The sequence below is a fragment of the Sitophilus oryzae genome, unplaced genomic scaffold, assembly GCF_002938485.1.
Source record: "Sitophilus oryzae breed Bouriz unplaced genomic scaffold, Soryzae_2.0 scaffold_1976_pilon_pilon, whole genome shotgun sequence".
NCBI lineage: Eukaryota > Metazoa > Arthropoda > Insecta > Coleoptera > Curculionidae > Sitophilus > Sitophilus oryzae.
The window spans coordinates 1,180,710-1,252,798 of record NW_022146697.1 but is presented as its reverse complement, the minus strand read 5'-3'; the positions used below and the strand labels follow the sequence as shown (position 1 = coordinate 1,252,798).

Here is a 72,089-nt window from a genome sequence, read left to right as displayed (position 1 = left end):
CGGTTTTTAAATAAAAAATATTTTAATATTTGAGGGATAGTTTCACCCCCTTAGAATTCGAGTTTCGAAAAATCCCTTCTTATCGAACCCCTACACCCTAAAGTCAATCTGTTTTCTAAAAATCAGCTTTTTACGTCAAGCGCTTTAAGCAGGATCGTGATTAATCAATGACCAGATTTTTCGAAACACTCTGTATACATTTTTAAAAAAATCTTAAAATATGAAAAAAAAAATAAAATATACGTATAGTGTTTAAGCGTTTTTTTCTGAAACATGACCGTTTTTTAAATAAAAAATATTGTAATATTTGAGGGGTGGTTTCACCCTCTTGGAACTGGAATTTCGAAAAATCTCTTCTTATCGAACCTCTACACCCTAGAATAAACCTGTATGCCAAAATTGAGCTTCTTACGTTGAGTGGTTTGAGCAGGATCGCGTGATTAATCAGTATGTCAGTCACTTAAGGATTTTATATATTAGTATAGATTCAAACAATATAATTTTTGAAATACGTGTTTTTTTCTGTATGGCACAGTGGCTGTGGTAATCACTAAATTTGACGTTTAGGCTATACACATATTTTTGACAGGCAGTTTTTTTCGTCCGAAAATTTTGAATATTTCTTCTCAAAAACGGTTAATGTTAGGTATAGAGTGTTTAATATCAAAATTCACAAAATTTTTCAGATAATTTAAGAATGTAATAAAAAATGGGGGTACCCGTTTAAAATAAGAAAGTTGCTGTCAACTTCCTGTATTTCTGGAAGTGCCGCAATATTAAAAATATTTTTAATCGATAGATCTCGTTGAGAAACAACGATATGCAAAAAATCTACGATCTAGATATTGTAGTTCTCTTGACACTTCTAATGCACGCTCAGCCTGGGACACCCTGTATATCTCAAATATGCCAATTTTGGACATAGTTTGCTTCTAGGGTACAGATGTGAAGTGTATTTTGTAAAAAAAAATCATATAAAGGATTCCGCAGCCAGTTTCAATATGTGCAACACTTCGTAAAACAAAATAATCCTTTAATGTATATCCAGTAAAGTATCTGCTATCCAGTAAAACAAAACAGCACGCGGTTTTATGACAGGAATGAACTACTGGAAACGCCTCCAGAAATTTACACGTCATTCTCATTTAAACAAACGCTTCCATTATGAATGCCTTTCGCAATGAACTCCGCAAATTATTAATGGAAATTATAATGTTGACTTGACTGGAGTTTATGTTAATGGGGTTTTTCATAGTCTATTAAACTCCCTTTACCGGTTTGTTTTAAATCAAGTTGCCGTTTTATTTATTTTACTGCATTAATTATAAGTTTCACTTGGATATTTCAATGTTAAAATATTGTTTTAAGATATTTCCAGATTCGTTGAAGTTCTGCCACTTACAAGAACAACCATTTTAAGGAAACCTGTAAGTATTAGGAAGAAAACAATGGAATAGTATCAAAAGAGTTTGAAACAGTATCTTTGTCTTATTCCTGTGTATATTTAAAGATGGTTATATGTTTACATATCTTAAGAGAATACTAATAACGATAATTCCTTATACAAGGTACCTTATACAAGGTACTTAAACAAGTGCCAATATTTTCGGGGCTGATAAAGATCTCAATAAAAGAAACATATTTCTTCTTGTTACCGTTTTTCAAATAAGTCCAAAATAAAAGAACTATTTAAAAAAATATATATTTTTCTACGACCGTGCAAAAAGTAGCTACTTTTTACACTATATACTGTATTGAAAGTCAATTTTTTACACTAGTGCAAAGAACACCGTGACATTATTAATGACGACTTTAACTAAAGAGAAAAAAATTGTAAAGTTTTGTCAAATCCTGATGGAAGGTAAACCAAGTACCAGTACTGATGGACACCTAGCAGCAACATTCCGGAAAAGAGTTTTAAGTAAATAACAAGAACTCGAGACCTCCACGAACAGAAATGAGAATAAAATTCAAAATACTACTGGAAATGAAGTTTGTCCATCAATTACCTTAGTGAATTGTTCAAACTGAGGCATTAAAGTTGAAACAAACTCAAAAATAGTTATTAAAAATATAAAAATAATATTATTGTTATATATAATACTAGCGTGTACCAGCGACTTCGTTCGCATCGAATTAATCATTTGTAATGGTGATGATAAAGCAAAGCAAGAATTTCCATTAACATACAAACTGGATAAAATGTTCTCACATTTATGTCAGTATGAGAAAAAAACAATATGGCGATATTATTATATAACTTGGTATTATTTGAGGGGTAGTTTCATCTCGTTGGAATTTGACTTTCGAAAAATCCGTTTGCCAAAAATAAGCTTTTTTACGTCAAGCAGTTTAAGCAGAATCGTGGTTAAGAAATTACCCAACTTTTTGGAACACCTTGTATGATTTTTTAAAAAATTTCAAAATATGTAAAAAAACCAAATAAATTATGCTCGTCCAAGCGTTTTCCCGAAAGACTAACCGTTTTTTAAATAACAAATATTGTAATATTTAAGGGGCGTTTTCGCCCTCTTGGAATTTGACATTCGAGAAACCCCTCCTTATCGAACCTCTACACCCCACAGTTAATCCGTTTGCCAAAAATCAGCTTTAAACGTCAAGCAGTTTAAGCAGAATCGTGATTACTCAATGGTCATATGTTATGAAACACCCTGTATAAATTTATAAAAAACCTTAAAATATGTAATACAACAAAATAAAATATACGTGTTTAAGAGTTTTTCCGAAAAACTTACCGGTTTTTAAATAAAAAATATTTTAATATTTGAGGGATAGTTTTTTTTAAAAAATCTTAAAATATTTAAAAAAACAAAATTTGGCCGTTTTTTAAATAAAAAATATTGTAATATTTGAGGGGTGGTTTCACCCTCTTGGAACTGGAATTTCGAAAAATCCCTTCTTATCGAACCTTAAGGATTTTATATATTAGTATAGATTATATTGTTTATAGTGTTATTGTTAGCGGTAATATTATTCTCTGAATTACTGTAAAAACTTTTTTCTACGACTAGCCTAGAAAATGCAGTTTGACACACGGAAAACTCGATCTGAAATTGGCGTTTTGCAAACTGTTTTGTGCTAAGGATTTAGCGCACGAAATGTGTCATTTTGCACACGACATGTGCCAATTTTAACATTTTTAACCTGCAATGTTTAGCTGAAACGCCAAACGCAACGCAGCCGTCAGAAAAGTGTCATCATTACATCGCAAATTATTTCACAAAATGGCAAAAACTGAGTGAGTCTGCTGCTAATTTGTAGTCGTAAAAAAATAGCGTAAAAAACTCGTTCGAAAACTTCTTTGTACACTCGTTCGACATGTGGCTCTTGCCTTTTTTGACTAAAAAATTTAAAAAATCCAATTCTTTTTTCAAAAAATACAAAATTTTCAAAAAAACATTCGCGAAAAGAGACTCATTGGTGTGTTTCGGGGGTCGAAATATATCATATAAAAAGATTTACATTAATTTAAGGGTTACACTGTATATAATATAGCGTGTTAAGGCTTTGGAAATAATAAGATATTGTGGAGACCTGACAATGACATAAATTAGAATAAACACACAGTATATAATACATTCATCGAATTAGTCAATTCGATTCGTGATCTATTGTGTAATAGGAGGTAGACAACGATATGCAGGGGGCAACAGGAGAACAGTCAATACTACAACTACGAAGCGAGGCACTACTTTACATTATATAAATTTGTATTCTATTTGTAAGCTTAATAGACATCTAAAGCTGATGGAATTAACGGACGAACACATGTAAAGATTTTGTCAATCTAAAGAAAAAACAAGAGAACACATTTTATGTCAGTGCTTTGTGTTCGGCTATGATAGGCAATTGACAAAGAGCTGCATGGAAAGTTTAGTCTTCAAGTTATTATACTTGTTGAAAAGGATAGGACCAGAGAATGTAACCTAGAGATCAAAGGAGGACCACAATAGATCTAAAAAGGTCGCAATGGAACAAGATATTTACCTGAAAAATCTAATCTAAACAGCACCTCGTTCAAAATTCTAAGATGAAAAGTAAGTATACTAACGCCTAACCCCCGGTGTTTTCAGGTATAGATAGCGCGTTATAATCCGCCAGATATATTTTATTTGATGGATAGCAGAAAAAAGTGTATCTTCACCTATAGATACCGATACCGATATACAATATTAGATAAAATAACCTTATCCGTCAGATATCCTATTTGGGACCTGAACTGCCAAATATAGCTTTATTTGTCGGATAAAAATTTGACACATGAGGAGATTTTGATTTAATTTAATAAAATTGCTTGACATAACCGAAGACATTGTTACTATTGTAGATTTCGTTTATTTCAATAAATTCGATTTTAGATTATTTCGAACAGACTTACCTATTCTGAGTATGTAGACTATAACCATTTTAGAACGTATGAGGTATAAACACTAATAAACACATTGAAATGGTGCAAAAAACTATTGTTGCTGGGGTAAAAATAAATAAAACTTTTTAAATCAAACTATTTATTTCATTTTTAATTCTCATATCTTAATTCATTAATATTACAACAGGAACCTTAGAAAACCTGTTATTCAATTCACATTTGCTTTTATTTCTTTTGTGTTACAATTTTAATTTAATTTCTCGCACTATGTACCTTATACTTTATACATCTCTTCTTCATGCTGTTTTTTAAGTAACTCTCTAGCTAAACCTTTTTAAAACACCTCCTTTGAATACCAGTTAGTTCAACTTTTTTACTGTTAAAAGGTTTATTAATATCAACTTTGTTTACACAATATTTTTCCTTTATTTTTTCCTGGTTTTTTTGAAGTTCCATCACTTTGAGTTCTTAAAAATAAAAGTAATATGACAAAATTGTTGTATATTTATTTTTTTTTATTAAAAAATTTGTACATATGTGTTAATGTAACAATTATTATAGGTGCTCTTAATTTATTATTAATCAAGACAAAAGTATATCTAAAATCATCTACATATATAAAATGCTAATGTTTATCTGTGTCGTCTCTACTGAAGTAACGACTTGCTCTAGAAAGTTGCTTTTTACTAAAAGATAGCTAATTGGCTCTTCTAAAAACTGTCGTTTTTCATTTAATTAAAAAAATATAATAAATATTTTTTTTCCTGATGTCGCTGTCGTGGCGGATGCGCCAGGCTTCAACTAGTACACCAATAAATGAGGAGATAAAACCGCAGTAGTGGTCTTTGGAGTTATATACTTATTCCCAATCTTGCTTTTCTAAAGAAAAATAATATAAGTACATTTATCTATTTTATAAAATAAAAACTCACCTTAATTACTATCATCGATGCTATCCTACCCATTTCTTTATTATGAGAAGCCCTACAACAATACATATTTGTTATTACTAACAGCCTTATGCTATTTTTTTTACCAGATTGTAGTTTTAGGATTTATCTATAAATCTCGATCTGCTTGCACTTCACCAGTTTCTTCCATATTTTCTATTATCAATTTATTGTACTAAAATGTTAATATAATAAATATAACCTTAATATCATATAATTAAATTATAAATTAAGTACTTACACATACTTTTTTTCTTGTTTTAATTTCTTATAAATCGCATTCCATCAACAGATCTATTTCACCACTACTGTTGAAACTGATTCCCTTTTTCCATAAAGGTAAAATTAATTAATGTATACCATAATAGAACTGGTCAGAGTTGAACATAAAATATATTTTAGTTGAATTTTATTGCTTTTATTTTCATTTTGACGATCTTTTGACAACTGAATAATAACCTCACTTTTTAATCTAACGATTTGAAATTCCCAGTTTTTGTCTCTGTCTGTTGCATAGACTTTTCATATATAACCATCTCAATTTCAGATATCTTATATTGGCAACACTTTCTCTACGGAGTGTCTAACGGTCCGTAGGCGGCCCGTCCTCCAAATTGTTATCTTTTGAATTATTTTGTATGAAAATACCCAAATGGTTATATCCTATAAATAGCAGGCTCTAGATTGTTTATCTTTTAGATAGTTATTTGTTAGATAAAAGCTATTTATCTATAATTGAAAACACCGAGCCTAAGTGTAGTAATACTTAAGTGCTTTTACTTCAATATTGTAACATTAGATAGTTCAATATAAAATATTATTTATAATGTATAACCATTGAGTGTATATTTTTTTATTTCAATTTTGTAACACTAAATAATTTAATAAGAAATACAAAAGCACCAAACTAGTGTGTCTTTTAATGCATAGGTAGATCTTTTTGCCATATAACGATGACGTAGTAGTTCAGGTCCCCCTTGCCTGCTGCCCGAATCCTAGTTAATCTAATGCATAGCCCGCCATTTTCCGGTAAATACATTTGGTGCCGTAATAAGGGCAAATACACAATCAGCGGAAATACCGATGTTAGAACAAGCTAAATATTATAACCTTAGACAAATAGATGTAGGCGGACTAAGTTTGGTTGAGTTAATACAATTTGAAGAAGTTCCAAACTATATTGCACTTATCACTTCCTGTTTAACCCAGAAATGAGCCTAGATTAAGATTTGAATGATACCGATATATTTTCATATACTTATAGAGCGATTTATTAGAATATGGCGAAATTTTTAAGAGATACCCGTAGCAATAACATATCTACAAGGTGACCCATTACTGCGAGGAAGTCCAATATCGTCGTTGTTGTCGAAAATATGAAAAAAACTTTCATATAAATGTTAACATGGTTTATAGTGGTGCATATCCTAAAATATTTCTTGTATACAGAGTGTCCCAAAAAGTAATAATAAAGTTTTTTTTAAATTGCTACCACCAGTTTTCGGTAGAGAATTGGAAGCATAAAACTCTGCATAAAGTAGACTATTTTTATATGGGGCAATACCAAAGGAAACCAAATAAATCCACGAAAGAAAATTTACATTATCTTATACAGGACATTTTTACACTTCAACCTAAAGAATATTTAGTACTTATGGATTTGTTTATGGAGAATGGCCAACAAATCTCTAGAACGGTGGAGAAACTCACCACGGCAGAGACCCGCAAAAAAGTTGCATTCGCCAAAATTAACGCAAGCAGAGCAAAGACAGCAAGACAGTGAAAGCTGTAGTGGGTCTACTAACAGGGCATTGTAAACTGAATAGGCATCTAAAGCTACGTGCGGGTCCTGTCGATCTCAAGAATAAATAACAGTTGCGACAGCCTGGCAAATGTGCAGTTCTCGGTAATAAGCAATGATAGGCCATTGCCAGAGGCTTCCAAGTTGCTAGACTTTGTGAAATGGGTAGGATTGGAGAATTTAACCTAACGACCGGAAGAGGACCACAATAGATCTGCAAAGGTCGCAGTGGATCAGGCCGATAGCCACCTCGAAGAATCTAATCTAATCTATGGATTTATCCATCTTCCCCTAGGGGATGCAAGACCTTGTCGTTGGTGGGGAAGCTCCTGGTCAGGTGCTGGGGGGAATCCCCCCTAGCACTTGGCTTGGTCTAAGAAGCATCTCACTCGTCGTCTTGTCCCTGACTGTAGTGTCGTGGCCAGGGAATTGCACCAAGACATATAACGATACCGGGCGGGGCTACGGACAGCCTCAACCTTGGGGCACCCCATTGTATTTTACCCCTTACTTCTACATGCGGGGCTCTGTAGAAGTGGACCGACTGTCCCTAGCGACTCATCAGGAACACTATGAGATCTGGTAATAATAGTAATAAAAACATCACCGGTGAAGCTGTGGGGAACCCCCTAGCGACACTGGGAACAGTAACAATGAAAGTTCCAAGGGGCCAAACCCAAAGAGAACTACAGGAGAGGTGGCTGACACTTGCGTGAGACCATCTTCCGCAAGTGGCATACAAGCTACCACCTCCTCCAAGGGTCGGGAGCCTACCTCCTACCTCTAAACCCAACAGGCGACACAAGCTACCGTTTCGTCTACCCGGCCTGGGTCGTAGCTCCTCGACTGTGAGGGACACGGGTCTCCGTAGGAAGTCTGGGACTGTATGATGAGTTATAACTCAAGAAAAAGGGACACAATAGATCTCTAAGGTCGCAGAGATTAACCCCCCTCCCACTTATTCTAATTCTAATTCTAATGGATTTATCCATGGGCCAAGAAGAAACAGACTTACCGTTGAAAAGACCAGATAACTTACTTATATTGCCCATGATTATAATTTACTAATTGGAAAAGAACATCCAAGGATGATAGTAGCTGCTGAGAAAGATGTGGAAGAAGAAGAAGATATCGATTTCGAAGTAATAGACTTGTCTCAATTAACGAAAGAAAAAGAAGAACCAGATAACGAGATTGAGAATGGTTTATTATTATCCACCATATAATATAATATGAAAAAGAAAGGAATAGTGAGGGAAATATATAAAAAAGAAGAAAAAAGATTAAACGGCTCAGCCCTCAACAACTCGTAACCGTATACATCAGTGTACACCAGTGCAGACACGCACACTCACACAACCACACCTACACTAGTGCACACTGATGTAACTGCCTTCGGGCTTCATCAGTACGGTAAGGAATCAGGAAGCGAAGAAACCGATCCCAAAACACAAAAAACCAGGAAGCAAACGATGCAACGAGGCACCGTGTGAAACCAGGGAGATGGAAAAAAAATTGATGAAGAAACGAAATAAAGAGATGGAAAATGAAAGGAGCAAGCGGGGCCTAAAGCCCCAATTTGCAGCCAAGAACCAGAGTCGCCAGATTGTGGGCTTCATCCAGAACAGCCGCGGAGGTAGCCAACAGCAACCCGCCGCCTCGCCCGCCACAGCCATTTTAGCCGTGGTACCAATATGAAAAAGAAAGAAATAGTGAGGGAAATGTATAAAAAAGAAGAAAAAAGATTAAACGGCTCAGCCCTCAACAACTCGTAACCGTATACACCAGTGTACACCAGTGCAGACACGCACACTCACACAACCTTACCGTATACTGATGAAGCCTGAAGGCAGTTACATCAGTGTGCACTAGTGTAGGTGTGGTTGTGTGAGTGTGCGTGTCTGCACTGGTGTACACTGGTGTATACGGTTACGAGTTGTTGAGGGCTGAGCCGTTTAATCTTTTTTCTTCTTTTTTTATACATTTCCCTCACTATTTCTTTCTTTTTCATATTGGTACCACGGCTAAGGGTATTGCGGCGGGCGAGGCGGCGGGTTGCTGTTGGCTACCTCCGCGGCTGTTCTGGACGAAGCCCACAATCCTGGGCGACTCTGGTTCTTGGCTGCAAATTGGGGCTTTAGGCTCCCGTTTGCTCCTTTTATTTTCCATCTTTTATTTTCGTTTCTTCATCAATTTTTTTCCATCTCCTGGGTTGCACACGGTGCCTCGTTGCATCGTTTGCTTCCTGGTTTTTTGTGTTTTGGGATCGGTTTCTTCGCTTCCTGATTCCTTACCGTACTGATGAAGCCTGAAGGCAGTTACATCAGTGTGCACTAGTGTAGGTGTGGTTGTGTGAGTGTGCGTGTCTGCACTGGTGTACACTGGTGTATACGGTTACGAGTTGTTGAGGGCTGAGCCGTTTAATCTTTTTTCTTCTTTTTTATAATATAATATATATAAGTTATCACTCTGACTCTGACAAGTTTAAAAAACGTTCTTGCCTTTTTTTGTAATATTTTTACAGTTTTGAAATAAAAAAAATTATATTTCCAGACCTGTTTAGAGCGGTAATTTAACATCACTAGGCATGCTCTAGTATCTAGGCTCAGTAGTTCTGGGTTTTTAAGATTAGTTCACACCTAATGATAAGTGGTACATCTAATCGTAATCTCTGTAAAATTTCAAAATTAATAGTAATGTTTTTGACCCTTTTGTTGTTATCCTGCATCAAAAATCGAGAAGGAACCATAAGCTCAAACCGTGAACTCAATCATCTCAACGTAGAATATAAAAATGACGAGTAATTTCTATTTCTAACTTTAACTTTTCATTTCCTGTATTATTGATTGCGATCCGGAAATAACGTGCTTATCCGGAGATATTAATAAATAATCAATGCCGGAGATTTTCAGAAATAAATTCCCAGTTTCTTGGTAAATGGGGTAATTAGGAAGACGTTTAAGACCAAATACCGTTAAAATACGTAAAATATATTTTTTCGATTATACTAAATAAAAAAGCGGGATTAATAACATTTTAACGTACAGGATTTTCAGAGATATTTAGTGCAATATCAGCATGCTTACCTATTCGAGGTAGGTAGTAAAAAACTTTAAATGTAGAAGTTGTAAGATATTACTTGTATCTCGGAAAGTAATAGCCTGCGGAAAAAAATATTTTTAACTAAAAACGGCCATGAGAAATTGCTGGAAATTATTTTCAGTGACTACTGACTGAAAACTACTGACTGATATAGCAGATAGAGAAATAAAAGCAAATAAGAAAATGGGAATTCTACAAAATTTTGCCTAGGTGAGGGGTACTATAAATAATAGGTCATCAGCAAATTTCGTTTTTTTTTGTTGTATATTTACTATACAGAATGAGTCTTAAATAAGTGCAATAATTTTCATGACTGGTAGATCTAGATAAAAGAAATATATTTTCTTTATGCTTGCTTCATCCACGTTACCGTAGATGGAGCTGAAGGTTTGGTATAGGGTATATATAAACAACCTTTTTCTGCTTCTTGTATTTTGTTTGTTTATATTTTCTTTAGCCTAAGAATTAAAAGGAAAAAAATTCCCAAAAGGGGCGGCCATGCTGCTGACCTGCTGAGCCTTATCCAGGCTCAGAACTCCAATGTAAGTACAGGGTGGCCCCACTAAGAATAGCTCTCGGCTATATCTCGGAAAATATTAGTCGTAGAGCTTGCGGAAAATTTATAACTAAAGAGGCTATGAGAAAGAACCATAAACTCTGGAATTGCTGGAAACTATTTTCAAGTTTGTGGAATGGCCGCTAAAGGGCGCAACTGCTATAAAAAAATAAGAAAATTGTGGTTTTACACAATGTTGCCTAGATAACTAGTACTATAAATAATAGCTTCATAATCTTCAGAAAATTTTAAATATTTTTTGTAAGAACCGTTTTCCTCAAAATCCCATCTCTCAAAATAAAGTGGTGGGGGAAGGTTCGATCTGTTTTTATTTAAATATTAATAACTTCGGACTGGATAAACGGAATACAACAAACGAGGGCTCGTTTACAAGTGAGTTTCTTACTTATATTATACCGTAATAAACAATAATAATAAGCTTTTGAATGCGGAGACGCTAGGGGCCCGGGCCTACAATTTAACGAACATTGCGCATTTTTTCAAAAAAAAAATTAAATGCGATAGTATATTCAATTTTATCTGATGGTAAAGACTAATAAAAGCTTAAAAAGTCAACGAAAACCGCATCTTTATATTCTCTTTCAAACCAAATATATTTGCAAAATTATAATAAATACGAAAAAATAAGCCGCTAATTACCTTATTTTTATAACACGGTTACAGTAGCCCTCTTGATTATGACCATTCTAATAAAAAAATAAGATAGAAACGATTAGTTTATTCTAAAATCGACAATATACCAGAATACCATAATACTAGGTGTATTAACATCTAATAATTACGATATCAGTGACAATGAATAAAACGCCTCAGTGGCGTCATGGGAGGCTCTGGAAAAAAGTTGCTTTTGACGTAATAGTTTAAACGTCAAAGTGTTATTTGATCAACATTTTCTTAGCATTGTCTTAGCAGCGTTTTTTTTCTCTTTTGAAGAAAGGTATTTTTAGAAAAGCAATCAAAAGAAAAAAAAACGCTTCTGAGACTATCAAAATGTTGATATAATAATATTTTGATGTTTAAACTATCCCTTTAAAAGCAACTATTTCCAAAGCCTACCATGAATTCACTGAGGCGTCGTTTCTTGTTCACTGTCATTGATATGTTAATTATTAGATATTAATACACCCATTATTTTTTTCCGCAAGCTCTACAACTAATACTTCCCGAGATACAGCCGAGAGCTATTCTTAGTGGGACACCCCTGTACATCGAGTTGGCGAGTCATCAACTCGAAAGAGGAGATCATGGTCAGATCCTCACAATAGGAAATAACCTCAAATCCAAGGAGGCAATAGAGAAAGAGGGATGTATCCTCTATTATAGATACGGGACAACATTGATATCAGGTCTAAGGAGAGACCAAGTTAAAGAGGTGGAGAAAATGGAGACGGATACTCCAGCCTCCACCTGACGGGTACCTCAGCCGAAGGCAAGCTCCTCGACTGTGAAGGGCATGGAGGGCCAAACTCCAACCGTAGAAGGATGTATACCCTCGGAGGAAGAACATCAAGGAAGGATGGGACATACCCTGTCCCCCCTATAACAGGAAATGTATGATGAGTTAGGTACATTTTTTTTTAGATATAAGAGGTGAAGGGGGAAACCTGCAACAGGTATTCGCCTGGTAAAACCTCCTATGTGCCAGACGAGTTATGTGGGATTTTTACCTAAAACCTAATCTACACCTCTGTCCTCCCTCCAGGAACGTTCTTTCCCCGGCGGCACTCTTTGTAAATACTACTTCGCCGGGGCGTTCTTAATTGGAATTACTGCTGTCTATTCTTCGTAGATGGTGCGAAGATCCTTGAGTATGGTCTCAGCATACTCCGCTACCTTATTCCATGCCGATTGACACTTCAGCATGCAGTCCACTATATTTTCTGGGCTGATGGACAAGCCTAGATTTCTCTCGAGTTCCGTCCTTATCTCCTCGTTTAGAGGGCATCGGAAGAACACGTGCTCCGCATCTTCGGTCACCACGCGGCAATGGTGACAGTTCGGGGAGTCACTTCTCTTGAATCTGTGCAAGTATGCTCGAAAGCATCCATGCCCAGTCAAGAGTTGGTTGATGTAGAATCCAACCTCCCCGTGCACACGGGTGATCCATTTGGTGACATCCGGGATTAGTCGATGTGTCCACCGACCTTTCGTCGATTGTCCCATCTCACTTGCCAGAGACGATGACTTTCAGGCCTCTCTTCTTCACAGAAGATCTGTCGCTGCTCGGCTTTCTTCTTACGGTGTTGTCGCGGGCGTTCTCCCGCCAAGAAGTCGATAGGCAGGCATGATGCCACTACACTCACTGCATCCTGTGATACCGTCCTAGGTACATTACATTAATAGATCTTTAAGGTCGCAGTGATTAACCTCCCTCTCACTCATTCTACATTCTAGCCTAAGAATTTCAGTATGAAAATTTAAATATATATATTTTTTGCTTAAGTTTTGAAAACCATTGTTCGATTTTGAAAGAAGAAGTTGAAACCAGTGGATTGATTTGCAAAGTCACTGCCCGTATTGTAAAAATTTACCTCGTCATTAGCGTGGGTGGTTTTAAAAGATGTCTCTATTAAAAATCCGCAAAATCCTTTTGTTTTTAAAAGTTTTCTGAATTTTAACAACAGAAAAAATGTCAGCATTTTAATATTTTATCATAACAATGGCCTTTTTGTTGAAATGTTTTAAGATACACTCTTTCCACAGTAAAAAAGGCACTTTTTAGGTTTTGTTTCTTAATAAGAGCTTCGCGTGCTCTGCTATTAGCTTTTTCATACATAAAATGCATATTTGCCATTTCACGGTTCATAAGCTGTACGATCATAGTAGTTTCGTTACACAATTTTGTTATAAAAAACATGTTAAACCTCGAGACCTTATTTAACTTTATATGTATATGGTACTTCTGCAAAAGATATTTACCTATAAACGTTTATCCATAAAATTTGTGGATAATATTATTATAATATAATTGAATACTACACTCACCGGCACCAAAAACGGACACCTTAAAATTTTGTTGTAGGTATTTTAGAGTTGTGTATATCGTGTTCTAGTGGACCGATTTTGATGATTTTTAAGCAATTTGTAGCTAAATTATTTGACTTTTTGATATCTTTCTAAATTAAAAATGAAAGTTCCCATCTGTCAATTATACGAGGGATAACAAAATGTTGGTATTGTAGTGAAAGTTTGAAACACCCTGTGGAGTATGTTAACAAAGCAAGAAATTTACAAATAATTTTATCATCTAGATGCATCTTTTCTTGATAGATTGTTTTTTGTCTCATCTTAATAACTTTATTTTTGTTGGAGAAATTCACTTTTCAAGAAGACACTAACGTTTTTTGGGGATTTCTTTTCCAGTGGCGAAAACAGACTTTTTTAAAATACTAGGTAATTAATTTAATTGTCAAATTGACACCTGAGAGCAACAGGTTAATTGGTTTATATCATTTTTGATCTATTTGAAAGCAAAAACTAACACCAAAACTAAATTTGACACCAAATCCAAATGCACCCTGTATTAAGATTTCAGAGCAGTAATGTGTATAAAATAACAGATCCCTAAACATTAAAATATATGACCCGAGCAACAATACAGGATTAAACCAGGTTATAGCTATACAGCAGCTCTGCTGGGTATTATACGTGACATTGATTCTAGTAAGACATCGACTTTGATCTTATTGGCTTAACCAAAGGCCTTCAATAAAATCAATCATAGTTTACGTTGTCAATTTTACATTATATTACATTTTCGATGATGGTTATTAATCTAACAAAAGATTAGTTTGTGCCAACCGTTCCCCCAGTACATCGCATAGGGTATTTTATCTCAAAGCATAGCCAAACATATTTTGTGTTTTTTAGTATATACAGGGTCCGGCAATAGTGCGTCGGGCATCTGTAGCTCCTAGAATAAAAAACTTGAGAATTTTGTTTTAGTGCAAACCTAAAGTATGTACCAGGATGTATTTCAGGAAAATATTTTAACTTCTATAGGATGGCTCAAAAAGTGTGAGCGGACCTGGATGATTTTAAATGGAACACCCTGTATATTGTGCATTTTTATTTCTTCCTTTCAGATCCTTTACATAACCCTAAGATATGAATAGATATATTTCCATAGTTTCAGAGATATTAAAAAAATAAATTAAAAATATATATTTTTCAGCCCTTCTTAAAAAGACTATTAAAAATACAGAACTGTCTTGAAATCAAAACGATATTAGGTATTTATTTTAGATGGTCTGTTCTTACTCTGCTATAAATATGGTAATCGTATTCATACAGGATGTTCAATATTCTACGCCAAACTTTCTAAAATAAAATATTTTTTCTTTGTTTTTAAATGTAACACCCTGCATATTATTTTTTATTAGATGGAGTGCTTTAAAAATGAACATTTATTATTTAGAGTATTTCAATTTTAACGGTTTCGCAGATACACGCAGTATTATTTCATATGGCGCTTTCAATGGTAAAATACGAGAGAAAAATTACTGGGTGGCTTTGATAAAAATTTACTGTGAAAAATGCCATATGAAATATAAAACCGCAAATATCTGCGAAACCGTTAAAAATTTTGAAATACTCTAAATATAAAAAATGTTAATTTTTTAATTCTCCGTCTATTGAAAAAATAATATACATGGTGTTCCATTTAAAAAAACGGCCTTAAAAGAAAAATTATTTTATAGTTTAGAAAGTTTGGCTTAGAATTTTGAACATCCTGTATAATTTACGATTTTCATATTTATAGCAAAGTAAGTTCAGACCATCTAAAGTAAATACCTAATATAGTTTTGTTTTCAGAACAGTTTTTGTATTTTTAATAATTTTTTTAAGAAGAGCTGAAAAAATATATATTTTTGATTTATTTTTTAATATCTCTGAAACTATCAAAATGTATTTATTCATATCTTAGGGTTATGTAAAGTGATCGGAAAGGAAGCCAAAATGTAATAATATACAGGGTGTTCCATTTTAAAAAAAATCATCCAGGTCCACTCACACTTTTTTGAGCCACTCTATAGAAGTTAAAATATTTTCCTGAAATACATCCTGGTACATACTTCAGGCATGCACTTAAACAAAATTCTCAAGTTGTTTATTCTAGGAGCTACATATGCCCGACGCACTATTGCCGGACCCTGTATAGGGTGGTGACAATTTCGATACTCAACACTGCCATCTCAGAAACTACGAGAGATACGAATTCAGTTAAATAGGACAAAAGTTGCGTAATTAGAAGTCTGACAAACATCTATGAAGAAAACACCGGTATCTTGATTAGTTTCGGATTTATGCAAAAAAAATGAAAATAATACATTTTGTTGCGAAATTGAGACAATAGAAATTGCAACGTTTGCAATCCAACATGCAAATATTGCTTATGGTACTGTTCTATAATCAATTCGGTCAACCGATGTTGACGAGGTAGCAAAACGGGATGTTTTTGAGAAAAGTTGAGACCTGAATTACCTAAACGACCGCCCACCCTGAGAACACCCGAGCTATCGAGAAAGGGGGAGAGCTTACGCATAGATTTAGACAATGTCTTACCACTTTGAATACAATATATTTCGTGATCAAATGATTGAGCTTGAACATTTCTAATAAGCAACATGAGAGATGAATGTAACTCGTTAGTAGTGATATATCGACAAAGTTTATCCTTGGGATGTCGAAGATTGTGAACAAATCGAGAGATATAAACAAGAACGCGTTGTATAGTACTAAGAGATGAGTATTTGGACAATAAACTATCGAAAAAATCTATAGAAACGGCTATTTTCAAAGAGGTTACTTTTTTTTCCTCCTTTATTGACAAAGAACTAGGGTCTACAGAGTGATTAAAAGAAGGCCAACAGTTTTGTGGCTCTTTAAGCCATGGTGGTCCCGCCCACCATAGGGCGTGATTTACTAGATCCTCTGGTAACAGACCTCGCGAAGCACAATCAGCAGGGTTCTTATTGGATTCCACATAATTCCAACGATGAGGTGAAGATTTAATCCAAGAAATAGTTACCATAGAATCTGACCACGCATAAAGCTTACAAAACTTAAGATTGTTTTCCAGCGTTTTTGAGATTGCTGCAATAAGATCAGACAATAAGACTGCAGCGCATAACTCCAGTCGAGGAAGAGAGATTCGTTCTAAGGGCGAAACTTTTGATTTTCCGCTCACCAAAGAGACACGATATTGAGAATTATGAGAAAGAGCACGAAGGTAAACAACAGCCGTATAATATTTTTCTGATGCGTCACAGAACCCGTGAAGTTCGTAGTATATGACATCATTACAAGTGATGCGACGAGGAACATTAAGAGACGAAATGAGATGCAGTTGGGATTTATAATTTTCCCAAATTTCCAAAATGCGATCAGGCGGTTTTTCATCCCACCCTATACCTAAAACCCAGAGTTGTTGAATCAAATATTTAGCGAAAAAAGTGAGAGGTGATCCCAATGGATCGAATATTTTTGCCAGCTCTGACAAAACGTGCCTTTTGTACATGGCCTTTCCAGAATATCAACTTTATATGTGAAATAATCTTGCAGTGGAACCCACTGGAGAGTTTTGAGAACCATGTCCTTTTCAAAATCAAAAGAAAAAGAAGAATCGTGACACACAGATGACGCGATTTTATCTAAAAGAATTTGTGAGTTACTGGACCATTTTCTAAGTTCAAATCCTCCAGAACTGCATAATGCCACAAGCTCTTGCTGTAATTGTAATGCAGACTCGACCGATGAACAGCCTGTTACAACATCGTCTACGAAAATGTCAGTTTCTAGAACTTTTGCAGCTAGTGGAAATGAAGCTTTTCCCTCTGCAATAAGTTGTTGAATGGTGCGAAGAGCTAGAAATGGAGATGAGCTAACTCCAAAGGTGACAGTTTTCAAACGGTAGTCTTGAACGTCTTCGAAAAGAGAGAACCGCCACAAAATACGTTGATAATCCGTATGCTTTGGTTCTATCCAAATCTGCCGATACATTTGTTTAATATCTGCAGTGAATACGATTTTATCAATGCGAAATTTTAATAATATTGAGAATATATCCTTTTGTAATTTCTCTCCCGTTAAAAGATTATCATTCAAGGACTGTCCCTTGGAATCTTTAGCCGAAGCATCAAATACTACTCGAATTTTAGTAGTAGCACTACTGAGTTTAACTACAGGGTGATGAGCGAGATAATAGAAATGACCTTCATCCGAAGCTTGGTGAGCAGACACTTTTTCCATATATCCCGACGACAAATATTCCTGTAATACTTCAGAGTAACTGTCATAGAGAGAAGAATTTAGTAATCGCTTTTCTAGCGAAAGCAAACGACGATATGCGGGTAAGCGAGAACCAGCGAAAATTGGCGAGATATGTCGAAATGGTAAGCCCACGATAAAACGACCAGAATCACAACGCCAGAGAGACTTAAGAAATATGCTTTCGCATAACTCATCTTCCGAAGAACGAAATATTTTTCGTGGCAGTTCCTCAATCTCCCAGAATCTTTTAATGAATGAATCCATGGAATCTTGAAAATCTTCTGAGCACACCACACTGCATAAACTAGTTTTTACGCAATCTGGTGGAAAAGCATAACCACTGAGAACCCAACCAAAAATAGTGAGAATAGCAGAAGGCATTTTGGGATTATGAGTAAGAATTCTTTGGTCCTTTAATAAAAAGGGATATAATTCTGCTCCTAGTAGTAGATCAACTGGAGCAGGTTTTCCAAAATAGGGGTCTGCTAGCTTTATACCGGAAAGATGAGGCCAACAATCGAGATTTAAAGGCGAGGAAGGAGTAGGCTTTCCAATTTTAGGCAATACGACTGCCTCGATTAATAGAGATGACGACGACGATGAGTTGCATGGGCGAATTTGAGACGAGATGAAGCTGGTAGCGGTAGACGATACTTGGCCAACTCCGAAGATCAATAAATTGATTTTTTGTTTGAACAATCCTAACCTATTGGCACATTTCTCCGTAATGAAACTACATTCACTAGCGGAGTCAATGATAGCTCTGACTTTATGGAAGTTTCCATATTCATCGCGAATTTCGATGAGAGCGGTAGAAATAATAACAGGCGAGCCTGACGATAAGAGACTAATTAACGAATTTACTTGAGAAGAACCAGAAGTGCCTGGAATAGGATTAATTTGAGATGTATGTAGAGAACCAGCAACAGAATCCTTAGGCGTAGGAGGCGATATTACATCTTGATTTTCGATTTGATTTTCGGTAGAAAAATGCAAAAGAGTGTGGTGGTTTCCTTTACATGAGTGACAAACAGAACGAGAACTACACGAAGCGACATTATGATTATTACAGAGACAGTTCAAACAAAGTTTATGTTGTTTTGCAATTGAATATCTTTCTTTAGGTGATCTTTCCAGAAATGAACTACAACGATATATAGGATGGCCTTTAGTATTACAAAACGAACAATAATAATAGCTTGCATTTTGAGAATTATTGAGATTAGATTTGCTAGAATTAATAGTAAAAAACGATTTTTTATTGCGAACGAATTTTTCCTTGGAACTATGAGAAGAAAATTATTTTTTATCAGATTTTTGAGTAGGGAATGCAATCGATTCTAAAGCTACACACTGTTTTTCCAAAAAAGTTTTTAAACTTTCGAAAGTTGGTATATTTGTTGAGCTATGTTCTAAGTCAAATCTTTTTAGTGTAGGCATATCAAGCTTGGCAAGAGCAATATGAAAAAGAACAAAATCCCACGAATCTACGGGTAAACCTAAATTTCGTAACGCTTCTAAATTCTCATTAAAAACATTTAGTAATGTTCTTAATTCAACAGGAGTTTCTGAAGTTAACTTAGGTAAATCAGTAATTTACTGCCAACACGAACTTGATAATAAGCGAACATTTTCATAACGATTGCAACCAAACCAAACTTTTATATGCAATATCATAGTTATCTTCACTTAAATTTAAAGATTTTATTAGAGAGAGAGAGGTTCTTTTCCTAAAGATAATTGCAAGTATTGAAATTTTTGAATTTTTGGAACCGAACTATTTAAATGTACCAATGATTTAAATAAATCTATAAATGCAGGCCATTCAGAATAATCACTATAAAATTTAGGCAAATCTATTTTTGGTAATTGCAAATTAGTTTGATGAAAAACTTTACATTGATCTGTCTCTGGTTTTATATCTTTATTGAATAAACCATGATAAGTTGTGCGAATTAAAAAATATCTATCATCAAACATTTTAAAAAAATGAAAAATTAATGAAACGAATTTATCTATGTGTGTTTTTTAATTAATATTTTAATCAAAATGAACTCAAAAAATATCCATTAGCAAATAAGATTTTATTTTTAGTATCAATTTACTAAAATTTAAAAATATTCTCAAGTAAAAATACAATTTATTTCAATAATTCAGAACCGAAAAAAACAGTCAAGAACTGCGAGATATGCGAAGCGAATTTATCCAAACGATTAAATGGAATGCGACAAAAAAACGAATTCGAACGATTTTATCGATAAAAACAAATTTTATTGAAATAAACTATATTACCTACCAAATATTTTAATATTAATTAATAGAAAATTATTTAAAATCACCCAATAGTAATAAAAAATGTGCAAAAAGAAATATCTAGCTAAATTATCCGGCTCGAAGGACCAAAAATATGTTGCGAAATTGAACGAAAAGAGAATTGAAAAAAAGAAAATATTGAGAAATAAATATGCCAGAGCACTCAAATGACTTACCCTTTTTTTTGCCCACACTCTTCGGACGCACGTAACGTTGTTGCGAAAAAATAGTACCAGAAAAATAGAAACGGTATCGGATCTCTGCACTAGTGTTTGCGACTTGGTCTCTACACACCGGCCGAATTGCGAATGTCTTCTGGTAGTACGCGCACTATGATCGCGCGCACTGGGCAATAGAGAAATCATCTGAGTTTGAATTTTGAAACGAAATTGAATTTAATTTAATGACTTACGTGATCATTCTCAACCAAACAATTAATAATCCAATAATGTAAAGAAAAATAAACAAAAAATTAAACTACTTATTTTTGCACATCACTTATATTGTACAAATGATTAAATATTGTAAACCCAAACCCAATCAAAGAAAACTAAAAAAAAGAACAATGAGATGCGTGAACACATTTATTTTAAATGACAATATCTTCAAAACTATTGTATCTATTGCAACGTAAGTTGGTATAGTTGTCGTAGCTTTGTCGTAGCCAATGTTTGAGGTGTAGCGCGAAATTTGTGTAGGTAATAATTCATAATTTTCTGGTTATCGATAAATGATGAACTGTTATTGACTATTCTGGAATAAATATTTTCAAATAGACAGCATGGTGTTTAGTTGCATGACCTCCCTACAATAATGACCAATAGCCGCCATTTCAACCAAGTTTTTTTTGTACCCACACAAGAGTACGAAATTCTTGACTGATGTGTAGTGTCTAGGATTATCCGTCACAAATGTTGCATGAACAACTGGAACTAAGGCGGTACGTATGTGTAAATTAGACCTTTAGACCATTAAGTAATAAAAACGATACTAAAAACGTAAATATGTAGTGGTAATTTAGAACAAAGATAAGTAAAATCAACTCTATTTAACAGTAAAACAAAGCCGATTTTCAAATTCCGCCATTTTATTATTCAATTCTTCAGTTTTATTACCGTAAGCAACTGACTAGCTAAAATAACAAAACCTAATTCGGTTTTAATCTGGCCTGTAAATCTAGGAATACAGCGCCCGGTATTTATTAACTTCTGCTTCGACTAAACCAAACAACTGCACACACACACATTCTGAAACGGCAATTATCTAATTGATTTTAATTATTAAGCGGGTGAGAGTATTAAGGGCGATGCAAGGTCGTTTATAAACCCCGGCTACGGGAGAAACAGGGGCGGATCTATGGGGTGGACAACTTAAAGGTAGGGTCAGAAATAGATATTTTACTCACACTGTTTTTGTGATGTGGTTGCTAAAATTTCGTGTCGTGTTCACACTGGTGTTTGGCCTAAAAACTGTTATTTTTTAATAACTGTTGAAACTATTACTGTTATAAGAGGTTAAAATAACATGTGTCTGATAAAAAAAAGCAAAATAAAACACTAAATCGCCACAATAATACACTAAAACACTTTTACTTTTACACTGGACGCGCGTTTCGATAACCATGTTAGCATCATCAGCAGATGATTAAAACTAAACTACAATCTACAATTTGAGCGTTTATACAGGGTGTCCCAGGCTGAACGTGCATTAGAAGTTTATAGAGAACCACAATATCTAGATCGGAGATTTTTTGCACATCATTGTTTTACAACGAGATCTATCGTTTAAAAATATTTTCAATATGGCGGCACTTCCGAAAATACCGGAAGTTGACAGCAACTTTCTTATTTTAAATGGGTGCCTCAATTTTGTATTATGTACTTAAATTCTCTGTAAAATTTTATGAATTTTGATATTAAACACTCTATATCTTATATTAACCGTTTTTAAGAAAAAAAAGATTTAAAATTTTTGGACGAAAAAAACTACCTGTCAAAAAAATTTGTATAGCCTAAAAGTCAAACTAAGTGATTACTACAGCCACTACGATATAAAGAGAAGACATGTGGCTATCTATTTCAAAAATTAAATAGTTCAAATTCTATCTAATAATGGCGGTAGCTGTCATGGAATTGAGTGATTAAAAAATTATCATAAATAATTTTTTTCAAATGGAAACACACTTTTTTTATTTCACTAATGCAACGGTTTTTCAGTTTGTTACTTTTTAACTATACATGTTCCTATACCTAAAATAAATCGTTTTTAAGTTATTTAAGATTTAGTTTCAAAACGTATATTTTTCTTGATTTTATCTAGTTTCCTTTGACATTAAGTGTCAAACGATCAGACAATTTATTTCCATCTGTCAAAAAACAAATTATTTTAATTTCCTATAGTATAAATACTGCCTGCTTAAGAATTTAAAAAGTGTATTTATAAAAATATATCTCGTATTTTCGCTCTTTAGCGATATCTAATAGTTGATATTATTAATAATATTGCGTATGATCAAAAGAAAAAACAGCGCAAAGTTGGCTCGAAAATGATGCTGCTTTTTGAACAAAGCGTCACAATATAACATAGCCAGATATATTATTGTTTAAAAACAATTCTATTCTCTATCACTTAAGGTTTAAAGTCATAGGCTACTGGTTAAAATCAAGAAAAATATACACTTTAAAACTAAATTAATTTAGTTTTACTAAATCTTAAATAACTTTAAAACGATTTATTTTAGGTATAGGAACATGTATAGTTAAAAAGTAACGAATTGAAAAGCCTTTTCACTAGCGAAATAAAAAAGTGGCTTTCCAATTGAAAATAAAGATTTATGATAATTTTTTAATCGCTGAATACTATGACAGCTGCTGCCATTATTATATGACATTCGAACAATTTAATTTTTGAAATAGATAGCCACATGTTTTCTCTTTATGATACAGTGGCTGTGGTAATCACTAAATTTGACGTTTAGGCTATACACATATTTTTGACAAGCAGTTTTTCGATCAAAAATTTTAAATATTTTTTTTCTCAAAAAACGGTCAATGTTAGATATAGAGTGTTTGATATCAAAATTCATAAAATTTTACAGAGAATTTAAGTACATAATAAAAAATGGGGACACCCATTTAAAATTAGAAAGTTGCTGCCAACTTCCGGTATTTCCGAAAAAATCTACGAGCGAGATGTTGTAGTTCTCTAGAAATTTCTAATGCAAGCTCAGCCTGGAACACCCTCTATACTCGCTCAGTAGACACCGAGTGGGCGTGGCAAGATCTAGCCAACCGAGTCAGAGCCCACCGAGCGTAACAGTTAGATTTCCACCACTAGAGTAGGAGGAACAAAGAACTTGAAGGAATTGGACCGTTGTCTCTGTTCATACTATCTTTACATTTGTTAATTCTGATGCTTTCATATGCGGCTAATTGCCTGTAACTTGAGACTAGTTTAATTAATTTTAAATTATTAAGATCTAGACAATGTTCTTTATCAACAATATGTTCAGCAACGCAAGATTTATCCGGTCTACCATATCTTATCTGAGCTAAATGTTCTTTAAATCTAGTTAATATTGATCTTCTAGTTTACCCAACATATTTCTGATTACAATCTTTACAAGAAATTTTATAAATACCGGACCTTATTCCAATGGAGGTGTTTCAATCTAAAGGATAATTCAATCTAAAGGATTAAAAAAAATGTTACATGGTAAAAAAAAACTGTTACTGCTATATTTCGACCGCCACGAGTTGTCGTTTCAGAAAATTGATTTTCCCAAATCTGTTAAATTTTGGTTTTAAAAACTGGTTAGAGCCGTATAAAATAACGTGACGTATTATACCTGTTATTTTGTAAAAATAACAACTGTTGCGTTATGTTATTTCTAAATAACTTGAATCTTAGCAATCGGGTCGTTTCTCTGTATTTGAAGGATGTTTCTAGATTGTTCTTTCTATAGATTATTGAGTCACTTTATGTGTGTTCATTAAGACAATAAGTTCAAAAGTTGTCCTACTCTTAACTTAATATAATTAAATATCTGTTCTCCATGTCTTTTTCAAATAAAAATATTCTGATTTAATTATCATCTTTCGTGAAAACGAGTAGGGGTAGATAGAAAACAGTTATTTTCTTAGATATAGTGTTTTATATAAAACATTTAACGTTAGAAATATTGTTTAACTGTATACATTTGTGGTATAAATTTCTCTTAATTAAATTTACCGCTTTAAGCATATTTTTTTTTTTATTTTCGGAAAACTGGAAAATATGCTAATTCTTTAAAAAGTTTTGGATCCGCTCATGGGTAGAAGGAAGTGGAAAATATCGATTCTGGGGACCGTCGAATTAAAAATGGTTTACCCTTCGGCTGACAAAGAACAGATTCAAATTAAAACTTTGATAACTCAGCGTTTATATTGATTGTGATTGCTTAATCTTCTTATTCGGCCGAATATTGGAAGATTAAATTTGGAATTATTTAGCAATTTGGGTATTTAAATATTTTTTTGTCACAGTTTTTTACAAGAAAATATATACTTTGCGACTGAGTTCTTTTATTAAATAAAGCCGTACAGGGTGTAACATTTCACAGCAATTTGATTCAATGTTTCTATAAAATGAAAGTGTTCCAATATACTCAGTTTAATAATAATAAATGTGTAAATGCATATGGAAGGAAACTTATTTCAAATTCAAATATATATAATGCTACTTTATCTAAAGAAGAAAACATTCGATCAATGTATACTACGAGTTTACTCTGTTTTTTTTCTTAGGTAAGATTTCGACAGACGATGACAGAAGAAAAGCAGATGACGTGCCATACCAATCTATTTATTTTACAAAAAATAGTTTTAGTTAACTATGGATGGGTTTAAATATAAATCCGTCAGGCGTGGTCTCTTGTTGTTTTTAACCAGTTTTATTGGTTTATTTCAAGAATGACAGATCATATTTCAATTTTATTAGTTTGACGGAATGATGAACGACAAACGGACGCCGATACGTATGAACTCGCCTTTAGATTTTTGAGGCTTGTCAAAATCTTGCCAAATTATAGGTTATAATTTTGTGTCAATTTATGTCAAATACCCTGCGTTTTGGAAGATGTTTTGTGTCTTTTGAAGTCAAGTGGAGGAAAAATTGAGTGAAAATGAACTGTAGAGCCAGAGCACAGTTTATACACAGGTTTATAGTTAATACACGCTGTCCAGGCAGAAAGTCTTATACACCAATTAAGTTACCATCAATAAAGTGTGTATACCATCTCGTCGTAGATAAGTGCATGTCGTATATGGTACAAGGATCGTATACTAAAAATATACTAAAAACTAGGGTTGCTGTAAAATATCGACATCACACGTTAGGTAAATAATGGATTTTATTTAATACTGCCGAAAAATAATGTCAAAAGGTACTGGTTAAAAAAAAATTAACGTTAAAGTTAATTAATCAAACTTTAAGGTATAAAATTTGGTAAGTGTTATTATTAATAAAAGTGTTTGTTTTATTTACGTTGTTTTATTTATTCCTGTGGAATATTATACTTTGTATTTGTACATAAGTTATATTGATAAATATAATAATAAATGCGGGAACTTTCTTGAAGCTTGAAAGTAAGAAATAGTACTTTTTTATATTTTTTTGGTATGTGGTGTGTAAAACATGGAAAATAAGTTGGTTATAATAATGGTTTTACAATTCGGAAACTCTCAATTTATTTATCTAGCAATGCTAGAACACTCCATTAATTTGAAAGTCGATTAGAGAAAATAGTAGGATTCATTGGCAAGCGATGTAAATATTTGTGATCAGGTAAAAATGTGATGTAAGAGGAGGCTTAGCTTGCCGGCGCGCGGCAGGTCAGTCGGTAGTAGACGGGACGACCGGCTGTTAAGTAGTGTTGTGTTGTGTTTTGTCACAGAGCTGACATTTGGGGGTGGCGAGTCTTATGACTAAGGGAAGGTTAGGTTAGGTATAAAGGATTAGGATATACTATACTATAGGATATATATACTATTAGGATACGAGTCTTATTGACTATTTGGATACGAGTCTTATTGACTATTGGGATACGAGTCTTATTGACAATTTGGATACGAGTCTTATTGACTATTAGGATACGAGTCTTATTGACTATTTGAATATGAGTCTTATTGACTATTTGGATACGAGTCTTATTGACTATTAAGGATACGAGTCTTTTTGACTATTAGGGATGCGAATCTGTTTAGCATTTAGCTGCAGATTTGCGTCCGGGGAAAGCCCCTATACTTATTTCAGGTGACACCAGCTACTTGTTGAAGATTAACCAATAGATCCGAATAATATTTGAATTAGATGGAAGATATGGAATGGGATATATTGAATAGAATACCAATGGCTAGGGGGCGGAGTACCCCCGGGTGAGTTTTACTATTTAACTATCAATTTTATCCAGATCAGTAAATGTTTGTTTTGTTATTTTCATGTACAATGAGAGCCTGCTTGCCAATGACCAACTAAATGGATATTTGAGGTGAAATTGCATTGTGAGACCCGGTTGAGTAAGCCCTAGAAATAAGCGATTTTACAGATGTTTTGTTCTTGTTTGTTTTGTATTAACACATTCCGTTTTTTTAAATAAAATAACTCAATTACATTTTTTCAGTTTTACGCAGTTTTTTTTCACAATATTTTGAAGTAATTACTAGTCAGTCCTGCTATGCGTTCCAATTGTACCAACTTATTTCTTTGTAAAATAAAATAAACTACTTTGAAATTAAAATGACAGACATATATATCACTGTCAAGGATCTTGTCATTGGATAGACTATACCTATGCATGCGAAACCTAGACACTTAAAAGCGAGACTATAAGGAAGCTGCAGGTCGTACAACGCTTGATGGTACGAAATATGTTGGGAATAACAAAGAAAGACTATAAAAAATAGAGTGGGTACAACAAAATACCTAGGTAATAGATATCGTCCACAGAATCAAATCCTTCAAGAGGCAATAGGCAGGACACCTGACGAAAAGGACTGAGAACAGATGAACCACAAAAATTAGAGCATGGTACCCACGAGGAATTAAGAGACCTATAGAGAATAAGACTAAATCTAACATAGGACCATGATATTAGGAAATTAAAAGGGACAACAATAAACAGCAATGGACCCAATTAAAAAGGAGATTATCTAAATATGTGAGTGAAGCTACACCATAATCAAATATCATAATGATGATGTGTAAATAAACAAATCAAAAATAATTAATGTTGTTTATATTCTTGTTTAATATAAAGCACAATATAATTTCCTTTATTGATATATATTTAAAAAGAGGTTTATTTCATCTATTTTTTGTATAACATCATGTCCGAATAAATACTTATTTTTATAAAATAGCCTATTTTGTGAGTGTGTTCAAATTGGAACACGTTTATGCCATTTCAATAAGGTTTTACTGAAATGAGTCTATTAAATACAAAAATATAAAGGTCAGTTGTAGGCAGCATTCGGGCCTAAATTTCCCACGACATTACTATATTTAACCCTTTTATATGGAGACTTTCGCAAGTTATGATGTATAAATATTCAAAATGTGTAGGTATATTTTCGAGAATAAAATTACGGTCAAAATGTCTCTTAAAATATTTATATTGGGTATTATATTACCCTGTTCATCTGTTGGCAGTAGAGAGTTTTGGGTTGGTAATTACGTCTAGGACGTCTTGTAAGTTGGAGAGAGAAAAATGCGATGTGTTTATTCCTCTATACAGGGTGATTCTAAACCTATACGCATAAACTTGGGAAATTATGGCTGATGACAAATAATGACTAATAATGAAAAAAAAATGTTATTAAAATATTTTTAGGTTCTGAAATAATTTTAGTTTTTTTTTCACAAAAATTTATCAACTTTATCAGTAAATGCACATTCAATTTAATGGAATTTACGTTTTTTTGTTTTTATTTCAAATAGTTTGTTATCTCCGTAAATAAAAATAGTTTACTAACTTTTTTTTTCATTATTAGTCATTATTTGTCATCAGCACTAATTTTCTCTTCAAGGTATCGAGTAACAATTCTTGCAGTATGAGGCCTAGCATTATCCTGGTGTAAGATGAATTCTGGACCATGTTGAGAAGCAAATGGAATAACATATGGTTCAAGAATCTCATCTCTGTATCTTTCAGCATTAATTATGCCGTTGAGAAAGACTTGCAAGTTCGTACGCGCATAAAAGTTATACCGTCCCATACCATGGCGGAACCGCTACCAAAATGAATCGCTTCTCTGACTGTTGTGTCCAGATACCGTTCATTCGGTCTTCTGTATACTCTCCGACGGGCATCATTATGAGTTAGTCGAAAACGGGACTCGTCCGTAAAAAGATCCACGTCCTAGTGAAATATCTTCACTAGGGCGTGGTCACACCCTATGATGATTAGCAGTTAAATGCGGCACAGCAGCTGCTCGTCTTGATGCAATATTAACTTCATGCAGCCTATTTCTTACAGTTTGACTTTGAAATTTGAGTTCCTATGGCGATCGTAAGAAGATCACAAAGAGCGGCTTGAACAAGATACCGATCTTCCCGCCTCGTTATCAACCTTACTCGTTGAGGATATGGTCTGCAGACTACAAAACCATATTCTCTGTATCGATTTCATAGTCTGGAAATGACCGATTGTGTAATATGAAAACGCTGCGACAAGTATCGTTGCGATCGACACTCCTGCACTAAAGTTGTGGCTCTGATGACTTCTTCACTATTTAAACGCCTTCTAGAACCGTTTGAAGAGTGGAAATACCAAAAGTGGTAAATGCCAAATTTTTCAATATTAAGTTATTAAATTAGGAAGGTAATAAATAAAATAAGTGCCCGGTGGCGTAGAGGTACAGGCTCTCGTCTACCAATCTCAAGGTGTGGGTTCGAATCCTACACCCGGCATTTCATCAGCCGACTATTTTTATTAAAATAAAAATAGTTTGGGTACCTGGGTCGACTCAGCCTTAAATAAGTACTTGGGATTCACAATCCTGAGGTAAATAGGCGGTTGAAGCGTAGTGCTATAGCCACATTACCTTGCCATATTTAATACCAATATTTAATACCTAATCACACTAAATAAGAAATTGATTTTATGGAATTTATGCGTCTTCGAGTGCATCTTTACTGTTATTTTTTTATGACGGGAAAGAATTTCGTTTTTGATCAATTTGTGCATAAAAAAACAAAATTATTCTAATTATATGCTGCTATAAATATACGGAGATCGGTCTATAATCATAGTAAATTCAGATACACATACTGTTCAATTTGCGAAGTTTGAATCTTTCGTCACAAATTGTCATTCTCTCTCTTATCCATGTTTATCACATGAAATGGAAATTTTGTGTCAAAAACGTAACCATCATATTTCTTACATCGTACGATTATTTGTTTCTTTTTACATACGGATCACCTTCATTACGTATAAAGGATCGTACTTCCTTGTCTAATGTGCACGAATAGAAAAAGGCAAACATATTTGTATTACCCGCCGAAATCGAACAAAACGAATCGCCGACTGTCAAAGTTGTCGTTAAATTATGGCATTAAATTTTAACGACTCTGATAGTTTCCCGTAAATTTTTGTGGGATTTTCTATGTTTATTTAGTTATTTATGATTTAATTTGCGTTTAAAATGCCGTCCCGTTTTAGTGAAAAGGAACAACGGTTGATATTAAAAGTTATCGAGTATTTCAAACTCGAAAAAGATGCTGGAAAACCACTTTTACCTGTGTCGGCTGTTTACGATGTAATTGGATAACTACCGAGTTAATATTTTGTAATTAAATCGAAAATATTCAGGTATTTCATAGAGAGCATCGGAGGCTTTAGGGATTTCATGCTCCACTGTGCAAAGAATAAGTTCCAGAGGAATCGTAAAAGATAAAGGCCAAAAAGCAGGAAAACAAGTCACAACATTAGTTTGTCCAGTGGAATTCCTGCTTATAAGATCCATGAACATTAGGGTGTCCGTTATTTCCCAAGTTGATTCTTTTTTTGCTGCCGCCCTCTGAAGTTTTAGTTTTTGGTCTAAAAAAAATTATCCAACGTAAACAAGCTCTTAATTTTGAATTTAAACCGTGCCGGAATCATGATACTTTTCGCATTTAAATAACATGAGATTTTCTGACCCTTTGCATTTAATTTTTTATCTCCAAAGCAAATGAACCTGCAGCTAAAGACACATTCTAATACAAAATTTTACGCTCTACAAAAAAGGTCTCTTTGGTTTTTTCCATAAAAATATTCCTTTAAAAGTTATTCCCGGTCAAAGTTATGCACATAGTTTATAATCAAATTTTCATTGCGCCTTTTGATTTTGACTAAAAAAGGATCTAGAGCCATACTTTTTTCAATAAAACAATATTTCTTTACCAACTTTAATATGGAAAACTAATATTGCGTTATCTAAGATCAATTGATCAAAACTATAATTTAAGGTTGTTGTTTCATTGCCTTTCAGTGTTCGAAAATATGTGTGTCAATTGAAAAGAATGAACAAATTTCGAGTGGTTATTATCTTAAATATTACTTGTATCGAATTAATTAAATAAAAATTTTAATTAAATTAAATTATTAATTAACTAGCGTGTACCAGCAACTTCGTTCGCGTCGATTTAATCATTTGTAATGGTGATGATAAAGCAAAGCAAGAATTTCTATTAACATACAAACTGGATAAAATTTTCTCACATTTATGTCAGCATGAGAAAAAACAATATGGCGATATTATTATATGTACAACTTGGTAATATTTGAGGGGTAGTTTCATCTCGTTCGAAAAATCCGTTTGCCAAAAATAAGCTTTTTACGTCAAGCAGTTTAAGCAGAATCGTGGTTAAGAAATTACACAACTTTTTGGAACACCCTGTATGATTTTTTAAAAAATTTCAAAATATGTAAAAAAAAACAAATAAATTATGCTTGTCCAAGCGTTTTCCCCTAAGACTAACCGTTTTTTAAATAACAAATATTATAATATTTGGGGGGCATTTTCACCCTCTTGGAATTTGAGATTCGAGAAACCCCTCTTTATCGAACCTCTACACCCCACAGTCAATCCGTTTGCCAAAAATCAGCTTTAAACGTCAAGCAGTTTAGCAGAATCGTGATTACTCAATGGTCATATTTTATGAAACACCCTGTATAAATTTATAAAAAATCTTAAAATATGTAAAACAACAAAATAAAATATACGTGTTTAAGAGTTTTTCCGAATAACTCACCGGTTTTTAATAAAAAAATATTTTAATATTTGAAGGATATTTTCACCCCCTTAGAATTCGAGTTTCGAAAAATCCCTTCTTATCGAACCTCTACACCCTAAAGTCAATCTGTTTTCCAAAAATCAGCTTTTTACGTCAAGCGCTTTAAGCAGGATCGGGATTAATCAATGACCAGATTTTTCACAACACCCTGTATACATTTTTAAAAAATCTTAAAATATGTAAAAAAACAAAATAAAATATACGTGTTTAAGCGTTTTTTCGGAAACTTGACCGTTTTTTAAATAAAATTGTAATTGCGTAAAATAAAAATATTGTATCGAACCTCTACACCCTAGAGTCAACCTGTATGCCAAAATTGAGCTTCTTACGTTGAATCGTTTGAGCAGGATCGTGATTAATCAGTATGTCAGTCACTTAAGGATTTTATATATTAGTATAGATTAAATTATTAATTAATTAAGTTAAATTGGTAATTAATTAAATTAAATTATTGATTAAATTAATTTAATTAATTCGATACAAGTAATATTTAAGATAAAAACCACTCGAAATTTGGTCATTCTTTTCAATTGACACACATATTTTCGAACACAAATAAATTATAGTTTTGATCAATTGATCATAGATGACGCAATATTAGTTTTCCATATTAAAGTTGGTAAAGAAACATTGTTTTATTGAAAAAAGTATGGCTCTAGACCCATTTTTAGTCAAAATCAGAAGGCGCAATTAAAATTTGCAGTGAATGATAGAAAAAATTGATTATAAACTATGTGCATAACTTTGCCGGCGAATAACTTTTAAAGGAATGTTTTTATGGAAAAAACCAAAAGGACCTTTTTTGTAAAGCGTAATTTTGTATTAGAATATGTCTTTGTTGAAGCTGTAGGTTCATTTGCTTTGGAGATAAAAAATTAAATGGAAAAGGATAGAAAATCCCATGTTATTTAAATGGGAAAAGTATCATGATTCCGGCAGGGTTTATATTCAAAATTAAAAGCTTGTTTACGTTGGATAATTTTTTTTAGACCAAAAACTAAAACTTTAGAGGGCGGCAGCAAAAAAAGAATCAACTTGGGAAATAACGGACACCCTAATGTACATATTATTAGAGGACGTATTTATTCATTGTATACTGCGGATAGGCTAAAATAAATTTGTCATTGTTTAATATTTTGTTATTAAATTTGTTATTGTTAGTTTACAACCAGAAATATAAACAAGAAAAAAAAATATAAAAAAAAAGAAATATAGACCAAGTCAGGAAATACGTGAAAACCAATATGGCGCCGAACATGATGACGAAAGTTTCAAACTAAACAGTATACATATGTGATCCCTAATTCGTTTTGATTAGTTTATAAACTGTTTATTAGAATAAGAAAAAATAATATATGAAAATTTTTCGCATTTTTTACATAAAAACTTGACATTTTTACTACGGTCCTCACAAGTCCGATATTTCACAGAGATAATACGCCATTTCGATCGACTGAAAACCGGCACTAGCACAAATCTACTTGTTCATTTTTCCTATTTTTAAACTCCAAAATTGCTTCAGAGAAAATCTTGAAGTTATTAGCCGAATATGCATAGTTGGCAGATTTTTCGATTTTTGTAAGATTTATATAAGATATGAACAGATATTAGAAATAAAATTTGTGATATAAGATTTAGAGGAAATTATTATCGTACTTACAGTTCAGTTACTAAAGTAATTATTGTTGGTAAGTTCTTAAGTAAATATACCGCGCAATACATCCCAATCAATAATTATTTGATGAAATCGTTGACTCATGTTAAAGTTTGTTTAAAAAAATATTTTTCTCGGTTATCGAAAAACATGCTATCGCATCTTATCAGACATTGTTCGGACAAATGGGAGGTAATGAAAGATACAACTTATGGAAGAAACTCAATCAAATTCAAATCAAAAATGCCACTCTATCTAAAGAAAAAACATTAGACCAATAGGTACTACCAGTCATGACCTATGCATGCGAAACCTGGACACTTAAAACGGACATCATAAAGGGAGGTTGCACAACGTTCAATGGAACGAAATACGCTGGGAATAACCAAGATAGACCGTAAAAGAATAGAGTGGGATACGACAAAAGACCGAGGTCATAGCTGTCATCCACAGAGTCAAATCCCTCAAATGACAATGGGCAGGACACCTGGCAATAAGAACGGACAACAGATAGACCATAAAAATTACAGCATGGTACTCACGAGGAATTAAGAGACCTAGAAGAAGACCGAACCTGAGATGGGACCATGATATTAGGAAATTAGCAGGGATAACTTGTAGCGTTTTATTTTTCTTTTTATAAAATTCCAAATTTTAATATTGCTGGCGCCATCTATTCGCTAGATGTTAAACTTCATTCAGTACAGGTAGCGGTTCCTTTCCATAAAAACAAATTTTATTCATGTATAGACGATAGAGTTCACTTAATTGCCTTTGGTCATATGACCTGTCAATTGGAAGACTTCCGTTCTGCGAAAAGGAGGAAGGAGGCTTTTTTCGAGAGATTGAGATCAGAAAAAAAGACGCGTGGTTCAGCGTCCGACGAATCTCAGAGAGAAAAGGGCTTTCTGAAACACTTTTCCTAACAGTAAAGGCACGGGTATCCAAAAGTGGAGATTTGAAATCCTGTAGAATATACTGTTCAGAGCCTAGTTCGTGTTTTTTGGCCTTTTCCTGGAATAAGATCACAGTAAGTGTATCTACCATTTTGTATCGCCATGTCTAACTAAATTTTATTTCAGTTATTCCCGTTTTTATTTATTTTGATAATGTTTGATTGTGCATTACTGGTTTGGATCAGCATATAGTTTGGCTATATTTTGGAAGGTGTACAGCTGATTTTCAGACCGTAAGTTATTTTTTGGTATTCGGTGACTGTTCTGAGAGTTTTTTTTTATAGAGTAACTGGCGTATAAGAAATTGACGTATAAGTAATTGGCATATGAGTAACCACTTTTGAGACAGTATTTATGACTCTACATTTATTCTACTGATATCGAAGACTCCTGCTACTATCGAAGAGTCTACATCCACTTCCGTTAGTCTGGAGACTGCCTGCCTACCTGTTCACTACGTCATAAATTAAAATAAAAAATACAGATAAGTTCTAAGTTCAACACACAAGGTATTCCCTAAATTTTTTTTACTTTGAGATAATATTTTGAATATCTCTGTAAATTGTTGTCATTTATTCCATATATTATAGTCAAAATTTACCTTTTAGTTAACATTATAAGTCATGCTTTGTCCTTAACGGTACGTTTTACTTCAGTATGATCTTTTATGTGAGAATCGCTAACACGGATTCATTTTTGAAGGTTATTGTACACGATTTGTTTCGAAACATCATCGTATTGGTACTTACATAAATTTCACCTGTTTATATATTACGTAGTATAGTATACTGAAGAGAACTTTAACTAAATTTGAGTTTACTTAAAGCAACTAACGATTTCATTGGGATAATTGAAACTGGGTTTAAACTGATTGATAATTGTGTTCGTTTTTAAATAAATGTTCAACGTAGGATATTATATCTGACTTTTCTTCTTGATGAACATAATAGACCCTTATTGCTGTTGATTATTTTATTTTAGCTATTTCATGATCAAATTTTCTTACTGGTTTCTTACTTTACCTTTTCATACCCAAAGTAAGTGGCGCCCTTTTTACTGTCTTTGACCATTACTATTTGAATACTTAACATCAATTTTAGAATCCTTGCAGCCTATACATTATTACTTTTATTTTATTATTTAACAACATTATTAAGTCACCACAGGTCACAAGCCTTACCTACGAACCCAGCTCTCCTCTAACCCTAAGCAACGGATACCTTTTTCTTTCTGTTTGAGTGATGACAGAAAAAGTCGTCACAAACTTGAGCCTGCATAGCCAATAATAGACAACAATGAGCCCAAGTACAAAGAGTATGTAAAGGAGGCTACACCATAACTGGCAGTGGTCGAATAAGCTGAGAATGATAACGATGGTGATGATGAAAAGATACAACATACGAATAAACAACGTGTGTCTTTATGATGAAATAGCACAGCGAGAAAACATTTGAGAAATCTAAACGCTATTCGCTATAATCTTCCACACTAACTTAAACCTTTACAGACAAGGGCTACCACCACTAGACCCGACAATATATTAAACCATTTCACATAAAGTGTCAAGTTTTCCGAAACGGCTAAAACCTAGAAATACTATAATTTGTTGAACCTCTTTAAATCACATGAAGGACTGTTTTCTCAAGTGAACTAAATAATTACTGTTGAAACCTAATATTTCAACAGGCGGTGTCCCTTATACAGTCCTTTATAGATACCATCAAACTCTTTTGCATTGTTATTTTCCAGTCTCCTTATACTAGGTCTAGAGACCAAATTTGGACAATTAAAAAACACTTCTTCTGAAGGGCTCAGCTACGTCGAAACACTGGTGCCCGGTAGATCACAGAAGTTAAGCAATAGTTAAGTGGATGGACGAGAGAACGTCTAGAAACTCTGTCGTACTGTTGTCCATGCCAAGAGTGTAAAATCTATTGATACTGTTCAATATTCATTCAATATTTTAACTGTTTTTATTTTTTCTATTTGCAAGTGTAAAGTTACCTTTAAGTATTATATTCCGGCCTCGTCTCATAAATAGTAGTTTGTAGTACCTTCGGATTAGTCCGAACCGATCACTATTTTAAAGCTGAAAAGGCAAAAACACCCGCCGCTCGTCCTGCCGCGCTGCTCCATATTTAGTCTTCTTTTTAGTGCGGACCGATACGTTACACGTTAAATTTACGTTTTGATATTTTGCGGAAGTGCGGAAAACACAGTGAAAATGCCGAATCCTTCAAGAAAAAGACATAGAGAGAGGAGTCGTAGTAAGTCTGCGTGTCATAACGATATATTAGTGCAGTGCCACAAATTACCTATTACAGATGAGAAAGAAATCGACTGCATCGGAAACCGCTCGGCAAACTCGACACGCCTATTGAGTGGTGTAAATACACCAGTCGTTTAGTCCGGAAGCCCTTGCTGTGTCATATTCGTTTGCTGAAGCTCGCTGGTGTGACATAGTGCGTTGTTATATGTTTGTTTTTAAAAACGCGTGTAGGATTTTTGTTGAACTTTCGAACTGTTATTTCTAAGTTTTGGTAATTTGTATATCTTATTTAAAATGGGATACAAATGTGTTTATTTATACTGTTCTACAAAGGTTAGCTGTCATTAGGAAGATTTTCCTATATGACAAGTTGTAAAAGAGATTTTTCACGGTTCATTGGGTCGTTAATTTCAGCTGCTACAGCTATTAAGTAGGTATGCTTTTCATACACTAAGTTGTTCGAAGAGAAGCATTTTTAGCCTTACTAAATTCTGGAGGTAATTATGAGGCAGATATGTATATACTGCCCTCTTTATCCATGGATTTCGCTTGGTGTTCAAGTAAAATTCAACATTCAAATATCACAATATAACTGACTGGGGACCTAATTTAACGGTCATACTATTTTTGTTTTTTGTCGAAAGTAGAGAAAGTCTATCATAAAAATGAACCAGAACTTTTAGCTGTATGTTTTGGTCTAAGAAGTTTCATTTAATTGTTTAAATAGTAATATCCTATGTTGTATTGATAATACAACGGATGTGTGCATGATTAACATCATGGGTAGTGTTAAGTACTAGACTTTAAACAATTTAGCAAGAAAAATGTGGAGCTGGTGGCAAGAACGAAATATTTATGTTCTTATATACTCATATATTGTCTCAAATGACAACACTTTTTGTTGACTGAGCATCTAGAAGAATACAAAGAAACCGAATGGAGTCTTGCGGTGCGGTGTTTGTTTTTAGAAGAATTACCGAGATAATTTGTTTTTTCACACATAGATCTTTTTTGCAAGTCGTCTGAACAAAAAGTGTGTAAAATTTGTTTCTTGGGTGAGAGATCCGGAGATATAGATAAGATGGGCTTTAAGAGTTATACAAAAAAGTATTGGGGAAAAGACAGAGAGAATCCTTGTAATACCCCTTGGGACTTGTCAATAATGGTTTTTTCTTCTTTTTAAGTCACTTTTAGTGTCAAAACCTCTAATTTTTGAACCAAATTCTATTGTCGAAAAACTTTTTCCTGGTAGCAGGGAGTCGGGGTGCCGCCATTACGACAAGGAATTCCCGAACAATGAATATCTCTTCAATATCCCCAGTTCTACCTTCCAGCAGTACTCAATAAGGCTAAAGTTATGGTAACAATTTTGCATGCTAAATAAATTGGATCCTTTTGTACCTATGGTACCTAATGTCTTGGACCTATCCTAGTCAGCCTAAGAATGGGGTTTCTTATGGTACCCTTAACTTATATCTTCTGCGCTGGCACAAATGACAGGCATGTCTTCTGATTCTCGAATGAAAATGTTCATTAAAGGTATATTTGGATTAAACCCTCCAAAAACCAAGGCACGAAAAGACTTGGGACCCTAGTAATGTTCTGAATTATATAAGAATCTAATCTAATATTGACAGATCTCTATAATCTTTAACAAAGAAACTTAAATAATCCTAACAACAATAGCAACTGTTTATCGAATTCAAACTTTAAGTTTAATTAACAAAAAATACATGGTGGTTAAACTCAATGACAAATACAGGGGTATCGCAATTGGCCCAAGGCCTCCGAGTGAGGGATAAGACATGATCCCAAACCCGAGCAACCTAAGCTAACCTAAACCCAATGACAGGGCAGAGATTAGAATAATTTATTTATTTGTGATTATATAATAGACTTATAATTGACAATGCCCAATTGGCTCACTGTATTTTAGCCCCAGAGGTTAACTAATCTTGAATATTCTATTTACTTTGAATGTTTTGTAGGCAAAATTTAAGTGTCACTACAGAATGTATCTTCTTTGTTAGTTATCTATTATTAACTTTTGTGTCACAAGTGATATGAGAGATCATTTCAAATATTATAAATATAAGATATGAGGTAATAAGTTGTTGCATGTATGTATTTAAACATCTACAAACTATTATTTATGAGACGAGGCCGGAATATAATCTTAAGATCAAACTTACCTAACTTAAGTGATGTTCAATCTTGATTATATATATATGTAGGCCTCGTCGAAATAAATAAGTCCCTAACCCACCCTATAATTCATTTTTGAATTATTCCCGTTGCAACAACAGCTTTAAAATAGACTGAATATGGAGCAGCGCGGCAGGACGAGCGGCGGGTGTTTTTGCTTTTTCAGCTTTAAAATAGTGATCGGTTCGGACTAATCCGAAGGTACTACAAACTATTATTTATTTCGACGAGGCCTACATATCATCAAGATCGAACATCACTTAAGGTAAGTTCGTTTGATCTTAAGATTATACGTATGGGACGACTTTAATAGTCGTCTGTCAAAATGTAAGACGAAGCAAGATGGCTGTACAATAAAGTTTATCAGAAGTTGGTCCGTCTTTAATTCAAGTTTCAAATGCAATAGTAATACTCAAGTAATACTATCAACAAAGAAAAAGTTCAACTTCAACAAATTGGTCCTTCGAGCCGGATCAATCTGTTGAAGTTTAAAAATCAACAAAGAATAAGTTCAACTTCAACAGACACACACTGCTCATTCACGCCGGTTCGAGGCTGGATGAGATCGGATATCTCGTGAGTAAGAGTCGATTTAGACCCTCGCCACGTCGGTAGGCCATTGACAATGATATGGCCGAGGACCGCTGTTCGGATTCCACGTAAACAAAGCAGGCTTTGTCCATATTAGCCTTAGCACCAAAAAAGATACTTCAATTTTTGACAAACCTTGTTTTGGCAATTAAACCTGCATCTAAATCGAGCTACTACAGATCAAATTCACTTTTTATCTAGCTATTTTTCGAACATGGGGCATGGAATGTAACTCTGAAACTGTTCGATAAAATATTCAGATTAAACATGCATCGGTATTACATTCTAATAGAAGTGGCTGGCCACTTGGACATTTTTGTACCATTTCGGCAACGAAATATATTTTTAATTGCTTTCATATCAACTGAACGGATTGACAATCAGCGTCATTTTGTTTTAATTAATATGGGACTGTTTTGAAATTTTCCGCATTTTTTAACGAAATGTTCTATTAAAATGAGTACGTTCTCCGTTAAATGGTATCTGTTAAATTTGTTCATTTTATTTTTTGGTGAGTGGAGGGAAGAGCTATTATGAATTATACAGTTTTATTTTATTTTGTCATGTTTTGCATTTGGAGCACAATAAAGTTACTAGTACTAAATTGAAAAATCATATCGATTTTTTTAATTTCTTTTGTCGTTAACCATTTTCTTTATGTAATAACATATATCTCGGCGTCAAACAGTGAAATTTCTCATTCCATGAAATGCCTAGTCAATTCAAGTATTAGCGCCAAACAGCATAACTCTTCAACTAGTACATTGACTGTGGGTCTCAGTCGTTCCCTGTAATGACGGAATATTTCAGTGAAAGGCTGTTTATTTAAGTTACTCTGTTTGGCAGTTTTAGGCAATCGCCGTTTTGAACTTAAGACATTGGTGCCTTTTAGTGTACCAAAGTAATTTATTTTCAGTTATTAAGATATTTAAAAATGGGCCCAATCCTCTGTGAAATACATTATTTTTAGTTTTTCAAGTATATACTTTCTTACACATTGTAGAAAGAAGTTCTCTCTTTTCTGGTAAAGCAGCAGCCTCGTCGTGTATACGTGTTTTTAACCGAATGAACCGCGGTCGCCGTTAAAACTGCTGCATTTTTCAGGTTATTATATTAGTTCTTATCACTTTTCCTGTTATACTTTTCTACATTTGACATCTTATATGATAATACCATGACTCAAACGAAAAAACCTAGACAGTGGATATAAATGTGTTCTGAGGTAATGCTATATTACTGCTGATGCTTTGTAGATACCATCAAACTCGTTTGCATTGTTATTTTCCAGTCTCCTTTATACTAGGTCTAGACACCAAATTTGGACAATTAAAAAACACTTCTTCTGAAGGGCTCAGCTACGTCGAAACACTGGTGCCCGGTAGATCACAGAAGTTAAGCAATAGTTAAGTGGATGGACGAGAGAACGTCTAGAAACTCTGTCGTACTGTTGTTCCATGCCAACAATGTAAAATCTATTGATACTGTTCAATATTCATTCAATATTTTAACTGTTTTTATTTTTTCTATTTGCAAGTGTAAAGTTACCTTTAAGTGTTATACGTATGGGACGACCTTAATAGTCGTCTGTCAAAATGTAAGACGAAGCAAAATGGCTGTACAATAAAGTTTATCAGAAGTTGGTCCGTCTTTAATTCAAATTTCAAGTGCAATAGTAATACTCAAGTAATACTATCAACAAAGAAAAAGTTCAACTTCAACAAATTGGTCCTTCGAGCCGGATCAATCTGTTGAAGTTCAAAAATCAACAAAGAATAAGTTCAACTTCAACAGACACACACTGCTCATTCACGCCGGTTCGAGGCTGGATGAGATCGGATATCTCGTGAGTAAGAGTCGATTTAGACCCTCGCCACGTCGGTAGGCCATTGACAATGATATGGCCGAGGACCGCTGTTCGGATTCCACGTAAACAAAGCAGGCTTTGTCCATATTAGCCTTAGCACCAAAAAAGATACTTCAATTTTTGACAAACCTTGTTCTGGCAATTAAACCTGCATCTAAATCGAGCTACTACAAATCAAATTCACTTTTTATCTAGCTATTTTTCGAACATGGGGCATGGAATGTAACTCTGAAACTGTTCGATAAAATATTCAGATTAAACATGCATCGGTATTCCATTCTAATAGAAGTGGCTGGCCACTTGGACATTTTTGTACCATTTCGGCAACGAAATATATTTTTAATTGCTTTCATATCAACTGAACGTGTTGACAATCAGCGTCATTTTGTTTTAATTAATATGGGACTGTTTTGAAATTTTCCGCATTTTTTAACGAAATGTTCTATTAAAATGAGTACGTTCTCCGTTAAATGGTATCTGTTAAATTTGTTCATTTTATTTTTTGGTGAGTGGAGGGAAGAGCTATTATGAATTATACAATTTTATTTTATTTTGTCATGTTTTGCATTTGGAGCACAATAAAGTTACTAGTACTAAATTGAAAAATCATATCGATTTTTTTAATTTCTTTTGTCGTTAACCTTTTTCTTTATGTAATAACATATATCTCGGCGTCAAACAGTGAAATTTCTCATTCCCTGAAATGCCTAGTCAATTCAAGTATTAGCGCCAAACAGCATAACTCTTCAACTAGTACATTGACTGTGGGTCTCAGTCGTTCCCTGTAATGACGGAATATTTCAGTGAAAGGCTGTTTATTTAAGTTACTCTGTTTGGCAGTTTTAGGCAATCGCCGTTTTGAACTTAAGACATTGGTGCCTTTTAGTGTACCAAAGTAATTTATTTTCAGTTATTAAGATATTTAAAAATGGGCCCAATCCTCTGTAAAATACATTATTTTTAGTTTTTCAAGTATATACTTTCTTACAAACTGTAGAAAGAAGTTCTCTCTTTTCTGGTAAAGCAGCAGCCTCGTCGTGTATACGTGTTTTTAACCGAATGAACCGCGGTCGCCGTTAAAACTGCTGCATTTTTCAGGTTATTATATTAGTTCTTATCACTTTTCCTGTTATACTTTTCTACATTTGACATCTTATATGATAATACCATGACTCAAACGAAAAAACCTAGACAGTGGATATAAATGTGTTCTGAGGTAATGCTATATTACAGTCCATAATAAGAATATTTGGATTTTCCAGACATATTAATATTTTATTATTATTATAATTAAATTATTACTTATTTAACTCTTTTCTTCTGTCTCATTAATTTTTAGTAAAGTAATTTTAGCAACATTTTAAACAACAGTTTAGACTTGGCTTTTAGTTCTCATGCATAGAGATAGCCATCACAAGTTTTCTCTGTCAACTGCAGAGTTTGCGTCAAATTCGTCAATCTTTTTACAAAAGGGAGCAAGGTGTCGCAGCTTTCTCAAATAAACATTGCACCGAGGCCCCCAGGTGTTAATCTACGTTACCGTATTCTTAGTATACACTTAGATCGAGACTATTTAAATTTACCTAAAACTATTCATTCTTTTTTCTGCTGTCAGTGAGTCATATTTATTAGTTATTAATAAAAGAATAGTGGTAAAACCATACAGGGTGAGTCTTAAATAAGTGCAAATATTTTCAGAGCTGGTATATTTCGACCCCAAGAAAACGTCTATATGAGGTTTTTTTGCAAAAAAAAAGATGTTAAAAATCGTGCATTTTCTTTGAAATTTTCCTGTATATTTTAGAAAACTTTTTAGAACTTATAATATATATCTCGGTATATATATAGTTATAGTATAGTTTCTTAATCTCTGATATTACGGCACGAAAAAGAGATGCAAATACCGAAAAATTGAGGTTTCAATCAATTTTTTTTTAAAATAAATATTTTTTTTATAACTCGGTTGGACTTATTTGAAACACGGTAAAGAGAATATTGTTGTTTGTTTATTATTAGTTAGAATATTCTTGTCGGTGCCCTGTACATTAATCGAATGTATTCTTCTTTAGATAAAGTAGCATTATACAGGGTTGTTCACCACATACGACACGGAGTATTGTAGCTAAACGATTAGATTTTTACAAATTGTAAGTTTTGGGTTCGTTGAAGGACTATTAGAGCTACAATTTAAAAATATTTTTACAAGATACAGAGTGTCCCAAATAAATAATAAATATCAAAGTTGTATTTTTTTATATGGAACACCCTGTATATTATTGCATTTTTAGTTTCTACGATTAAAATAAAGGTAAATTTGATTAAGGTTTATTATACTTAAACCTTACCGTTTTAGAAATATTTTCAATTTTGTGAAATTGCAGTAAAAATTTTAAGGCTTCATTTCTCCGAGGGTATCAAAGTTTTTAATACTAAATATTTACTGAAGTTTATTTATTGATCATTTATTGTGTTGCAATAATAAAAATAATACTACCTTATACAGAGTGTCTAAAAATTTATTTTAAATAATTATTACCTTCAAACGGCAATAACTTGTTTAATTTAAATGGAATATCCTGTATATTTTACGAGAATCAGATGCACAATTTAATTGTCTATCAAATTATATTATACCATTTTTTACCTATCTCTTTAAGTTTCCGTAGAAAATGCATTTTCTTGTAATTTAGAATTTAATTATCAATATACCTATGGAATATTGACATTTTAGATTATTTTTAAAGATGTACCAAATTTTTAAAGAGTACAGATACTAATACTAATATTGTGGATATAATTCGTTTATTTCATTAAAAAATAAAAAAAAACTGTTTAAATATTTGTTAAAAAGGACCAATTAATATGATTCCAGTATTCAAACTACATTAACTGACTGCATTGATTAATAATAATTGTTCCAAATACTAAAAAAAATGAATTTTGTATGGGTATTAGACAGTGTGATAAAAAGTAACACCTTAAAAATGATATTTCATTTTTCAATAAATGCTTATTTATAACAACAGAGACTTTAATTTTGATAACTTATTATTATATTGATTTCTGACTCAAATCCACATTTATTTAGAATAATTTATTAACGAATACAATTAAGTATGTAATTAATTAGTATATGGGCGGAAATAATGGTGCTATATTTAATTAATGGTATACTCTTTTATAAAGATTTAAATAGTTTTCTTTTTGCATACAACATTATTGTTTTTAGCAAAACGATAATATTACTAGAATGTCAATATATGATGTCAATATTCCATGGGTATCAATAATAAAATGTCAATATTCCATGGGTATATTGATGAATGAGGTCTAAATTATAAGAAAATGCATTTTCTACGAAAACTTGAAGGGATAGGTAAAAATGGTGTAATACAATTTGATAGACAATTAAATTGTGCATCTGATTCTCCTAAAATATACAGGGCGTTCCATTTAAATTAAACCAGTTATTGGCGTTTAAAGCTATAAATTATTTAAAATAAATTTTAAGACACTCTGTATAAGGTAGTATTATTTTTATTATTGCAACACAATAACTGATCAATAAATAAACTTCAGTAAATATTTAGTATTAAAAACTTTGATACCCTTGGAGAAATGAAGCCTTAAAATTTTTACTGCAATTTCCCAAAATTGAAAATATTTCAAAAACGGTAAGGTTTAAGTGTAATAAACCTTAATCAAATTTACATTTATTTTAATCGTAGAAACTAAAAATGTAATAATATACAGGGTGGTCCATTTAAAAAAATACAACTTTGATATTTTTTACTTATTTGGGACACTCTGTACCTTGTAAATTATTTTTAAATTGTACCTCTAATAGTCCTTCATCGAACCTAAAACTTGAAATTTGTAAAAATCTAATCGTTTAGCTACAATACTCCGTGTCGTATGTGGTGAACAACCCTGTAATAAACATTTTCAAACCGAACAAACAGCAGATGTTTATTAAAATTATAAGTGTCTCAGAGAAAGACATCTTATAATAGTTATTTTACAAATTGGTGTTTATGTTTAAAAGCAACTCTGACGATTATACTAATGCAATCTTTTTTTGAGCTCTGATCGGGACCGGCCGGCCCACCGGCCCATCCACCCCTGGCCATAACAGATCTTTGAGGTCGTGGTGATTAATCCTTCTTCACTCATTCTACATTCTACAATACCCATTACAACTTGCCTGAAAACACTATAATTTCATATATATCAAATGTTTTGAAGAATATTCTGGCTTAAAAAAAAGTCACTCTGTCAAAAATGGGAGAAAATTAGCCCTATACATACAACAAATTTACAAGTGTTTTGAATTTAGCATAGTTACAATTTAAAATTTAAAACCAATGTGAAATTCGCGACACCTTTTCAACATGTTTGATCCTAAAACATAAATTTTATGTTTTCATGGAACGATGTAGCAAACCCGAAAAAAAGTATCGATCGATATGCCGTGTTTGTCATCTCCATAAGCTACTCAAATCAGTTCTGCATCGAAAAATTTTCCGGAACTCTGAACCGAAAAACATCATTAGCGCCGAACAAAAAGGATGCATTAGAAATACACTTGGATGTAAAAACTGTTAATTATGAACGCTGTAATCCTTCAACGTGCTGAAATGATACGAAAGTAAAATAGAAATTTACGCTACATTAATTACCATAGAACTTTTGATGTTTTTTTGGTTACGTTTTTGAACTTGAAAAAAAAAATTGAGCTCTGAATATGTCGGCATTATATACTGAAATCCGTCATTCCCTGAAAATTGATGTCTAGCAGTTTTTTGACATGAGAAATTTGATTTTGATGTCAATATGACTCCTATTAGTAGAGGGCGCTACCTATATATTTTTTAACTGGTTTGAAGAGTAATAACTTTTCGTCCGTACCTGTATAAAACTACTGAGTAAAAAATATATGATTAATTTAAAAGAAATAAAAATTTCCCACATTTATTATTTCAATGAAATAACAAATAACTACTCAACGTGATTATTTTTCGTCAGTAATGACATGTATTGACTATTTCCATTCTAAATATCTTAAGAACGGTTGCTCGTAGCGATTTTTAAAAAGAGATTTACGTAAAAAGTCACAGAGATGTAAATTTTTTCACTCGGTAGTTTTATACCGGTACGGACAAAAAGTTATTACGCTTCAAAACAGTTAAAACGCCACAGTTTAAATTCCAGTTAGTTAGCCCAGCGCCGAATATGACCATGGTTGGCAATAATGAATTTAAGAACCGCGCCCTCGTTTGCTGAGCTAAAAGTTTAATTGGTATCGCTTATTTAGTTATTTAAGTTAAGTTTATTCTATGTCATGTCAAATCCTCATCTTTCCTGAACCTATATGGTAAATACGACTTATTAGTAAGCTTGATTAGATTATGCATCCGTTGTCCGACGATACAATGATACGATATTAATTTTATTGGTAGAACTTAAAGACTTCGATTGGTTAGAAAATTACGCAGTTTGTAAATTTATTGCCTCCTTTCATCGGATATACGATTTGCTTGTGATTGGTGTCATTTTATATTTCCATTTCCATAACGATTTCGCTGTTTTACTTATAGTCTAAGTGCTAGCAACATTTTCGAAAGAGAATTTTAAGAAAGCTGGTTCTTTAATATATCTTTTGTTATGCTCTCCTGAACAGAGTGCGGACTGTCTGTCTGGCTGCAGGTACACGTTGCGTTTACTACTGCGCATCATATCTGTATTCAGCATCAATACTACTGCGCATCACAAATTCACCCTATATTTCAGGAACTAAGGAGGCTAGGACAAACCTATGTATATATTTAATTTCATTTAAAAGTGCAAAGTAATGTGAAAATTCCATCATTTTATCTCGTAAGTCTCATAAAACACACGAAAATGGGATACCCTGTACCGATGTGATGCGCAGTAGTAAACCGCAGTAGTCTACCGACAGTCAGACGGCCCACACTTTGGCCAGGATAGCACAGTAGAGCATAGCAAAAGATACATTAAAAAACAGCTTTCTTTACATTCTCGTTTTCCTGATGGTGCTAGCTCTTGTACTATTATATTTTTATTAAGGTTAGATTAAATTATCAGAAAATGTTTTCTTATGGACAATGAATAATTTCTTATGAATTAGCTCTGTTATCTATGCTCATGAAAGTGTCCCGCATCGCCGACGCAGGACGATTTCATAAGAAGCTCTCATACTAAGGGCTGGCAAAGGTTAGTCTTGGGTCGAGATTTCCGTATGTAAGAAGAGTACAATGCGTTTATAATGTACTGAACAAAGAGAGGACAGTAAACACGTTGCCAAACGTATGAAATAAACCGAGAAACTGTGCACATCGCTAAGAGACGTGGAAGGGGATATAGCAGACTTGTCGCAATTGACCGGTCGACCCAATCAATACCTCTGTCGGTACTTAAAGTTTTAGGGAAAGGTGTACGTCATGCGTTCAGCTTCACGATTTAATTACGTCTCGTGATACTTAATTTGTTTATTTATTAACGAGTCGTTGTAATTTTCCCTATAGCTTGAATTTTTTTAAGTGCAACCTAGAAACACTTGCATTTTTGGTAAAAATAAATGGAATTGAGTGGGTGTTCGATAGTGGTCGCGCTATTAGAACTCTGAATTCAAAAATCGATATCTCGAAATCTATTAGAAATAATAGATTGTAGTTTTTTCAAGAACTTTGTTTATATTTCTGCTATATTTTTTTTGTAGACAGTATGTGAAAATCTTTATTAATAAAAAAATTACACGATTGCTAAAAATTGCTATGCTCTAAAAGTAAATGGATGGATTGTTTACAATTTTTGAATGGAAAAAACAACCTTATCGAATTTTTCTTATGTAAACATATTGTAAAATATCCGATCTTGAAAATAAAAAAAAGTTTCAATATCTAAAGTGGTTCTTGAGTTATGGCCTGTTATGTGTTAAAAAGTTGGTTTTTAAATTATCGCTATTACTGACGTTTTCTCGTTATAAAAAAATGACACCCTAACGATATCCTTATAATTCCATTTCAGATGCTCAGAAACATGTCTAATGGTTTTATCTAGCTATCTCTTGAAAAAAAGTCTTTTAAAAATAAGCGGTTTGCGATCGCGATTTTACTTTACTTGATAGGGAAAGGCGTATCGGCAACGCCGCAACAGTACACCGTCGCGCGTCGCCTCGGTCGGTCGCATTTCTCTCACTCCGACTTATAAGATCCCTATGCGATTTACTTCCACACATGTAAATGCCGACCCAACAGTAACAGTTGCCATCACGGTATACTTGATGGGTATTTTTGTGTGGTACGTTGTTTTCGGGTAAATAAAATTTTACGAAGTTGTTAGTAATCAAGTACAACTGTCGTAACTCCTGTCGCTTATTTACAGAAAAACGAATTTTAGTGCAAATGCATTAAGTTGTTCTTACCACCTTACTTTGCTGCGACATATTATATCAGTAATTGGAAACTCCTTTTTATGGTTAAGTAAGTATTCTGTTCAAATAGTTCTGTTTTATTATACCGTTTTATTTCGAAAGCTAATATTTTTTACTGTTATCGTTGTGGCTTTATAAAATATGGCGGATATATATATTCCTCGCCGAGAAATATATTTTTTGATGGAATAAAGATGATATAAAGTTAAAATAAAAGCGGGAGATATAATTTTTACGCGATGTAAGTCAGTTTACTACTGACAATTCGATAAGAAAAATTTCGTTAGTTGGCATTTCTCCGGTCCATTATTTTAGTACGCCTTTAGTGGTTTTTTTATATGATATATATTTTATACTCTCAGATAATTTAGAAATCTATCATGGCGGATTATACGGCTTAAGTACACATTTCATTCAAGTTTTTCAATATTTTCTGTTTTAAAATTGTAATGTCCCAAGAACACTCATTTGGAATTAAACAAAACTTTGTTCGATTATGATACCAAATACAGGGTGATTTAAAATAGAGGTTAAAAAATATAAAATTTGATTTTGCCCCACCCTGTATATATCAAACAAGATTGCAAATATTGGTAAGCAAATTTAAAAAAATATATATTATATACAGTTCCCCCGGCTATAAAAAATTAAAATTTAAGAGTTTAGAATTTTGAGAGGGTTTTAAATAGGTAGTAAACTTAGTTTAAAAACGGTTATATTTCAAAAACCACCCGGTATATTATTACCCAGCATTATAGTAATTTTAGAATCGAAAGTTAATGGTAAATCCACTGATCTAAAAAATATATAGTATTCCATTTAATATATACAACTTTAATTTGAAAATACATTTGAATCATCCTGTATGTTGACGAAAATATTTTGGAAATGTGCATTAGTATTGCCCCCACATTACGTAAAAAATTGAAACGAAAATCACAAACCAAAAAAATAGAGCTTTTTTGGAAGCCTTGTATAGCTTTTTTGTCGAAACATACTGAATATTGCCGTAATAGGTTAAGGTCAAAATGGACCTCAAAGAGTGTTGTAACAAGACCAAGCCCAAAACTGGAGCCTGTAGACCAATATCAAATCTACTTATTAGGCAGAGACTAGATAATAGAGATTATATAGTCTTTCGATTTTTATGAAGTCATGGCCAACTATAGTTTCCATTTAAAAAAACATATGTTTGTGTCATATGTCAAAAATGACAGGCCTTAGGAAAAAACGGAAAACACAGTCTCCTAAAGGATGTGATTATCTACAACTTTTATCTGAAAACTTTTTATCTAAAATAGATTATAATGAAATTAGGGAGCATTCTTAAAATAACCAAAATTTGTTAATATCTAGTAAGCCATAAACTTCTTCAAAAATCAGAAAGGCGCATATTTATGGCCCCACAAAACTGCAATTCTTTCCTCATTTAACCGACACACGCTCTAGCTTCAGTAGTTTCCGAGATACCCATAGAGAACATCGTAGAAAACTCACCAATATTTTTTTCTCTACATTTTTTGTTTATTTTACCAGTTTATAATTTCTAGATGTATTTAGATAATTAAAATATAATTAATAATTAGAGGATTCAATTAGTAATTTCAATTAGCGTAGAAGTGTGTTCCTTTAATTTCAATGTAAGCATTCAGAACGTCTAAATTAGTGGTAGTTATTTTCAATTAGTAGGAAAAGTTAACAAACTTTTAACTTTTTCATTAATTATACTATCATCCGTCAAGAGAAATATGGTGGTTAGAAATCAAAAGTTAATTGTTTTATAAGCTAAATATTAGGCTTTCTCTATGGATACCACTTACTACAGCAAGCTGTTGCTATGATATTTTATTAATTTTAATTGTGTTAAAGTATAAAGTGTAATTGAAACCACTAATTTATTCCACTAATTGCGAGGTTCTGAATGAAGCTTAACTTTCTATTAGTTGAAAAAATTAACAAACTTTTTCACAAATTTATTATACTTCAAAATTTACAAGCAATGTCATTTTGACCTTTGATTATCATACGTCATGTAAAATTGTACTTAGGAATGAAAAGTTTATTGTTTCATCAATTAATTATTAGGCTTTCCCTGTAAATAAAACTGAATATTGCAAGCTGTTGCTAGAATGCTCTATTAATTTTAATTGTATTTTTTAGACATATAGGAGGCCGTGGCAAAAGACCCACCACTTGTGACGATCAACACACAGAAGGAAGCTCTAGGAACTACGACAAAGGCCAAGCAGCAAGAGATGTGGCTACACCTACCTAGAGCACAAAAAGAACCTAGCACGCATAATTATTGTAGGTTCACTGGAAACTGCTCCACGGGGGTAAACCTCGTAAGATTGAAGATTTCGCAAGGACAACTACTGCAGAAAATGCGGAGAGGAAGAAGAAACCATAGAGCACCTGCTGCTGTGCCACTCTCAGGCACTGGAAAACTGACCCTTTGAAACTTCAGGGCACGGTTTTTTGGACGGATTAGAGGAAGTAGCAGAAGCCAACATCGGAAACTTTGCAAAGAACTGGAAGTACAGTAACGCAAAGAAATAATAAGAAAAAGGTTTGGTAAACAATAAATACAAAAAGTAACAAAAAGTCTCTCATACGCCGCGGAGGCTCCAAGGAGAACGACAGTTTGTATTGAAATGAAATTTTGTGAGCATATATGTATGTAGTACATAGGTTAATTCAGAGCACTTTTTAAAAATATAGAGAGTTCTACAGGGTGTCTCCAAAAAAAGTTACATATCAAAGTTGTGTTTTTTGTAATGGAACACCCTATATGTATATTAATCGATTTTCGTATTGTAGGAGAAAAATAAAGGTGAGTTTTATAAGAGAAGTATATGACTAAAATGTAAGGTTTTTTTATATATTTAATATTTTTTAGAAATAAAGAAGAATTTTTAAATTACAATATCTCTCTCTTCAGTCCTGACCCCCATTAGGGAGTGTAGTGGTTAGCGTAACATCATGGATGATTTTTCTCCATGCGCCTCTGTCTTTTGTCATCTCGATGACATCGTGCATTGGCTTGCTACAGCTAGTCGTGATCTGGTCTATCCATCGAGTTGGAGAGCGGCCACGTGGTCTATGTCCCTCCACCTTACCTTGAATTATGAGTCTTTCAAAATTAAAAATTTGATAACACCATCTCAACATGGCTTTTTTCCAGGGCGATCAACTGTCACCAATTTAACATGCTTTCTTGAATATACATATAACTCTATCGATGAAGGTTATCAGGTTGATGCTGTTTACACAGACTTCTCGAAGGCCTTTGGTAAGATGGACCATGGGATTATGGCAGAGAAAATGTCACAAATGGGATTTGATAATAAATTAATAAAGTTCTTTTCCTCATACATACATCAACGCAAGCAATATGTTGAATATAATGGTCACAGATCGTGTCCCTTTATAGCCGCTAGCGGTGCACCGCAGGGCAGCTGTTTGGCACCACTGATATTTTCAATATACATAAACGATATAGTGACCCAATTAAAGAGCTGTTCGCTTTTATTTGCAGATGATCTGAAGATTTTTAGTGTCGTCCGGTGTAAGGATGACTGCATCGGTCTGCAGGCCGATCTTGATATTATCTCTAATTGGTGCGTGGAAAATCGACTTGCTTTAAACACCTCTAAATGTAAAAAAATGTCCTATTCTCTAAAACGTATTGAACTTGAAATACCATAAATAGCACAATCCTGGAAAATTGTGAGCATGTTAAGGACTTGGGTGTTTACTTGGATAAGAAACTGACTTTTAACATACATATTGATAAAGTATCCCGTGGCGCTCTTAAATCTTTAGGATTTCTCCTGAGATCCACAGAAGGTTTCAATAGTCCATTATGTCTAACGGCATTATACATGAGCCTTGTGAAATCAAAAATCAATTATGCCTCTCAAATTTGGTCACCAATTCACCAGGTCCATATACGGAGATTAGAAAACGTTCAGCGTAAAGTCCTAAAATATCTCTCGTTCAAACTGGATGGTGTTTTCCCAGAGCGTGGTTATAACCACTTACAGCTGTTGCAAAGGTTTGATCTTTTATCTATTGAGCAAACTCATAGACTTCACTCTTTATCTTTTCATATTGTCCAGACATTTCCTCATTATATGTCCAAAATATTTTAGTTGTTTTAGTCGGATTTTACAGGAAAGCCTAAGAAAAATTACAATATAAGCCACCTAAATTGGAATTTACCCGGTATAGCCTAATATGTAGTTAAATTAACTATTGTACTTTAAATCAAATTAAAACTTGATCTAAAGAGTTATACAGGCTGAGGAAAAATTAATATTGAACATTGGTCACCTTTAAAAGCATGTTACTCTTTTATTTTAAATGGAACATCCAGTATATTACTCCGACATTCAATGGAGAATTCATGTCTCTTCAAAATACTTTTAAGGTTGCCTACCCCTCAAACAAAGATTTTCATAGATATTTTCATTTACATGATTTGATCTGAGATCTTTATTTGATAAAATCTAGGTGGCTGTGATATGTCTGACGTTACTTCAACATAGCTGTCTTAGTCCAACTTTAACAACTAGTTATCATTTTGTGTCTTTTAAAACAAAAAAAATTCTCAGAAATTTGCCGAAAATGCAAACTTATCCTACATCAGAGAGAATTGATATTATTATATTAGTTGGTGAATGCATTGTGCACTCATCAATTAATAGAATACTTAAATGCTCCTGATTTTATCTAGTCTGAGTATTTTTTATGGGGATATGTTAAAGACAGTGTTTACAAAACTCGACCAACTAGTGTCGACAACATGAGAGAAATGATTGTAGCTCCTTTTCGAGGTAGAACTCCACATATTCCTTTTAAAATGAAAAGATCCTTTTGAAAAGACAATCATTTTATGCAGTTAACAGGAAAGGAAGCATTTTGAGCATTTGATTTCATTCATCTAACTAATTTCCACTGCGCATCGAGGGGCGTCTCTTATTTTATATTTCTCACGTCTCTATCTATACTTGTTAAGTTGTAAAATATATTTTAAACGTGTATCTTTTTATTACTCTTGAGTATTTGACTCTACAATCTTTATTTTTTGTTAAGTTAACAAAAGGTATGTCACACAGCCACCTAGATTTTTTCAAATAATAAAGATTTACTGACGCAAAATCATAAAAATTAAAATATCTGGGAAAATCTTTGTCTGTGGGGTAGGCAACCTTAATAATATTTTGAAGATATATATATAAATTCCCCATATAACACCGGAAAATATACTGGGTGTTCCAATTAAAATAAAGGAGTAACTTGTTTTTAAAAGTGACTAATGAGTAATAAGTCCACAAATGACGCTATGTTTTCCCTCCTTAATAAAGTTTACTCCAGCCTAAACAACCATCATTCTACAGCAACAATTTTCTGTGATTTTTCTAAGGCGTTCGATTGTGTATATCATAAGATCTTAATTAATAAACTGCAGCACTATGGGTTCAGGGGATCATCTCTCGAATGGTTTAAGTCGTATCTGAGCAACAGAAGTCAACTTGTGAGGGTGGATACCACGTTGTCTTCTAGCAAGCCAATAGAATGTGGAGTACCACAAGGCTCAGTACTAGGCCCTATTTTGTTTCTTCTTTTTATTAACGACATTGCTAACATAAACATCAGTGGCAAAATATGTCTTTTTGCGGACGACACTAGCTTCACTTGGAGCAACAAGGACATCACGGCACCTCATAGGATTGTATCAAATGACTTAATCACCATTAAACCTTGGTGCGATTCGAACCTCCTCAACATTTGTAAAACTAAAGCTTTGTCGTATAAAAACTCGTTGCAGCCTTTTGTACTTAACAACACCACCATTGACGTCGTCAAATCTGTAAAATTCTTAGGGCTTGTTGTGGACAATTCTCTGAAATGGGACATACATATCGAAGCTTTGTCGAAAAAATTGAGCTCTGCCTGTTTTGCATTAAGGTCTGTTTCTAAGGAGCTTAACTTGTCAGTGGCTAGAACTGTTTATTATGCACTTTTTGAGTCGCACCTCAGGTATGCCCTTCCATTCTGGGGTACGTGTTGTGCGTCTCAATTTGACCGCATTTTCAGGCTCCAGAAGAGAGCTGTTCGATATTCACTGGGACTAAACAGCAGAACTCATTGCCGGGACTTTTTAAAAAAATTAAAAATATTGACTCTTCCTTACTTATTTATATTTGAATCCGTTTGCCTAATACGTAAACATGTATCAGCTTCTCAAGAAAGGCCATCTCACACTTCTCCACTCAGGAACGCGGAGCAAGATCTTTATCTACCTACCCCACGCTCAGAGTAGTTAAAAGTTCAATATTATACCACTCGAAAAAAATGCACAATCACCTGTCATTTGAAATCAAATCCATAACACAATTTTTTCATCAAAGCATTGAACTCTTATTTACTAGACAAGGCTTTCTACGCCGTAAATGAATTATATTTTGAAAATCAAATTTGATCTTGTAAACACTGGTCTAATGTTTGCTACTGCTATATTTACTAATGACATCGAAATGAATTTATTTAGAGGTCATTGATATTTTACTATAAACTGTAGCTAAATATTTTTGAATATTATTTTTATTTTTTTGTTCTTTGACATTATAAACATTTATAAATGTTTATTTTAACAATAAGACTGACAATATTATTTGTATAATGTTTTGTATTATCTTTTGTTTGTTTGTTTGTGTACCTTGTTTTTTTACTTTGTTTGTTAGTTTACCTTTGTCTACAAATTGAAAAATTTTTTGACAATAAAGGCATTTATTTATTTATTTAATGTTCCATATTAATTTTGTCTCACCCTGTATAAGTTTTCGGGTCAAATTTCAATTTGGTTTAACATACAATGGTTAATGTAATTAAATATTATGCTATGAAAGGTCAACTAAAATTTAGGTAGCTGTTACCATAATTTAAAATTTACTCTTCATTTTCAGAAAATGTGAAATATGTCAAAATAATTAGATTTTAGGTATATGATTCTTTAATAAAACCTTCAATAAACTCAAACTCAATAAATATATGGGGTGTTCCATTAGAAAAAACACAACTTTGATGTGTAATTTTTTTGGGGACACCCTGTATAATTCTATATATTTTATAAAATGCTTTCAATTAACCTAAATATGCTGCCAAAATTTCATTTCGATATAAACTACCGTTTCCCTCGGAGCTTCCGCGGCGTATGAGAGGCGGCACCCTGTACAGAGGTATCGCAGTAGACCCAAGGCCTCCGGATAATGGATCAAACAGGATCCCAAACCCCAGCAACCTAATCTAACCTAAACTCTTAAGTCTAAAGTATAAGTATAATTGAAAGCACTAACTTATTCCACTAATTTAGAGATTCTGAATGAAGTTTTACTTTTATAGCAGTTTTCACACAATCATTTTAAATTAAAATAAAAACTACTCACAACCATTCATCTTAAACCAGCATTTACCAGTGTTTTTAAACGGCTGAATTGAATATGAAGTATATAAATCTAACTATAAGAGCTCGACTGAAGTATTTCTGTTCCTGACCATTGTAATCCGTCTAGTTTTAAACAGGAAGCAAGACATTCCACTCGATCCCATTATTTTCCGTTCACTTGCACCAGTACGAATCGGTCTCGGCCGTTTTCTTCCTTTGTAAAATATAACGCGACAGAAACAACTGTTCTAGAATTTTATCAAGTAATCGCCTGTTATTAAATAACTTGCATTTTAAACGAAGATAGGAACGCGTGTTCTTGATAGATGATAAATGCACTGCAATCATAAATTAAGAGTCCATTCAGAAAATAATTCCAGTTGTTTATCATTTGTTTTTTTTTTGTTTGTACGGCTCTAGAGGTATAAATTTAGGAGTTTAAATTTTATGAAATTTTTGTGTGTTTTACTGGAGATAATTTAACATAATTTTTGCATTTGTTTTCAAAAATACTACATATATTCATATATATTTGGAATAAAATTTAGTATTTTTGTAATATTATTTCTAAAGTTTGAGTTTCAGTACTTGTGAAATATGTGTCCCAGGTGTCCGAAAAAGTTCTATATCAGTTTTTTGATTAGTGATTTTCATTTTAATTTTTTTACATAATGTAGCGGCAATTCTAACGCACATTTTGAAAATATATATTTTTTTCAAACGTCACAAAAGAATTAATTTTTGCGACGATATTGACAATATAAAAAAGTCATTTATTTTTTTGTATTATTAAACCATAGATAAAAGAAAATAATCTACTATTTTATTAAACTGACATAAAATGTCAAATTCAATGCGCGTAACCATAGTTTCTCGATATACAGGGTGGTCCATCGAAAACGTTCCGCAAGGCATAACGGCCAAGGTAATATATTTTTTGGAAAATTCAAAAACAGGTCAATTTTGTTTGTGAGGGGGACAACTTTTGCCCCAAAAATGATTGCAAAATCTTCAACCCTCTAAGCGGGGGTGTCATCCCCCAATTTTTTTCAAATGGGAAGGGGGGTCAAGTCGTACCGCAATGAAAAGGGCTTTCTATTCTCTATACTTTCCCGCTTCGTTTTTGAAAATCGGTCGAGTCATTGAGAAAATAGGTATGAAGGATTGAAATTTGAAAAGTTTATTTAAACATTTATCAGAGTAATTGATAAGGATAAATTCCTTCGACCAATTTGCTGTTTTTTCTTATTATTTCTAGATGTTTACGCATTTTCTCACTTGCCACAAGGTTGAACGATCAGGTGCGGTAGTTGCTAGATAGCTGTTCTTATTATTTGGAACGTTTAAAATTGTTTAAAAAATTATTTGTGGCGTTTGAAAAAAAATAGCATATTCTATTCGGGGTAAAAATGACTTTTTGTGCCTCGCTTGTAATGCCGGACTCGCTAACGCTTGTTCCGTCAAACGTACAGCCGCGCAGCGAAAGGTGTCATTTTTACTCCTAATAAAACAATATAATATCAACATAGAGGGTGAATCAAACATATTTTCGACATGTTATATTTTTAAATGGAATACTATTATCTCGACTATTATATTTTAGTGGATTCATTGAATTAGCATTAAATTTCCATTCCAAAAATACCATAATGTCACACACTATACCGAGTGGTTTTTGGAACATATCCGTTTTTAAACTAAATTTACTGTTTATTTAAAGCCCTCTCAAAATTCTAATTCGAATAATTTCATTTTTTTGACAGGAAATACTGTACAGGGTGGCGCCTCTCCTACGTCGCGGAGGCTCCAAGAACAACGAAAGTTTTTATTGTAATGAAATTTTGTAAGTATATGTAGGTTAATTCAGAGCACTTTTTAAAAATATAGAGAGTTCTACAGTGTGTCCCCAAAAAAGTTACGTATCAAAGTTCTGTTTTTTGTAATGGGACATCCTATATATTAATTGATTTTCGGATTCTGGGGGAAAAATAAAGGTGAGTTTTATAAGAGAAGTATATGACTAAAATGTAGGGTTTTTGACATATTTAACATTTTCTAGCAATAAAGAACAATAAATTTTTAAATTACAATAAAAGCTACCTAAATTGGAATTTACCCGGTATAACCTAATATATAGTTAATTTAACTATTGCACTTTAAATCAAATTAAAATTTGATCCAAAAAGTTATACAGGCTGAGACAAAATTAATATTGAACTTTGGTCACCTTCAAAAGTACGTTACTCTTTTATTTTAAATAGAACTCCCAGTACATTATTCCGATATTCAATGGAGAATGCATGTCTCTTCAAAATACTATTAAGGTTACCTACCCCCCAAACAAAGATTTTTCTAGATATTTTCATTTACATGATTTGATCTGAGTAGATCTTTATTATTTGATAAAATCTAGGTGGCTGAGATATATCTGACATTACTTCAACATAGCTGTCTCATTCGTCTTTGTCTAACTTTAACAACTGGTTAACATTTTGGTGGCAGTTAAAACAAAAAATGATGTGAAAACTTGACAACGCTGTTTCCGATACGCTTCAGTCCGTCCGTCAAAAAACGAAAGGTAGCTGATATGGAAGGTATAGAGAGAATCAACCTTTACCCGTACTACCAAACCTTCGTTTTATTTTCTTGAATACGAATGATATCTGTGATGATAAATTCTTCTTGCTAAAAATATTTTAAGCTGCTCAAATACAATAAATCATATTTATTAATTTGTCAAGTTAAAAATGATTATTGAGTTAATTAAGATTTTTCTACTTTGTTATACAGGGTGGCTCGAATTCGACGCTCATCATTGGGATTTCGGAACCGTAAGAGGTACAGGATCGGTTAAATGGAGGCAAAGTTGCGCAATTTGATGCTCGATAAAATGCCATATTGCATTTTTATTTTTTTTGCATAAAATATTCTGGTGAGTGATGACAGGATTTAATTAAATTGAAAAAAAAAATCAGGTCCGTATTTAAAAAAATTAAGTTGATTATGGTCGCCAGAAGCCGAAACGTCAGAGTCAATATTTAATCAGAGTTATAAAGCAGAAAAAGTGGCCATGAAAATGTGTTTTTTATTTTAAGTTATCTTAACGAATAAAGCCAGGAAACAATAGAAAACAAAATTGAACATTCCGTTTCTTTTCGAATATATTTGGAAGTAGGTATTCGGAATTTTTCAAAATTCAATACGGCATTTTATTGAGCATCAAATTGCGCAACTTTGCCTCCATTCAACCGATCCTGTATCTCTTACGGTTTCCGAAATCCCAATAATGAGCGTCGAATTCGAGCCACCCTGTACATCTACATCTACATCTACTTTTTTAAATAAAGGAAGAAATATTAAGAGTAATAGGTAATAAAAATAATATTATTTTTTACATTCGTCAATGGCCATTATCTCTAGATTAGTACTTGTAATATTAAAAGTAAATCTTTAACAACCAAAGAAATATCTTCTGATTATTTTATATATTATATAGAAAATTTAAGTAATGCTTTATTTTAATCCGCTATATTATATTTATCTGCTTCTACTGTAAATTTTAGAGTTTTGCTAAAGGCCCAAAAGCACTCTAAACTCCCGTTTAATACCAGTTCCACTACTCCACTGGATCGTAGGGGAAAATTTTATCGGCCAAACGGTGGAGATAGTGCTACATAGTACGATGACCTTGCTGTTTTCGGTTATGCAGTATAGCCCGGGAGCTTGCGACTTCTTTTAATATAAAAGGTTGTCCAATCAGAGACAATAATTCAGTAAATTGAAGTTTCAAAGTTGATGATATCACGAATATGTATAGTTCGTATTAGTCACGTAATTAAGCACAACGTTGCCCACTTTTACATATTTTCTTTTAATCAAAATATTTTAAGTAACAAAAATAAATTAACTATAAATATATAAACAGTTATTATTTACATCAACAAAAATCACCTTCTTTACAGCACTTAAGGGTAGTGATTCCCACGAGACCAACGAGACGAGACTTTCATAAAGTCTTGTCTCGTCTCGCCGATAAAATAAGAAGTCTCGTATCGAGTCTCGTCTCGGAGCCTCCAGTCTCGTCTCGTCTCGCGTCTCGTACGAGAGTCTCGTGAAAGTATCGAAATTTCGTCATGCATAATCCTTGTTCCAGTCCAGTACGGGATATGTATTTATAATTTGTACAAAATAAACTTGGGATCACGTGACATTTGTAAAGAAACCGGAACATTTTTGTAATTTATCTAATTTTTCTTGTTTATTTTTTATTAACTAATCGATATTTATTAGGCTACAACTAGCATATTTATTAGGCTACAATTACTTCTAAACATTCAGGGTGCGGACTTGTGTAAAAAAAGATTGATCTCAAGTCACGTGTTCCCAAAGTTTGGTTTGGTTTTGTTTTGGTTGGACATAAAAATCATATATGTCATAGTAATACGTAACCAAAACAAAAACCAAAAACTTAACATTAATTTTAAAAATAAGTAAAAAGAATAATATAGGTACTAACAGCCTTCTCGGTCGCAGATGTTTTTGATTCTCACCCAGTCATTTAGGCATAACAAACATCGTGCAGATTATTAAGGCGATTTCTGTGTTTTCTAATGGTTAACGCAGCACGAGAGAATAACCTTTCCGCCGGGATTGAGGTAGCTGGTATACTCAAGAGATCTCGTGCCATCAAACTTAAAATGGGAAGTTCATAACTATGAGTTCTCCACCATTGTAATATACCTGTGTCTTTATTACACCGGGGAATTGAATAGTATTTTTGAAGCTCCTGCATCCATTCTCCTTCGGCAGGGGTAGGATTTACTGCGTACAAGGCATCAAAATCAATTACAAAGTCCGACTTTTCAGGTCCAGGATTTTCTCGTTCTTGTCGCGCCACCGCTGTTTCTGTCGAACGTTGTCCCTCTAATTGATGAAAATAGACTTTAAAAATATCTTGAAATTTCTGAATCGAATTATCTTTTAATTCTTGACCCCATTTTGTCATATCAAACGTTTCTAACTTATGACGTGTATCGAGAATTAAAACTGCAGCATAAATCCAGTTCGTTTAACGATAATGCTTTAGTATTTTGTCTCTCGCAGCCTGAAAACCAACAATAAGCTGCTCTTCGACAGGGGTTCGATTTGTTTTTTTTGTCCCATTCATATATTTTGCTCTCAAGATTATCTATTATATATAACAGATACATACAACAACCATAGGTAAATATTTGAAAGTTGACTAATAATTTGTGCACTTCTTCTAGCACTATCCATTCTTCATCTCTAAGAGCATATGGTTTTAAATCAACAACATTTTGACATAATACACCGAGTCCATGTCTGCCTTTAAGAGCTACTTGCAACATATCATTACTGGAATTCCAGCGTGTAGGTACATCCAACACAGGTGTCAGTTGCCGAGAATTATCAGTTGCTTTACACGCACTTCGGAACTTAAGTAAAGGTTTTTCAAGTGTTCACCTGCGAGACTCTTGTACGGGACTCGAGACGAGACCATTAAAAGTCTCGTCTCGTAGTGTCCCAGTATCGTCTCACGAGACCATACGAGACTCTCGAAAACGAGACTCTCGTGGGAATCACTACTTAAGGGAGAAAAAGGGCCATTACTACCGCTTTCAGGTTCAAAATATTGTTGCGATGAGTTTTTACGGCTATTAAGCTATCTTGTATCACTTCACACTTAAAGAGGTTCTAAAAAGAACAATGTTCAACTGCAAGGTCTGCTTGTAAACATTTTAAAGTATCACAACACTATTTATTTAAACCAAAAACTCGTAATACAAAACTAAAGTGTCAAAACAAATGACAATGTCAGGAAATAAATAAATAGATGTGGCAACCTGACATTTATTACAGCAGAGCTACCACCTGAATCCCCAGCGGGAAATTTAAATTCAAGATAGTCAGCCCGGAGCCGAATATTAAATATCCATTATTGGCAACCACATCCATAATAGTCCATTATTATATCCATAATATATTATCCATAATAATCCATTACTGGCAACAATGAATTGAAAAATAATGTTAACATACATACCTACAGAAATATTCTTCATGTCTTTACTATACAGGGTAAGTCTCAAATAAGTGCAAATATGTTCAGGGCTGATAGATAGCCCTCGATAAAATAAATATATTTTTTGTCGTTTTTCGCGCAAGGTCACGTAATATTTAAAAAGTAATATTTTTTTGTTTTGATTTTAAAAACTACTTTTTTTCTGTTGTTTCTTTCCTCTAGATTTACTCTAATACTCAACGCATAAGCTGATGGCCCATTATCATACCTAGAACGCGAGATCAACCATAAAAAAAAAGTTCATGGTTTTGTGAAATGGAAATCTATAAACTCTGTCGCTGACTCCCGGACTACAAGGATTACTAGGGGAATTTGTAATAAGAAAAATAGCCCATTTTCATTAAGTTACCCTCTCTAGTCGTAATGCGACTTGTTTTTATGGTAAAATTAAAGATTGAGATAACGTTCTTATTGTATCGTAAGATGTCGCTAAAGCTAGCGATCCTGGCAATATTTTAGTTGTTTCTAATCTTTTACATGAGTTCCTAGTAGAAATACAGATGTTTTATAATTTTAAACTTATTTTTTTTAAACTTAACCATGTTAGCAACATCAGCTAATGATTAAAAATATTTTGGTGTATTGTGGTGATTAGTGTTTTATTTTGCTGGTTTAACGCCAAATAAGGTTCCAACTCTCAACTGTAATTTAGTAATAGATATATACACTATATGGATAAAACCTATATGTTTATAAATAATTGAGTATTTACACAAAAAGTTTTTCTTTTCGTCAAAAATAACAAATCAATCTAGACTTGTGGATAGTGTGTTCTCTCCAGGTAATCTGTAAATTAGACTCAAAGTATACAAATACACACTCCAAGCTTAACATGTATACTATTAAATTCAATTTTTATTCAATCTCCATAAAATCTTCTACTTCGAAGTCTAATTTCGTCACCACCCTATCGAACCTCCATATTTGTTAGATGACTTCATACTGAATCTTTTCGTTATGTAACAAAATTCCTTTTCCTTTGAAAATTCTGAATATTGTTGCCCTCTAAATTCTTGGAACGTTAGGAGAAATCGAAAATATTTAGATATATTTTTCTTCTTCATATATTTGGATCTTTTAGTAGACCCCCTCCCTTTTTTATAGCCATGTTTTTTTTAATATATTACGTAGTTTCTACTGCTATAATTGCCTCAAATTTAATTTTGATACAGATGTTCTATAAAATATTATTATAACTAGTTACAAATTATTTATTTGACTATTAGTCAATTACACAGTAATCTTGAAAATATTTAGGAAATCAACTAGAAAAATAAATATTATTTTATAACACCTGTATACGTATTGTATAAAACAGTTTCATAGAACTAGTAGTGACAGCGTTACAGAATAGTTACTTAAGCTTGTCCTAAAAGAATGCTATAATCGGGTATAATAAATATTTTGTTACGATGAACCGGCGCTGCATTATAAAACATTTGACAAGGGGACTTTGTGAAGAACAGTGGTATAGCGCCTGTATATTGTTCTTCATTAAACAGTTTTATCATATAACGCTTCATTCTACAATGAAATATTATTTAAGGCATTTTGTTGGGGATAAAATTGTTGTATTATAAATCCCCGTGTTTAAATAAAAATTTGTTGTATCGCCTGTCGCCTGTAACAGGACACTGTCTCCTCAACGAACACCTCAGTAGGCTGAAACTGAGAAACAACGGCGAATGCAGATTTTTGTGAGAAAAGGGGGAAACACCAGAACACCTTATCATTGAGTGCGCCGACACGACGACCATTCGTGCCATGAACCTTGGTACGTCTGATGTCGAGGATGGAGAGCTGGCCTCTGTGGAACCGTCTCAGATACTGGCTTTTGTTAAAGCCCTGAGACTGTATGATGAGTTATAACTCAAGAAAGGGGAACACACAATAGATCTATAAGGTCGCGGTGATTAACTCCCCTCCCTAAACATTCTACATTCTACATCGCCTGTCGCTGTCATTATGCAATTGAGTTGGCAATATTGAACTAAATTGAAGGGTCCAGGGGAAAACATGATAAGCGCCATTTTACTAATTTGAGAGTATAGAGCACTGGACGGCTGATGGTTATCAGGTTCTTTCCGTGTATTCTATATTTTTACTTGGCATATATCATAGGATTCAACAACTTATTGTCCTACAGACTTAATACATTTTGTAGGGACTAGAGGTGGGCAAAGATTGAACTAGTCGTTCATTTGAACGAGTATTAAAAATGAATTGTGAGATTCGAATCATTGCTTGCAATCCGGTTCGTTCAATTGAATCGTGGCCAGCACAGATCCATAACATTTGAACGATCAGCCGTAAAAAAGAATTGTGAGAATCGGATCACAATGCAATCGTTCGTTTCTACGGAGCGGCGCCGGCGCGGCGGTGATATAGGCATAAATGCAGGCACCAATATTTAGGCTTGACCAAAAGCCCTAAACAAACATCATGGGCATAAAATGCTAACGACAAGAAAGTTAATTACAACAAAAAAACTTATTTATACTGTGCTTAGTAGAGCGTCTGTAAAGTATTTAATTTTCACGTTAATATTTTTGTTAAAATAATATTACCGACTATTAAATCTGGGACTAAAAGACGAAATCGTGTTTTTATGCAACTCCAAATAAATATTGTTGGCCTTTGCTCAATGTGATAAATAAACGGCTTCAGCGATGGTTATAAAATGAAGATCGCTGTCATTTTATATGTAAAATGATATGGGGAATGTCATCGATGTTCACTTCCAAGCCAACTAGACGCCATTTTTTTCGATCATGCGGTATTATATATTATTTATTATGATTATTAATTTGGAATTAAAATATGGCTATAAAACTATTAAATTGGTATTAAGAAGTCTCTAATAAATAGTATATAAATTGGATTGATAATTTAATATTATTGGTAAAATAATCAATCCAATTACGCCAGTGTCATAAAGTGTTAAAAAATAAATGAAAGAACAACTGTATTTTTTTTCTGGTCTCTTAAGTAATTTTCCTACCAAATTATCGCCGGTAGTGCCAATTACGTGCCGGTTCGTTCAAATGAACGAATCGTAGGACTCGATTCAATATGAGAAATTGAATCGTGTGATTCGATTCACTAAAAAGAATTGCGAATTCCCATTACTAGTACGGACCAGTTAGACTTATTATAACATTGTAAAATTCTAAAATTAAGAAATTGGCGCGCTTATCAAGCTTTTCCCCTGGACCCTTCAATTGTAAAGTATAAGTTTATTATTATTTGAAGAATAATATTATGAAGTAAAAAAAATAAAATCAATTAAAAATAAGAGAATTTTAAGAAAAATTTTTTTTTCAAAAAATAAAAACCCTTTTTTTATTTTTGCAAGAAACTGAAACAAAATTTTTATTATTCAAACCTTCCATTGTCCTTCCACATGACTGAGTGCCCATCTTATATTTAATTCATAAAACGCTTAAAATATTACTTGGTTTTAATATTTTTCACTCTATAAAATAAAATACTTTCTTATATCGATAAAATAATACATTATACAGTAATTTTGTAGTAGTCGCATAAAGCTGTCTGAAACAATTGTATAAGTTTTATAAATTGTTAATAAAACTGTTATACTACCAAACTGTCGTATAAAAATGAGTTTTATTATAAAGATCATTTAATTGCTTTGTAGCACTTTACAAAAATGTCAATATCCTACACTGCTCTTATACAAACCTTATAAAATTTATTTTCCTACTTGGGATATTGTGTAAATTTAAATTATATATAGAGAATAATGAAAGTCGGAAATTCTTTGTAGTGCCAATAATAAAGAAACATGGAATAAAAAAGTAATTCAAACAGTTTGGCCTATAAGGTCAATATTCACTTTCTTCTTTTTAATTCTTTTCGGTTTGTAAAAGTTTCAGATCCGAGTGGCGAGGTCCTAAAACCATAAAGTCGGTTTAAATCCAGAAACGCAGCATCAGAAAAAAAAAGAAAAAGTCCGGAGAAAGCCGAGGGAAAGTTATTAGTCCCTTTAAGCCAAACTGGAGTTTTTAGGGAAACATGATCTTTAGAGAGATATAATAAATTCTCTGTAAAATATTATTGATAAAATTATTAAAGTCAAATTGAAAAAAGAAATTATTTTGGTAATTTTTTTTTTTTTGTCTAAAAATTAATGGTTTTAACCTATAACCTTTTCCACAATTTTAATTCTAACTGATATTGGATGTTTTAAAAAGGATGTAGAGATGTAGAATATAGAATGAAAAGCGTAAATGGAAAATAACAAAACTGACTAAAATAAATAATAACTTCTAAACCTAGTGGTTTTCAATTAAAATAAACATTGTGATTTTAATATTTTTAATTTCAGTGGTTAATTCCCTGATTTTATTTATATAAAAATGCCTTTATAGTGCATACATAAAATTCGTTATATTAGGATAAAGTGTATTTATAATTATATTCTAATAAACTATTACTAAATTTAAATTTTTATACTTTGTTGTGATTGATTTTATGGTATATTTTTGTTATTGTTTTTATTTTAAAGATTTGAATTACATAATACAACAATAGCTTCGCGAATTTCAAGTTCCAGAGCTTTACGCCCTAGGCTACTCGAGAACGGTTCTGAAAGGAGCTGTGCGCGATAGCTTGGTGCCTCCATGTGGCGCGGAACAGTTCTTGAACTTTATGACTCAGTTGAATGGAGTGAGAGTATCGCGTTCTTGAACAGTTCAGAGCTGCACAACTGCGTGAATGGAGGACAGTAATTGTCTTTACAAGAGGAAAAATTTTTTTATTATTGACATATTAAGAAAAATGCATACCTCATAGAAATGCTTGTTCTAAAATGATTAATCCTGCTTATATTTTTTTCAAATTGCCATGCCGTTTTAGAGAAATTAAAAAAAAACAACTGAAAATATGTTTTTTTAAGTCCAAACCATAGATAAAAGACTTATACTATTAAATAGATAGGCAACTTATAATACATTTCAATTTTATTATACAAGGGCGCCTCTGGTAGATGGAGGAAGAAATACTATTGGAAGAGAGGGGTGCGGGGAAGGGGGGTTGTTTTAGTTAATTTAAAATAAATTTAGACATACATGTAAGAACACTTTGTGTGCTTTTAATTAGGTCGAACATATTATAAACGATAAATCAACTGAATTAAAAGTCAAAAAAATTATATGTCGGATATTAATTAAAAAATATATTAAAAATACTAGAAATGGTATATATTAAGTTGTTACAGTTATAATTTAATCTTTGGCGGTTTTCAGCAAATAGTAGGCAGTTTTACATAATTTTCCTCCCTTTGAAGTGAATTGGAAACGGCTAGGTATATAATTTTGGTGTGGGCAAGATTCCCAGTTTGTTTCCGTTTGGGACCTGAAATAATAAAAACAAATTAAATCAGATGTAATCATCTGCTGATCATGCTAATATAAAACGCGCGTCCTTAATTCCTTACATGCACCGTAAAAAAAAATAAAAAACTGCTCTGCAAGTAGCATTTATTAGCAGTACTAATTTAAAAAATCTATAACTGTAAGTAGATATGTTTAATTTACTTACCATTGTATCCTTCGGAAACCAGGTGTACAACAATTAAACTCCATGATAAAAAATAATTAAGAGTTATTACAAAACACAAATTGTCCCACCATTTTTAAAAAAAACATTGTCTAAAACAGAATACTGGCAAAAATCTGAAGGAATTTCATTTTACAATAATTCGACAAATCAAAACGAAATCAAACCGTAAAATCACAACAAAAGCGTCTCTGAGTGACAGTTAAAAATCAAATTTTATTATTGTCAGATATTGACATTTGCATTGTTAATATTGACAGTTTTAATATTTTGCGCCTCTGCATCTTGGAGGAAAAACTATTTTTAATGAACTGTCATTTCCATTTAAGTTTCCCAGCCATGGTCCAAACCAAATCAAAACGCGTTTCTATGGTAATATAATTTTGTTTTTATTCTTTGACTGATTGTTATTGATATAATTTTAATTAACGTAACATTTTTTGCTGTTTTAAAATCTTAAAGAAGCACAGAATTTATTTAGTTTAATTTTAAATAATAATGTTGTGATACTTTAATAACCAGCAAATAATACGACGTTAATCAAAATTAATAATAACCTATCAAAGAATGAAATCGAAATTATATTACCATAGAAACGCATTTTAATTTTTAGAACAGAAAAAATTCAACCATATTTTCATGTTTTTTTTTCAATTTTCCACCAAAAACAAGCAAAATTTTTGATAAAGAATTTCTCTCAAAATGCCAATAGTAAAAAAGTTTTTCCTCTAGGGGGACATACGCATAATTATTTAATATAATATTATTAATTAAATATTTGCGTAACGTTGAAATATCTACAGAAAAGTATTATGAAAATATAGGCAAACAATAATAATGAAATGTTTATTTTAATATAAAAATTGTTTTAATTCAAAATTCAAATATATTAATAATTGTTTTTTAAACCACTAGGCCGAAAACGTTTATACTATTAAATAAATATAAGCCAAAATAATTGAAATGTGTATTCTACTAAAATGTTTTATATTTTTTTATCATGCATAAATTACTTTATTCTTGAGTTTACTGCTATTACTAATGAATTTGAAAGAAGTCTTGTATCTTGTATATTTTGCCAATAATAAAATACACTAGTTCGTTATAATACACCAAAAAACTTTATTTCTCAGTATTAAAGGCCCGTCCTTTGCCAGAAACACAGCGATTTGCAAGGCCTAAAGCATGGTACAAAGAAAACAAGGTATGATCAATAGCGGCTCCAATTTCGTTAAGTTTGCGCATACCACCTGTGACGTCGTACGCCATACAAAAGAATATCCATATTGTTCAATTGCCACTAATAAAAAAAGAATTCTTCTCTATTTTAGGGAAGAATTAGGACATAACCCCAATAGTTATGTCAAATCATTTAAAATTTGCGTGACATTTCAAAAATTATTGTTACATTTATTATGTGTCATCTGTTTGACAATTTGAAACTGGCGCGCGGAGCTTGCCGACCACTGGTGCCGTTTATCACCTGTGACGTAGTGACCAACCTGCGCAATATCATACCTTGTATTCTTTGTATTTGTATCATGGGCCTACAGTATTTTGTCCCCTTTCTATGTTTACTTCTAGTCTCCTATGCTAAGTAAGAATAAATCCAGGATTCATCACCACTGATCATTCATCATTGTTTCCTTTAGGTCCTAAGTAGACATAGGGCTTCAGTGAAAACTTTCCATCTTGTTCTGTTTTTTGCAATTTTCTTAACTTCTGGCCAGGATGTTCTTGACTTCGCTAGCTCTTCCATTATGGTTCTGCGCGATGTTTGTTTTGGGCGTCCTCTTTTCCGTTGCCCTGTGAGTTCCAGTCAAGGACATTTCTGGCGATGTTGTCGTTAGGCTGTTTTAGAGTATGTCCTATCCATCCCCACTTTCGTATGATCACTTCTTCTCGTACCCTAGGTTCTCGATAGAATAGGGGCATAATTTCTTCGGTTCTAGCGTTGGTTCCTCAAATAGAAAGTGCCTCTTGCCATCCAAAGCCCCGTAGTGACATATTATATCTTCGATTTTTATCGAAGGGTCTACAGCACCAGATTTCCTCGATACAGAATTATCAGCTTGTTCCGGTAGCATCGGTAGGAAATATCGAAAACAGGAAATAGCCATCTTATCCGATAGTTAAGCAGCACTAAACGCGATCAACTCAATAACTATCAATTCGAAGTTGGTCAAAGAATGTCTAGAGAAGCTCAACAAATTAAGCAAAGAAAATAAAGTCCTCCTACTCTGAGTGCCTGCTCACCAAGGAATAGAAGGCAATGAAAAAGCAAATGATCTAGCTAGAAAAGGAGCGAACACTCCACTAACTGGACCAGAACCGTTCTGTTTTCCAAGCGGGAACCAACTGAAAGCGGAACTGAAGAATCTGGAAGACTCCATCCGTAACACTCGAAAAAGTTCCTCAGAACTTACGACCGAGAAAAATGAAAGGTTTTCCTTGATTTAAGTAAAAACAATCTTCGGATTGTCCCCACGGATGTTCTAACAGGACACTGTCTCCTCAACGAACACCTCAGTAGGCTGAAGCTGAGAAACGAATGCAGATTCTGTGGGAAAAATGGGGAAACACCAGAACACCTTATCACTGAGTGCGCCGAGGCGACGACCGTTCGTGCCATGAACTTTGGTACGGCTGATGTCGAGGATGAAGAGCTGGCCTCTGTGGAGTCATCTCATATACTGGCTTTTGTTAAAGCCCTAAAGGCGGGTTCTCACTTGTCAGTTTCGCTGACGCAGTCTGACTGATTCAGTGATACTGAACAAACAATGAACGTCAGAACACATTTTCATGTTAAATGATTCGTACTTTCAGTTAAAGTGAAAACCAGTTCTACTTTTTTTCATTTGCGTGAGAACTACATTTTCGTGATTTGTGCAGTTTACAAGTTAAGTTAATTAATTCTTTTAATATAGTTTCACTAGCACCCCGTTTATTTCTTCGCAATATCCAGGACCTGACCACCTACGACGTTTTTTCTTTCTTTTCTGATTCACCAGAATATTCTGTAATTCATTTGCTAATTGTAAACAAACTTCGCGAACACCTGGTTTCAATTTTGTTTTAACCATTTTCATGTCTATACGAAATCACCACGTTAGAATGTTTGGACCAACTGAATACTGAATGTAGCAAAACATGAAACGTGTGAATACAATCGTTGTTTTTTATTTTTCATTGATAATGAATCAGTCAGACTGCGTCAGCGAAACTGACAAGTGCGAACCCGCCTTAAGAAAGGGGAATACACAATAGATCTGTAAGGTCGCGGTGATTAACTCCCCTCCTAAACATTCTACATTCTACAGCCACGCAAGTATTAGCAATTACTTTGTGATTGTGAACTGCTAAGTACTAGCAATTACTTTGTGAACATTTGGGTATTCCCAATACTGATTCTGCACCAAGATAGGATTCCTTTGATCCTTGACTTGCTAGTTTGTCAAATTTTTCATTGTCTCCACGACACAAGGTAAAAATTTAAATAAAGCATTTTTTACCTTGTTGATGAAAATAAGTATAGACTGCATTATATTTTTAGAAAGCCAAGGAATAAAAAAAATAAAAAAAAATAATATTCAGGGCATCTCATTTAAAAGAAACATAAGTTGGGGTCATATTTCAAAAATTACAGCTTCCAGCAAAAATCTAGTTACGCCTTTGAATTCTAGGTGAAAAAAATCTGTAGGACTCTTCCAACTTTTCGATAAGATATCCGAGATATGAAGGAGGTCAAAAAATACAAGATTTTCAAATTTGCCTTGTATTTCAGGAACTAAGAAGGCTATGACAAATAATATGTGTGTAGCATCTCTTCTTTCATAAAAAAGACGTCTTTTTCTATCTTAACTCATAAAAGACAAACCCTGTGTGAAACACCCAAAAATGGGACACCCTGAACAACTGTATCAGGCTATTTATCAACTTAACATTGTTGTTTACTGTTAAATAGTTATTAATTCTGAACGCGGGCTAAACAATAATTCGTTTAACAAATTAATTAACTATAAAGCTACTGGAACATTTTCTGATCCACGGGAACGCGGTATTACATTTTTGTATTACGAAAGGAGTTTTACATTTTGCCGTCATGGAAAGCCTTCGCCTGGCTTATGAAATGAAAAACTGAAATCCGGACAGGCCGTTAACGAAAAAAATACAAAAATCCGCCGGATAAAATGCACATCGCTGAAGCTTTTAGAGAACATGCACGTGGATATTAAAATAGGGA

The 72,089-nt window shown here is 33.1% G+C and overlaps 1 protein-coding gene across 1 annotated transcript; it reads right to left on the bottom strand.

Annotated features, from left to right (window-relative positions):
* Positions 1 to 12,943: 12,943 nt before the first annotated feature.
* On the bottom strand, positions 12,944 to 69,675 carry LOC115883706. Its single transcript, XM_030902103.1, has 6 exons — positions 69,567 to 69,675; positions 60,904 to 61,209; positions 19,447 to 19,660; positions 17,339 to 19,236; positions 16,630 to 17,234; positions 12,944 to 13,129 (listed from the first exon to the last, which is right to left on the bottom strand). Exons 1-6 carry the CDS (start codon positions 69,673 to 69,675, stop codon positions 12,944 to 12,946), a joined length of 3,318 nt encoding a protein of 1,105 aa, XP_030757963.1.
* Positions 69,676 to 72,089: the final 2,414 nt, after the last annotated feature.

Coding starts and splice junctions, on each gene's coding strand:
- LOC115883706 (XM_030902103.1), bottom strand. CDS start 69,675: ATGTCCTTGACTGGAACTCACAGGGCAACGGAAAAGAGGACGCCCAAA. Junction 19,237..19,446: donor AAAACTTTTTTGGAAAAACA/GTGTGTAGCTTT, acceptor ATATCGTTGTAG/TTCATTTCTGGAAAGATCAC. Junction 13,130..16,629: donor CAATAAAGGAGGAAAAAAAA/GTAACCTCTTTG, acceptor ACGGTATCACAG/GATGCAGTGAGTGTAGTGGC.